Raw genomic sequence first — 72,089 nt, 5'->3', positions numbered from 1 at the left:
TTCTCAGCTCTACAGAATTGTAACATACTCGTTTAACAAAACTTGTTTATCAAAAATTTGTAAGTGTAAAGGTTTATAAATGCTCGATTTTGTTTCCGTTATCAGCAAATAATAAGACAAATTACTAGCAAGCAACAAATATTAAAACTAATTTTTAGCAGCTTGGATCAAATAAAAAACTAGATGCTAATTGTCAAATTTGTTAGCAAACAAAACAGCGCGTAAAATTTAATCTATTTCAAGTCACGTTAAAAAAAACTACAAGCCGTGATTAAAAGGATTATCAGAAACAATGAGTTATTACTGAACCTACATGATAAAAAGAATAGCTGGCTTGATAGCGTTTGGAGAAGTAATTGCGCAGTCAGCAGGGTTGGGATCAAGTTAACTGGGACCAAAATAGGGAAGTTATGGAGGATCAAGTAATCGTCTATTATCCATGCTAAGCCGATGTCTCTACAAACTCACTCAATGATGTTTGAAAATCTTCAGAAAATAAACTCAACTCAGGGGCAACAAACAGACAGTTTGGCGGTTGCTATTCCAACTAAACAAAAGATATCGTACTGTGAGACAAAGATACTGACAAGTGTCGCTATAGTTAGCGCTGGAATAATATTCATTTTAGCCGTGCTTTTTGAACCTAGTCTGCAAATCTCAAACTACCTACTGCAAATCCATTGCCGATGCCAAAGGGAGAGTAGATGAATACGCTTAAATAATTTATCTGTATGCATAATTGTAGTCTCCTGAGATACCGCCAAAAACACGCGCCTCGGTTCGCTGTTAATAGCAATGAGTTCTCAGCTCGACAGATTTGTAACATACTGACAATCAGACGGCTGATAATATCCAATTAAACGGCTGATAACATACTCCAAAGAAATTTGCAATGTCCTTATTCATTTAAAAAATCTACGTATCAACGCAAGCGAACAATTCTCATAGCATGTCAAATAAATGTGTTAGAATTAAAATGCGGAACAAAAAATCGAAAAGAGCTCGATTGGGTGGATAGCAGACAGTTTCTCTGGCAATATAATTGAAATTAAAACTAGCTGCAGCATCGTTTTAGTAAGATAGCAAATATATCCAAAACTCCAAGCCTGCAGAAAAATTAAAGGCCAATTTCAAAATGTTAAGAACATCGGAGATTCACAAAAAAGTGCTCAAAAATTAAATGAGATGTCACACCTGATGTTCTAGGTGTAAACTTGCAAACAACAATATTCATTTGAGTGAACAACAGTTGAAAAACTTATTAAGTTGACAATTGAAGAGAGTGCTGAAGGAGATAAGTAAAATTTGCAACCAGTTTGCAAACAAATATTTACAAAACATATTTACCACATTCTATTAAATGTTTAATATTAAAAACCAGATGCCTAATGCAAGCATTGTTTTTAACGCCAACCAATTATGAAAGGCTGTCTTAATAATGTTGTTTTGAATATTTAATAAGTCAACGCTTTATGAATAAATAAGTATTGTAGACATAAATGAATGAATCTAGGTCGAATGAATCTAGGTTCAATATATGATTGAAATCTAGGTGGAAAAATGTATGAATCACATCTGAATGATTTAGTTGCAGATAAATTACCATTAGAAGAACTTGATTTGTAAAAGAAAAGCACTAGAAAAGTTTGAAGAGTAGAACTAGAAGGAATAAAGATGAGATTTGATATTTAGCTTTTTTTTGTTTTGGAACACTCCTAGAACAATATCCAAAGATATGAAATATAAATCTAAAGCTCTGTTTTTTTTATCATGAATTAAAAACTCGATATGTGAACGATCAGAACAATTCAAATAAAATTGAAAATTTTCTGACGTTTATTTGAACTTTCCTGGACCTGAACAAAACAGTTCTTTTCATCAGTGATTTTTTTTTCTGTTATCGGTAAGAACATCGAGTGGTTAGCAAAATCTATTTTGTTTTGCCTGTACATAGGATAGTGAGAAAATGTTTTTCTAGTTTGCCCCTATGTGCTGCTTTGGCATAGTAGCATAGAAACAACCCAAAGATTGTTTTCTTGTGGCACAAAGAACTTTGCAGGAACCTAAATCTCAAGCATAATTTAGTGGAATACACTGAGTTGTTGTGTTTGGACAAGCATTTTAGAGCATCAAGTTATTGTGATTACCAGAAAAGGGGGAGTAGAACTCTTCTATCAACAAAACTTTGCAAGCAGAAGACAAACTAGCAAGTAAAAAAATTTTACAACTAATTCATTAACAACTTAGAGCAAAAATGTAATTGAATGCAACTTGTCAAATTTGTTAGCAAACAAAACAGCGCTCAAAATATAATTCAATTCCAGGCACGTTGAGAAACAACTACAAGCGGTGATCAATAGGATTATCGAAAACATTGAGTTATAACTGAACCTACAGGAAGAAAAGAAGAGCTGGCTTTAAAGCATTTGGAGCAGTAATTGCCCTATCAGTAGAGGCGGGCATCTCAGCATCTCATGTTCATTAGGATCAATATAGTGAAGTTAAAGAACATTATGTGACCGTCAATTATCCAAGCTAAACCAATTTCTCTACTAACACAATTAATGCTATTCAAGTTCTTCAAAAACTAACTTGAATACAAGTGCAACAAACAGACACATTGGCGCTTAGTATTCCAACTAATCAAAATATCACGTACTATGACACAAAGATAATGACAGGTGTAGCTATAGTTAATCCTGGAATGACATTCACTTCAGCCGTGCTTTTGCATTAGGTCCGATATTGCTTCTTTTTCATAATGCAACTCCAGTGCATATTCAAAGGGAAGAGGAGAATAATACGCTCAATTAACTTATATGTATACACAATTGAATTTTCCTGAGAAATTGACAAAACACAAGCCGGGGTTCAATTTTAATGTTTAACCAGTTCTCAGCTCTACACAATTGTAAAATTTTGATGGTCAAGCTTCCAACAAAATGCTTGCGATTTTTAAGTGATTTCGAAATAACGTACCATCGAAAGCGAGCAATGCTCCCTTGATGTCAATTCAGTGTGTTAGAACTAAATTGAGGCACAAAGAAGAAAACTTTCTTTGATTTGAGACTAGACTTGCAAACTTGCAAACTTGATTGAGTTGAGAGCAGACATTTTTTTTCACAATTAAAATGATGTTAAAATGACATTTGTCATAAATTTCCCAATTTGAGAATAATAGGCACTGACATCTAAAACTTTTAATAATAGTAATTATTATTATTAGATGTCAGTGCTTGATATTCTTAAAATGGAAAACATAAGACAAAGCAATCAAAATAAATTTCAATCAGCTGGAGCTTAAAAAATGTCATTAAATGCTAAAATTGTTTTTGTTTGTTTTTCTTAACTCTTGCATTTTATAATCACATTAGTCATACAATGTAATTGACCGTAATATGGTCTTGAATGTTTCCGCAACAAAATATCAGTATCTAATATTGCACCCTAGGTGTAAACTTGCAAATAACAGTTTTTTTTTGAGTGATCAACAACTTAGGAAGAACTTTAAACTGGCAAATGAAGAGATTGCGGCAATAGTTCTGGAAAACTAGCAACTGAGTTGCAAACAAATTGCGCAAAAACTAATCACCGTCTTGTAATAAATATAAATATTTAAATTTAAGAAACAATTGCTACTATAGTTATTATTGACCCCAACCAAACATCATAAGCTGTCTTAATAATGTGGTTTCGAATATTGAATGAGTGAATGCTCTATGAATTTATAAGTAATGTAGACGTTGAAAATATAGAAACGCAGAGTCATGTGTAGACTTTCATTTGATTTAAAATCAGGTCACTTCAATTTCGAATGAATGAAATGTAGGTGGAAAAATATATGAAACATTACTGAACGGTTTAATTGTAGATAAGTTACCATTAGAAGTATTTGATTTGTAAAAAAAAGTGCTATTAAAGTTTGAATCACTGAAAAGTAGAACTAAACAGAATAAAGTTCAGAATTGATATACGGTTATTATGTTTTGGAGAAATCCTAGACCAACATCCGAAGACCTAAAATATAGTTAAAACGCTTTGTTTGTTATGAAGCATGAAAAACAACAAACATATGTGAACCATCAGTCCAATTCAAACAAAATTGCAAATTTTTTGGCGTCAATTTGAAATCACTGAATGTGATCAAAAGGGTTCTTTTCCTCATTGAATTATTCTATTATTCCTAGAAACATCACGTGGTTTGCAAAATCGATTTTGTTTTGGCCCAACATTTTTGTGGGCAAATAGCTTGTTTGTATGCCCCTAAGCGCTACCTGTATCACAGTAGCATAGTAAAAACGTAAGAAATGTTTTCTGTGGGCACAAAAAACTCTGGTTGGACCAGAATAAATTTCATGTATGTTGTGGTGCAATTCACTTGTTTGTCATGTTTGGACGTTCAATTTAGAACATCAAAAGACTGACTCTTTTGTAGGAGTACAGATTATCAAAAATGTTACTAGTATCTTGAAATTCATCCGTCGACTTAAAACGAGGTTAGACTTGGTATACAGGGCTTACCTTGTTAATAATCCTGTTATTACTTATAGTATCCTAATATTGCTTTTGACATATTTGCGAAGTTCTCAACGATGCTTTCAGCAATTATCTTACTCAATAGCACGGTTTTGGAATGCGGGATTTTACGTTGGTCAATTAATTTTGTTAAACATTGTACCACTTCCAATTTTCCTATAGTTAAATAATTTTCTTACGTTATAAATCAAAAAAACCTAAAAGAATAGCTCTTATCCGAACATTCATCGAGGGACGGTCGAGTGACATCTGCATAGTTTCGAAAAGATTAACCGAAAAAGCGCGAATGGAGTTTTACTACCAAACGACACGATTAGTAATTCGAATATCGAAATGCGTCAGCATAAAAAATTGGGGATTCTAAAAAACCAATACATAACTTTAATGTGGAAATGTTTCAATGAACATTTGATGAACAAAATCTCTGCAAGTGGCAATTGTTCTGCTACTAGACTGTCATTTTATGTATGTGGTGGTGAGTTTTTCTTAATTGTCATGTTTGGACAGTCATATTAGAGCATCAAAAGGCTGACTCTATTGTAGGAGTACTCCTGTGCAGAATACCAAAAAAATACTCATATCTTGAAACTCATCCGTCGACTTCGAACGCGGACAGACTTGTTATATAGGGCTTACCTTGTTAATAATCCTTTCCTATTATTAATTATAATATCCTATTATTTCTTGTGACGTAATTGCCCTATCAGTAGGGACGGGCATCTCATTAGGTTCATTAGGATCAATACAGGGAACTTAATGAAGATTAAGTGACCATCATTTATTCAAGCTAAACCATTGTCTCTACTAACGCAATAAAAGCTATTCAAATTCTTCAAAAACTAACCTGAAAACAAGTGCACCAAACAGACACATTGGCGCTTAGTTTTTCAACTAATCAGATCATCACGTACAATGAGACAAAGATAATGACAGGTGTAGCTATAGTTAATCCTGGAATGACATTACCTTTAGCCGTGCTTTTGCATTAGGTTCGACATTTCGTCATTTTCATGTTGCAACTCCAGTGCATATACAAAGGGAAGAGCAGAATAATACGCTCAATTATCTTATATGTATACACAATTGAATTTTCCTGAGAAAATGCCAAAACACAAGCCGTTCTCAGCTCTACACAATTGTAACATTTTGATGATCAAACTTCCAACAAAATCTTTGCAATTTTTAAGTGATTTCAAAATAAAGTACCATCGAAAGCGAGCAATGCTCCCTAGATGTCAAATCAATGTGTTAGAACTAAAATGAGGCACAAAAAAGGAAGCAAACTTTCTTTGAGTTAAGAGCAGACTTGCAAACTTGCAAATTTGATTGAGTTGAAATCAGACATTTTTTCTCGCAATTAAAATGATGTTAAATGACATTTGTCATAATTTTCCCAATTTGAGAATAATAGGCACTGACATCTAAAACTTTTAATAATAGTAATTATTATTATTAGATGTCAATGCTTGATATTCTTAAAATGGAAAACATATGACAAAGCAATCAAAATAAATTTCAAGCAGCTGGAGCTTAAAAAATGTCATTAAATGCTAAAATTGTTTTTGTTTGTTTTTCTTAACTCTTGCATTTTATAATCACATTATTCATACAATGTAATTGACCATAATATGGTCTTGAATGTTTCCGCAACAAAATATCAGTATCTAATATTGCACCCTAGGTGTAAACTTGCAAATCACAATTTTTTTTGAGTGATCAACAACTTAGGAAGAACTTTAAACTGGCAAATGAAGATAGTGGGGCATTAGTTATGGAAAACTGGCAACTGGTTTGCTAACAAATTGCGCAAAACCTAATCACCGCCTTCTAATAAATATTTAATTTTAAGAAACAATTGCCTAATATATGTATTATTGACGCGAACCAAACATCATAAGCTGTCTTAATAAGTTGGCTTCGAATATTAAATAAGTCAATGCTTTATGAGTTAAAACGTATTGTAGTCGTGAAAAATAGAGAAACGCAGAGTCATGTGTAAATTTTCATTTGAATTAAAATCAGGTCATTTCTGTTTCAAATGAATAAAATGTAGGTGCAAAAATATATGAATCATTACTGAATGGTTTAATTGTAGATAGGTTACCATTAGAAGTATTTGAGTTGTAAAATAAAGTGCTATTAAATTTTGAATCATTGAAATGTAGAACTAAACGGAATAAAGTTGAGAATTGATTAACGGTTATAATGCTTTGGATAACTCCTAGACCAACATCCGAAGACCTAAAATATAGTTGAAACGCTTTGTTGTCTATCAAGCATGAAAAATAACAAGACTATGTGAATCATCGAACCAATTCAAACAAAACTGTAAATCTTTTGGAATCAATTTGAAGTTCGCTGGACGTGAACAAAAGGGTTCTTTTCCTCATTGAATTATTCTATTATTCCTAGAAACATCACGTGGTTTGCAAAATCGATTTTGTTTTGGCCCAACATTTTTGTGGGCAAATAGCTTGTTTGTATGCCCCTAAGCGCTACCTGTATCACAGTAGCATAGTAAAAACGTAAGAAATGTTTTCTGTGGGCACAAAAAACTCTGGTTGGACCAGAATAAATTTCATGTATGTTGTGGTGCAGTTCACTTGTTTGTCCTGTTTGGACATTCAATTTAGAACATTAAAATACTGACAATTTTTTTTGGAGTACAGAGTGCCAAAAATGTTACTAGTATCTTGATATTCATCCGTCGACTTCAAATGAGGACAGACTTGGTACATAAGGCTTACCTTGTTAATAATCTTGTTTTTACTTATAGTAACCTAATATTACTTAGGACATAATTGCGAAGTTCTCAACGAATCTTTCAGCGATTAGCTTACTCAATAGCACGGTTTTGGAATGCGGGATTTTACGTTCTTCAATTAATTTTGTTAAAATTTACCACTTTCAATTTTCCTACAGCTAAATATTTTTCTTACGTTATAAATGAAAAGAACCTAAAAGAAGAGCTCTTATCCGAACATACACTCGAGGGACGGTCGAACGACATCTGCAAAGTTTCAAAAAGATAAACTGGAAAAGCGCGAATGAAATTTTACTACCGAACCACACGATTAGTGGCATTTTTTCTGCTACTGGACTGTCATTTGTACAGAAACAAGAGCATAGCTTTTTAAATAAAGGCGACGGGGACTTATTTATCCCTAACAACAACAACTTGTAAAAATATTGTTAGAATGTTGTTATCTAAAAATGTCAACCAGTAACCAATTTTGTGATACACGTAATTTGTTTGGCAGTGGCAGCAACAACAATCAAAACTGATATTCCTAGGTTCCTTACGAATCCTCAAGCGTCTTCAATGGGATAAAATAAGATAAGATAAGATAAAATTGTGAATTAAACGTCATTGTATTAAAATCTGACAAATGTAATGGTATACATTCATTTAATATAACTAAAACGTCATTGCATCAAAATCGGCAAATTTTTCTGAATCCCAACATTAATCGTGTTCGTATAGTCTGATAAAACATGTAATTGGATGTTCCGCATAGTCAAACCACCTGCAGTGTAAAATGTGTTCGTTTGACGATATACGTTCTTGGCAGAGGGCGCAACGGCATAACTCGGTTGACTTCAGTGCCTAACACCGATCAGTTTCGCAGATCATGTAATGAAAACCAATACTATAAAAAATGTAGTGAACTTCTTTGTGCCTGGCTTCACTCTGCGTAAACCCCATTTGTCATAGCCATAGAATTTGTTCAAAAAATTGAAATTTGAGTAAATTTGGAGACGCCACACCAGTTCTTCCAAAACATATGACCACTTCCAATTTTCCTACAGCTAAATATTTTTCTTACGTTATAAATGAAAAGAACCTAAAAGAAGAGCTCATACCCAAATATACAATCGAGGGACGGTCGAACGACATCTGCAAAGTTTCAAAAAGATTAACTGGAAAAGCGCGAATGGAGATTTACTACCGAATCACACGATTAGTAATTCGAATATCGAAATGTGTCAGCATAAAAAAACTAAGGATTCTAAAAACCAAAACATAACTTTCATGTGGAAATTTATCAATAAAAATTTGATGAACAAAATCTCCGCACGTGGCAATTGTTCTGCTGCTGGACTGTCATTTGTACAGAAACAAGAGCATAGCTTTTGAAATAAAGGCGACGGGGACTTATTTATCCCTAACAACAACTTGTAAAAATATTGTTAGAATGTTGCTATCTAAAAATGTCAACCAGTAACCAATTTCCTGATGCACGTAATTTGTTTGGCAGTGGCAGCAACAACAAACAAAACTGATATTCCTAGGTTCCTTACGAATCCTCAAGCCTCTTCAATGAGATAAATTAAGATAAGATAAGATAAGATTGTGAAATAAACGCCATTGCATTAGAATCTAACAAATGTAATGGTATACATTCATTTAAAATAACTAAAACGTCATTGCATCAAAATCGGCAAATAGTCTGATCGGCGTATAGTCTGATAAAACACGTAATTGGATGTTCCGCGTAGTCAAACCACCTGCAGTGTAAAATGTGTTCGTTTGACGATATTTGTTCTTGGCAGAGGGCGCAACGGCATAACTCGGCTGACTTCAGTGCCTAACAGCGATCAGTTTCGCAGACCTTGTGATGAAAACCAATTCTATAAAAAATGTAGTGAACTTCTTTGTGCCTGGCTTCACTCTGCGTAAACCCCATTCGTCATAGCCATAGAGATTGTTCATTAAATTGAAATTTCGAGTAAATTTGGAGACGCCACACCAGTTCTTCCAAAAGGCACAGTAAATACAATCCAAATCCGAATTGTACAAGTCTACATCGATGTTGTTTGCGTATATTTCAAGGCCATAGGTCCCAGCTGGTTAAGTAATCGATTCCATTAGCCAAGTGGCTGACTCAAACTTAATTTTCTGTAGATCTAGCTTGGTGTTGATTGAGGCGATTGTGGCCAGGGCTTTCTTGTACAAGTTTTCTAGGTGTTCTTTGTCCGATAGTTGTTTGAAGAGGGCAACTACAAGGTAACAAAATTTTTTTCACTCCTTCAATTTCCTTGCCAAGTTAATGAAAATGATCATGTTTCGCAAGTCTCCACCTCTTCTAAATTTCATCATAATTGTTTTGACGATTTTGACTGTCAGCCCATTATTAGTGCAATATTCAGCTAGATCATTCAGTGCTTTTGGCAGGGTGTCTGGGCTTGTTGTTCCTATAGTCATATCGTCTGCATAGAAAGTGACGTCGCAGTCGATGTCTTGTAAAAAGTACTTCATATCAGCAACAATTAGTGAGAATAACAAAGGTGACAGTTTGTCTCATAGTGCGACCCCATTTTCTGTTCAACGCCATTAGACCAATGAGGACCGTCCAAAAGTGACTGGAGGTTGTTTGTCAAAACCGATCCTATTGCACAAAGTATTTTACCATTTAGTCCGAAACGCATCAATTTCTTTAGTAAGAGTGTACGGTCCACTTTGTCGAATGTCTTCTCAAAGACTATGAAACAGACAAAGTACAAATTTTGTTATGAATATGATTCGTTATGGTTGATTTGAAGTAGTTCACAGCTTGTATTGTCAAAAGCCCTTTCCAGAAGCCGTACTGTTATGGTGGCAAAATATGCGAACTCTCTACACAGTTCCGGATTCGACTGTAAATTTTTCCTGAGTATATTTATATACACACGAGAGAAGACTAATCCCCCTGTAACTATCAGGGTCTGCTTTACTCCCTTTGCTTTTAAATAAGGGTTTGAGATAAGAATTCGTCCATATTTGAGGTAATGTCCCGTTGTTAAAACAAAAGGTAAAAATAGCCAAAATGTATAAGAATATGATACCAAATCCTTGTTTTAGTTACTCGTAGGTGATCCTGTCCGGTCGTGCTGCTTTGCCGTTTGGTGTGCAATGAAAATCACTAACAATTTGGGGAAGTTTAATATCTTAATTCAGTTTATCCGGGCTGTTCCACTTAAAAAAAGCGTAATCATGGTTTCCCTTGTTTGAGTTTATGGGTTTTTCGATTGAATCGGTGTCCGCAGTGTTGTATAATGTATCGAAAGGATTTTCGGTTTCAGAAAATTTCAGAAAGTTTTTCTGTCAGATTCTGCTGTACAAATTATTGATTCTTTAATGCCCTTTTGGCTTGATATAAATGTTTGAACTGTTTCTTGAGTGTGATATATGTTTGTAGATCTGTGTTGCGGTTACTGTATGCCAGTTTCAGTTCCCGTTGCTTCTGATATGGTGTTTTATTGAACCAGATCGGTGATTTTCGAGCTTTTGGGGAAACTCGAGCTTCTTGGAAGGCTTCTGCAAACCGGCTATTATATCCATCTATGTCTATGTCCAGCAAACCAAAATGGAATTGCCTGAAATGCTGCTCCAAAACATTAGTGTTCACCCTACAGGCTGTATTGCAAATACACTCAGCACAAATCGAGTTCAATTCGAACTCAGCAGTAATGACGTAGTGTATTGTGATATGTGTTGGTCTCACACGAATTGTTGGTGTGGAGATAAGATTAGTTGAGTAGAAAACGAGATTGGTTGTGCTGCATCCATTATATGCTTGGTATGTAGGTTATTCAAGATCGTTGGCACATAGTAAATTGTATGATTCCAGGAATTTGTACAGATCATGACCGAGCTCCCCTGCCTTGTCCGTTCTGCAATTGAAATCTCGGCCCAATATAAATGTGTCATTGCTGTTATAGTGTTTCAAAACATCCATTAGGGTTCTAACTATGTATTCAAGCTCTCTTTTTTGGGTTGGAAATATAATGAATTTATTTTTTTAGAGATAGTCGGCAATGAGTTGCATAATATATTTTCTCCATACAAACTGTTTTACATTTTGGTTTGATAAAATTCTGATAGATCCAATAAAGTGTTGTCGAGCGTTGTTTGAGCTCCTTCTACGTTCCATAGCAGCAACCTTTGTTGTCATTCAGGGTTCTCTTTGCCAACAAACTTAAAGATTTTTTGTTGAGAATATAGTTCATACAGCATTGGTCGGTTTCTTCAGCACGTTCTTTCTTGAGTTCGGCGAGAAATTTTTTGAAGGATTCTTGTCCGGAATTTGTTCGGTCGGGACTGATTTAGAGTTTTTCAAACTTGAATACGCCTTTCAGGTTCTTTGTTTTTTTGGACCGTTTCGCGATCCGTTTTGATCTCGAGAGAAACAATAAGCAGTTCTTTACCTTCGCGATTTTTCTTGCCCAAGCTTTTCCTCGAAGTAGGTTGAACTCCGACAGCATTTATGTCCTTTAATATGTTGTTGACAGGGTTCTCATCGTGATCATCTGATTTTGTTCCTCTGATTACCACATTTAGAGCTTTCCGCTCTTGTTTCTTATCTTCGTTTTTAATTTTTCGAAGAATTTCCACATAGGAGAAGTCATTTTGCTTATGTACTGTTTGCGTTACCTTGTTCAATTTGGTTTGTAATTCTGAAATCTTCTTGTTAGCACCGAAGCCACATGTGAATAGGTCGTTGAGTAATGTTATTGTTATGCGTTTTGTAAGAAAGATCTTTGTCCAAACACCGCAGTTGCACTCCATCTCGTGGTAATATCCTTCGAGTGATTGATTTGACGAACTATTGTCAGCGTCGGTGAGTTTAGCTTTATCACTCTATGTTCGGCTCATGGCCTTTTAAAGGTTTTTCAAACCTTTAAGGTTGTCCCTTGGTTTAATATCTTTAATTTGGAAGTTGGTTCCTTAATAAAATAAGATATATTTTTCAGTACTTTTGAATTTAAGATGTCCGTGCTGAAAATCGCGGAATTCTTAATTTAAGATTTCTGTATTGAAAATCGCGGAATTCTTAACATTTCCATTTTGAAAATCGAGGAACTCTTAAAACAAGTTGTTATGAACAGATTGTTATAACCGTCAAAGCGTCAAATTAGACTGGCAATAACAACATCTACTTAATAAATTTATCACAATGTTCTTTTCATAATCGAATAAAATCATTTACAAAGTATACAAACTTACCGGGTTAGCTAAACTGTCGAGAAACGCTTCAGAAGGCAAAGGTGAACGGCGATCTTCTGCTGCTGCGGTTGAAGTTAACTTCAGAATGGAGAGATGAATAATTGCTCTCTTACGAAGTTTGATCCAATTAGAGTTGTGTGTCTTTTTATGCAAAAATTTTGCGTGGATGTTTCTATAGAATGTTTCTTCCCTCGTTTGAGTTGTTTGACTTCACATTGAAAGAAAGGGCTTAAGCTGGTAAAAGCCGAGGCCAGTGGTGATCAGCTCTCTTAGAGATTAATATTTTGTAAGTGTACAGATTAGCTAAGGGGAAAAGAAATTGTCAATTAAAAAATGAATTGATTTGGAAAACGAACGTTTTCGAGCACTGCGTTCATCATCAAGTTTACATTAAAATGATTTCATAAAAGTACTTACCAACTGTTCTAATATCTCACGGCGCTTTTGGTCCAATGAAGAAATTATTTAAAAGAGGTTTTCTCTTTGATATGAGCCGATCAAAAGGTAAATTAGATTGATACAACTGTTGTTTTGGCAGTTACAACTATTTTGAGAGGTACAACCTGGCGCATAGGATTTTTGTCTCCTTAGTAATTTAGAGAAATTTGTTTGAATGTACGCATTTGCTAGCCCACGGGACATAGTTGAAACGAAGCCGGACATTGATCAATGAGGCATAAAAAATTTTTCTTTAATTTCCACCTATCCTTATAAGCAGAATGGAGTGACGTTTTGGAACTTTTGAGGACAGATTTGAGCTTCTGAGGAAAAGTAGAGCAAAACTGCTGTTAAACCGCTGGAAAATAGTGAACAAAAAAGGCCTTCGAAACACCGAATTAATTGCAGAATCTATTTGTTTTTTTGTTGAGACGAACCAAAGATTGAGCGTATGGAAAAACAATGGGAAAACTAAATTAACAAATGTTCCTCAAAATTGGGCAATAACTGGCTGTTTCGTGGTCCTCCTGGCTTGACGTCTTCATCAGGCATTTTCAATTTTATCGTTAGAAAAAAGAAACTATGAATATATAAAAATTAAGGATGAACAGCGCTTATACTACACGCCACAAAAATATAGAATTAACCAGCCTCCATTCATTGAAAATTGCCCTATTGAAGAATCAGTAATTTCGAGCCCTCACAGCGTCCTAGAGAAGCTTATTTTAGTTTTTCTAGGTAGTTTTCAATGTCAGCATAGCTACCTGCCTTTTGTTTGGACATCTATGAATCTAGTTGTTTCAGCACTCCTAAAGCTGATGAAAAGGCGCGGCATCTGCATGCCACGATAAGTTTACAGAAGATGGCGCACTGTCTTGCTTAGTGAGTTGTTTTAAGCAGCATAATAGATTCCATTTTTTTTTATTTTCAAGTTTGAAAGCATAAGTAATACTAGAAGCTGAAATTGATCAATGGCAGTTGAAGACATCTCTCGACGTTATGTCGCCATCAAAACAGTCGCGAATGCAGGCTAGTGTAAATTATGCAGTAGTTGCATAATTTGTAGAGTTTTTTTTGAGATCATCACCACACTGTTGTTATCGCTTTCTTGATTAATCTTCTTCTCGGAGTTTGTTATTTTCTCACCGGCAATGAAAAACATGTTGTAATGATTTTGTCGTCTCGTATTGCGAATACAACAGTTGCATAACTTACGTCAAAATGGAGTTGGCTGAATTGTCTTTTTCTTCCACCCTTTATATGGCAACGGTGGCGGAAAAATGGTCCAATCCTTAAGCGGTTTTGACACATTCAGTTTTTTGTGTTGGAACTGAAGTTATCGCTAACTCTCCTTTGAAGTGCTTTTTAATACCTAATAGTTCTGAATGTCTGAAGCATCGAGCTTCTATTCATTCAAATTTTCATAAGAATTCTTTCTTGTTTGAGGTAAAGTCCCGTTGTTAAAACAAAAGGTAAAAATAGCCAAAATGTATGAGAATATGATACCAAATCCTTGTTTTAGTGACTCGTAGGTGATCCGCTCTGGTCCCGCCGCTTTGTTCTTTGGTGTGCAATGAGATTCACTAACAATTTGGGGAAGTTTAATATCTTCATTCAGTTTATCCGGGCAGTTGCAGTTGGAAAAAGCGTAATCATGGTTTCCCGCGTTTGAGTTTATGGGTTTTTCGATAAATGTGGTTTCCGAAGTGTTGTATAATGTGTCGAAATGATTTTCCCATTCTGCTAGGGTAATTTGGGACGTTGTTGGAGGAGTAGATTTCGATTTTAGAATATTCCAGAAAATCTTCCTGTCAGATTCTGCTGTACAAATTATTGATTCTTCACTTTCTCTTTTCTTTAAGGCCTTTTTGGCTTGATATAAATGTTTGAACTGTTTTCTGAGTGCGATAAATGTTTGTAGATCTGTGCTGCGGTTACTGTATGCCAGTTTGAGTTCCCGGTGCTTCTGATATGGTGTTTTATCGAACCAGATTGGTGATTTTCGAGCTTTTGGTGAAATTCGAGCTTCTTAGAAGGCTTCTGCAAACCGGCTATTCTATCCATTTATGTCTATGTCCAGCTTACCAAAATCGAATTGCACAAGTTGCTGCTCCAAAACATTAGTGTTCACCCTACAGGCTGTATTGCAAATATTCTCAGCAGAAATCGAGTTCAATTCGAACTCAGCAGTAATGGCGTAGTTTTTTGTGATATGTGTTGGTCTCACACGAATTGTTTGTGTGGAGATGAGATTAGTTGAGTAGAAAACGCGATTGGTTGTGCTGCATCCATTATATGCTTGGTATGTAGGTTATTCAAGATCGTTGGCACATTGTAAATTGAATGACCGAGCTCCCCTGCCTTGTCCGTTCTGCAATTGAAATCTCGGCCCAATATAAATGTGTCATTGCTCTTAGAGTGTCTCAAAACATCCAGTAGAGATCCAACTATGTATTCAAGGTCTCTTTTGTTTTGGAAATATTCTGAAATTATTTTCGTAGAGATAGTCGGCAATGAGATGCCTAATCTGTTTTTCTCCATACAAACTGTTTTACATTTTGATTTGATGTTCTTGTTTACTGCTATGGTAATTCCACCAGAAGGCAGCCCTTTTCCTGATTTTGTTGCAAGACTGTTATAGCAGAAGAAACCGGTTATGTTAAATTGTCTTGTTGCGAATGTTTCTGAGAGCAAAATGAAGTTAAATTCTGAGAGATCGAATAAAGTGATGTCGAGCGCTGTTTGAGCTCCTTCTACGTTCCATAGCGGCAAACCTTGTTGTCATTCGGGGTTTTCTTTGCCAACAAACTTAGGGATTTTTTTTGTCGAGAATATAGGTCTTAAAGCATTTGTTGGCGCGTTTTTTCTTGAATTCGGCAGGAACTATTTTGAAGGATTCTTTTTCGGATTTTGTTCGGTCGGGATTGATTTAAAGTTTTTCATACTTGGATATCCCTTTCAGGTTCTTTGCTTTTTTAGGACCGTTTCGCGATCCATTTTGTTCTCGAAAGAAACAATAAGCAGTTGTTTACCTTCGAGATTTTTCTTGCCCAAGCTCTTCCTCGAAGTAGGTTGAACTCAGACAGCATTTATGTCCTTTAATATGTTGTTGACAGGGTTCTCATCGTGGTCATCTGGTTTTGTTCCTCTGATTACCACATTTAGAGCTTTCCGCTATTGTTCCTTATCTTCGTTTTTAACTTTTCGAAGAATCTCCACTTAGGAGAAGTCATTTTGCTTATGTACTGTTTGCGTTACGTTGTTCAATTTGGTTTGTATTTCTGCAATCTTCTTCGTACAGAAACCAGATGTGATTAGGTTGCCGAGTAATGTTCTTGTCATGCGTTTTGGCAGAAAGATCTTTGTCCAAACACCGCAATTGCACTCCATCTCGTGGTAATATCCTTCAAGTGATTGGTTTGACGAACTATTGTTAGCGTCGGTGAATTTAATTTTATGGTTCTATGTTCGGCTCATGGCTTTTTAAAGGTTTTTCAAATCTTTAAGGTTGTCCCTTGGTTTAATATCTTTAATTTGGAAGTTGGTTCCTTTTCAAATAAGATATAATTTTCAGTACTTTTGAATTTAAGATGTCCGTGCTGAAAATCGCGGAATTCTTAATTTAAAATTTCAGTATTGAAAATCGTGGAATTCTTAAGATTTCCGTTTTGAAAATCAAGGAACTCTTAACACAAGTTGTTATGAACAGATTGCTATAACCGTCAAAACGTCAAACTAGACTCGCAATAACAACATCTACTTAATGAGTTTATCATAATATTCATTTCTTAATCGAATAAAATCATTTACAAAGTAAATAAACCTGGCGGGTTAGCTAAACTGTCGAGAAACGCTTCAATGCTCTGCTGCTGCGGTTGGAGTTAATTTCAGAACGGAGAGATGAATAATTGCTCGCGAACGGAGTTTGATCCAATTATAGTTGTGTATGTATTTTTATGCAAAATTTTTGCGTGACAGTTTGTTGTTGTTGTTGTTGTTGGGGATATTCTTTACAGAGGGGATTTCACCCGATCAAAAGAGTTATAGAAAATTAATCCATGTCTCTCTGCAGTGTTGACAGTCACAACAGATCTGCCACGTGCAGACGTTTTCTGGTTTGTACCGCATCATGATATCATTCCACATTTGTTTTAGAATTCTGTGTTTTAGGCCGTGTTGAATTCCGAAGTCAATGCTGTGATGAAGTCTGTTGGCTATCCTTTGGGTGCGAAAGAAGAATTCGCCGCGAGATTTTTCGAGTCGTTTTTTCTGTAAGTCAAAGTAATCGTCTCTTCTCATTGATCTGTTTCCAGGCAGCACCGGCTCTTTTGTATTTGTCGATTGAATTTGTTGAAGACTTGATAGTAGTGGAAGATCATTGAGCTCATAGTACCAGTATCTTGCAATTTGTTATCCAAGACACAACCTTTCGTTGAAAACGTTCCACGTTTCGCAATTCTCCTCGGTTTAAGTTACAGCACGAGGATCCGTACATTAGAACTGGCAGAATCATCGATTTGTAAAGTCCCACTTTTATGCGCATATAAACATTAATGACTACATTTCTTCTCCGGGGAATAGAGGACTCGGTTAGCTTTCTTCATTCTTTCTTCTAAGTGGATTTTATTAGTCAAATCGGAAGTCCTTTACACCAGCTGAGGTCTGGAGGAGACTTCCACACAGGTAGAAGTAGCTTTCTGGTCCTTTGAAAAAAACTTTGGCGCATTTTTCAATAGCTAGACCCATTTTGTTTCTAGAATGTTTCTTCCCTCGCTTGAGTTGTTTGACTTCTCTTTGAAAGAAAGGGTTTAAGCTGGTAAAAGCCGAGGCCAGCGGTGATCAGCTCTCTTAGAGATTTATAATTTGTAAGTGTACAGATTAGCTAAGGGGAAAAGAAATTGTCAATTAAAAAATAAATTGATTTAGAAAACGAACGTTTTCGAGCACTGCGTTCATCATCAAGTTTACTTTAATTTGATTTCATAATAGAAACAATTTACTTACAAAGTATATAAACTTGTCGGGTTACCTAAACTGTCAAGAAACGCTTCAACAGTAGAAATTTATGGCGTGAATGGCAATATTTGGCTACTGCGGTTGGCCACCGCAATCATAGGCCAGCTAAAACTGAAACCAACCCCTCACCTGTCGAGTTCGAAAGCATTTTGCCCGACGGTTGTCGCTTATGGTGCTTTGAGTAAATGTATCGCCCAACTGTTCTGAACGGAATATCTCACAGCGCTTTTGTTTGTTGAAGAAATTATTTAAAAGCGGTTTTCTTTTTGATATGAGGCAGATCATTTGAGAACTCAAATGGTAAATAAGATTTATACAACTATTGTTTTGGCAGTTACAACTATTTTGAGAGGTACGACCGGGCGCATTGGATTTTTGTCTCCTTAGAATTTAGAGAAATTCTTTCGGAATGTGAGTGTTACACGTATATAAAAAAGGCGTAGTAGAAACTTTGGGTTTCAAGCTCAAAGATTTAGTTTGAATTTTAATTTGCATAAACACGTATGCATAATCAACTACTCAAATTAATTAATGAGCGCCGAGAATATAAGAAAATGATTGAAGAGAAAGAGTCTTTGAAAGAGTTGGTCGTGTAAAAAAAATATAAAAAATAAAATTAGCAGTCTTGAGTTCAAGACCAAAAAAATGAAAATGAGTTGTCTTGAGTTCAAGATAAAAAAAAATGAAAAAGAGTTGTCGTGAGGTGAAGACCAATAAAAAAACAAAAGAAAAGTCTCGAGATCAAGATTAAAAATATTGAGAAACTTAGAAACTTTAGAAGCAAAAATGGTTTCTATTAAACATAGCAGGCAGCGAGACCCCACAAATCGGTGAATATGTGTACTATATACCGGAGTTGTGGAAAGTTATTTCGGAGATTTCCCCGGGAGTGTACCGAGTGGAATCTTGTCTGTCACGGACTCGGAAGGTGTCTACACTAGAACTTCTATCACCCGCCAATGTTCGGTCCCGAGCTCTGCAGACTGAAGTGGAACTGCAAAACCAGTGCGCGCATTTAGTGAAGTTGAAGAACACAAACTCCAAAAGGATCTTGTCCAACTTCGACAAAAACTAGACAAACATTGCGACAAAACCAAAGAGGCAACAAGAGAAACATTGTGAAAACTGGGTGCCGAGTGTGAGGCGCTAAGAGATAACCTAAAGGCGGCGGCAGCTAGAAATGCCGAACAAGAGCAGTCAATCGACTTACTTAAGCTGGAGTTGGCCGATCTAAAAATCAAAGCTGATAAAAAGAGCGAAGCCATGGAGAAAATGGAGAAAATGAACGACCAATTGAGGTCAGAGCTTTGGCTGTTGGAAAACTATAACCAGTACTTGGCGAGTGAGTGCCGAAGGAAAGACACTATAATCGATAGGAAAGACACTACAAAAAAGGATTATTTGAAAAACGAGAAAGCCAAAACGAAGGCCACATAAAAGTGTTTATTCGAGATTCGGAATAAAAATGTATTGAATCGGCCTGCGACATTGTACGAGATTTTGTTGGTAAAATGTTCTACTTCAAAAGATCAGATCAAAAAACACTACACAAAATGAGCTTGTTGACGCACCCTGATGCTGGTGGAGATGAGGAGTTTTTCAAGGCCATTAATTGAGCATACCAAATACTGATGAACGATGGGGCGCGAGAAATGTGCAACAATTTCGGCCGGGTCGAGGCAGAGAAAGTCATGAATGACGAAAACTGATACCTAAACTTTTAATAAGAAAAGTACAAACTTTTCGTATTTTAAAACGTTGATACATCAAGAGCTGTAAAATTTGTTTGATTTTTTTGTGAGTGAGTGGCACACTCTACTCTTATTGAGAGGGGGGCAGTGTGAGTTGCACACTTATATAAAAAAGGCGTACTAAAAACCTTGGGTTTCAAGGTCAAAGATTTAGTTTAAATTTTTATTTATTACCTGATTAATGACTGACACAATCTTGATAGGTGTCGACAAATTGAAATAGACAAAGCTCGGGCTTCGAGCAATATTAAGAATTGTGACATATCAGTATTCACTTTGTTAATTTACCACGGTGATAGAACCGATATTGGGTACGGACAAAACAGGATAAAACTCATTCATTGAACACTAAACCTACATTCAGAGGTAATCACTCTATTAGATCTTTATTTATTTGAAACCATTCTCTTCTGCTCTTATCTACTTATTAATTAAACTTCAATCGTTGTTTTTTGAACAAGTACCACGCTCAATTACTAAAGATAAAAAATATTTATTTCGCTCGGGCGGCTGCTAGAGTGGCGACAGAAGTTAAACGTAAATAGAAAACCACCACCCAATAATATCTAGCGTTGTACTAATTTCCAAGAGAAATCTATTTTTTGTTTGAAAACCAACTTTTAAACTCGAGTTCGACGTCTTAACATCACGACCCGGAAGAGGAATTTTGGACTGCTGTCGGGATTTGACAAGAACAACTGCCATCTTTGAACTTTCAAGTTAAAAACTCCCTAAAAATTCGAGTAGCATAAATCAGGGCGTACATGTTTTTTTGATAATTAATTAGCGTTCAGAACTATCAGTAATATAATTTGACTTAATTTGACTTAAAATATACCATTGAACCTCGAGGTCTTTTTGCATTTATTGAAAAGGGAATTAGAGTGTCAATAATATTTAAAAGCTGTTAACTAGAGTGTCGGAAAAATAGTTCGAGTTTCGAACAGAATTAGTGAAAGATTTTGAATAACAACAGCTTTTAAATTAAATAAGGATGGCGCGGCACTCCTCAAAAATTCTGAACCGCAATTGATAAACGGCCGCATTATTTTGCGTTAAGGTTACAAAATTCGGCTATTGATTTCTATCGTACTCTTTCGGAGGACACTAGAAGGAGTTATGACGAGACCGTAAAGGCTTTCAGACAACATTATAATGAGTAACCAGCAGTGTTCCGGGGGAGGCTAGCTAGGAGAGAGTCCAGCAGCCCGGTGAAAAATTAACAGATTTTCGCGGTGATTTGCAAACATTAGCTTTGAAACCGTACCCGAAGAATCCGCAGAGATAAGAGAACATATAATTTTGAGGGGATTCCTTGAAGGCATAGAAAATAGTCAGGTGCGACTCGACTTGAGAAAGAACATAGGTGACGCTGATATGACTTTAGACAGAGCTTTAGAGAGAGCTCTACATATAGAAGCAGTCACGAGAATTGAGGAGGAGGACAATGAGCCGCGGGTTTCTGCCATCCAGTCAACGGAAAATCACAGTTATTTAATTCGATTAATGACTTAGTGAGAACATTGCCAACTAATCAACTTAATAGGCAAGAGAATCAGAAGTTTTCATCGCAAGGAGCGCGGCCAAAAGAGTTTCTGCGCGGTAGTGAGCGAAGTTCAAGAGAAAACGGAGATAGAAATAGAAGTACTAATAGCTATACCAGAAGCAGCGCTGAGCATAGAAGAACAAATTACGCAAGTGGAGCGCGTTCGCCAACATCGGGAGGTGCGAACAGAAGCCGAGATCGATCGCACGAGAGTCGTGCCGAGCAGATGAAGGCAGCGGTGAGTTTCGAGAAAGAAATATGTCGCCGTTGCGGTCAGCGAAACCATGCATCTAGGGAATGCAAAAATTGTTTCGAATGTGGGAGCCCAAATCACTTCAAACGAAACTGTCCGTATTTAAACGAGAACTAGCTGGAAATGGCAGGGCTTCATTCTCAGCTGGCTGGCTACGTAAAAACCTTGCTTGGGGGAAACAGCCCAGTGGAGGCGTTGTTTATAAAAATAATGATAAAAGACAAATTGATAATGGCCTTAATTGATAGTGGAAGTAGTGTTAATATTATAAGCGACACATTCTGCAAGCAATTGGGGGAACCGAGCCAGATCAGAATGTGCAATAAAAATATAATAGCTGCCAACAACGGGAAAATGCTTGTATTGGGGGTCAGCAGATATTCAAATTCAACTTCAGAAAATTACATGTGAAATAACAATTGGATTTCTAGTGACCAGAATTGAGATAACGCCCTGTTTTTTAGGCATGGAATTCTTATACAATTTTGAATGAATTTTAAACCCCAGAAAAAACGAACTGTTCTGAGGAAAAATTGGGAATAATTTAACAGTTTTCCCCATCACAACGAAGTAACAGAAACTTGTTTTTAAATGCGGCAGAGGATCAAGATTTACCTTGTCGCTGCTAAGTTTTCATTAAATATAGTATTGTTGATCAAGAAGGTAACAAAGCACAACAAATTGAAATTATAGTCGAGCCCCTAAAGGAGTTTGAAGACAAATCACTTTTATTAATAGCGAGATCGCTAAATGATATGGTTGATGATGTAGTATGGGTTCGAGTTCTGAACTCTACAGTAGAACAAAAGAAAGTTTACAAAAATGCGCGAATTGCATTTGCGGAAAACACTGAAAAGATTTCAAGAACACAGCAACACAACCCTGACAATAAGGCAAAATCAAGAGATGAATTTGACTTCAAGAAGCATGTAAACACAAATTCAATGAATTTAACCTTTGATGAAATGGCAAAAGTTAGGTCACTTTGCACAAAATTTGAAACGATATTTTCGCGAAACTCAAACGATATGGGATTTTGCGATCGAATTCATCACAAAACATATGTACGTCTGAATGGCGGCGCCATTCAGACGTACATATGGCAGCATGAGCTTTGAGAAACGAAAAGCCATAAAAAAATTGTTGAAGACTTGGAACGAGATGACTTAGTCGAACCAACACACTCTGATTGGGCAGCACCATCATTACTGGTACCAAAAAAAGACGGAATCTACCGCTTAGTTGTAGACTACCGTGGTCTAAACAAACAAATAGAGAAAACATGCAGGCCTTTACAACGAATTAATGAGGTTAATGATTCACTGGAGGGAAACATGTACTTCTCAAACATTGATCTTCTGTCGGGATACTTTCAAATGGCGCTGGAAGAAGAGAGTCAAAATGTAACAGCTTTTATAACACCTTTGGGCCTATATAAGTGGAAAAGGCTCCCCATGGGTCTAGCTTCTGCACCAGGAGCTTTTCAATACCTAATGGAATTAGTTTTTGCTGGCCTCTCTTACAAAGTGTTTTTAGTTTATATAGACGACGTTATCGTTTTCGGGAGAAATTTCGAAGAACATCATAAACGGTTAGAGCTGGTTTTCCAACGTTTATTGAAGAATGGATTAAAGATTAAAGGATCAAAATGCAATTTCTTCCAAAAGCGCGTCAGCTTTTTAGGACATATTATATCTGAGAGTGGTGTCGAGGTCGACCCAGAGAAAGTAATAGCGGTAGAAAGAATGAACAAACCATCATACCTAAAAGACGTCAGGGCTTTTCTGGACCTAGTGGGTATTATCTAAAATTTATTCCGGTTTCCGGAAAAACAGCAGAACCTCTTTAAAGGCTACAAAATAAATCAAATAAATTTGAATGGAGTACAGAGTGCACAAGTGTGGCAGCAGAGTTGAAGAAAAAGCTTTTGGAAGCCCAGTCTTAGGATATGCAAATGATAGGGATCTATATACATTAACTACCGATGCATCGCTGACAGGCATCGGAGCAATTCTTACACAAAAACAAGGAACTGAGAATAGAGTTATTGCATATGCTAGCAAAATTTTGCGTAAAAGTCAACAAAACTGCTCAGCAACTAAGCGGGAATTATTCGCAATCGTTCATTTCACCCATTGTTTTAAAAATTATTTACTTGGTTAGCATTTTTTAATTATAACGGACCACAGGGCTCTCGTGTGGATCTATAGTTTTAAAGAACCAGACGGTATGGTTGAAAGATGGATAGAGAAACTTGGGCAATTTGTTTTGACATCAAGCATTGAGCAAGAAAGAAAATCCCACACGCTGACTGTCTTTCGGGCATAAACACAGAAGATGAGGAACGAACAGCTTTCGTTAACGCTATTGCGCTAGACGTAGAGCAAGACGATTCCTACTATAGTAGTCGTGGTTGGCAGTTACACAAACTACAGAGAGTAAAACTGCGAGATTCGCAGCAAAGTGACAATATACTCAAAGTTCGACGGAGTTATGGAAATACTGGGTTCAGTATAAAAATCTTTGTCTCATAGAAGGGATTTTGTATCGCAAAACCCCAAACAGAACCTAACTTTGAAACTGTTTACCAAATGCTGGTACCTTGAGCTGTTGAATGATTCGCCTAGCGCAGGAAACATTGGTATAGAGAAACCGTAAAAAAGGGCTTGCGAAAGGTTTTATTGGCCGTGCATGAGAAGGGACGTAAGAAATTGGATAGAAAGCTGTGACGCGTGCCTAAAAAGAAAAGGCAGTACAGAAACATCGACATTCACTCCCAAAATGGAAACCTAGTCATCCATATTGGCAAGTTTCTCTCGATATCATGGGTTCATTTCCGGAGTCCCAAGGAAAAAATACATTCCCTTTATCGGTGATCAACTCAGTAAGTGGTACGAAGCCGTAGCGTTACCCAATCAAGAGGCAAAAACTGTGGCAAAAGCGTTTGTTGAACATTGGATAGTGAGTTTGGGCTGTCCAGTCAACCTACACAGTGACCAAGGGTCAAACTTTACGTCTAAATTGTTTCGTAGTCTTTGCAGTGGACTAGGAATTCAGAGGACATCAACAACTTCCTACCACCCACAAGGGAACGTGATGATTGACTGAAAAAATCAAACAATTAAAGAATGTCTCACCAAATATATAGGACAATACCAACACGAGTGGACAAACTTTCTACTTTTAGCGATGATGGCTTATTGATCATCAATCTATTGTGTAACAAAATACAGCCCAGCGTATGTGGTATTGGTTTTTCCACTATAACTGCCTATAGACTGCTTCTATAACACACCACAAACTGCAATATATGCAAAACCAAGTGACTATGTTTACTCAACGAAACAAAAACTACAGGAAACGCATCCGCTGATGCGAGAAAGTATGGATGTCGAACAGGAACGCCAGAAGACCTGTTACAATCGCAGTTTACAGAGGACCATACACAATAGTTGAAATCTTAAACAATTTAAATTTCAGGGTGAAAGATAAAAAGACGAAGAAAGCTATTAAGGTCCATTATGACCGACTAAAAAAACATAAAACGCGAGAATAACCATTTACGCTTGAGCCTCAGTCAAAACAAAAAACAACAGTTAAGGAGGAGAAAAACATCTCTTTGGACAGCTCAGAGGACGATGATATAATTGAAATAGAATCATCAACAGACAGTGAAAGTAATCTGAACACAGAAAATCAATCTGAAGCTGAGAATGTAAACAATTCACTAAACCTTACAAATGACACGGTTGAAAATGAAACTATAGAGTCAGAGCAAGAAACCCTTAAAGGGCAAGAGAAGGCGAACAAAGTTGCCGAAGGAAGAAGTGAATCTTCCGCAGAACCTAAAGAGAAAGCTGGAAGGAAATCAGCACAAAGAAAAATTCCAAAAGCGGAAAAAAAGCCACCGGAAGGTAGTAGTAAAACAAAATGTACTGAGGAAAAGGTTAATAGTGAACCAAATGTACCAAAAATGGCTACAAGATTCAGCAGCGGATTAAAATGGGTACCTAAGAAACTGAAGAATAATTTTACTGAGCAAGATGATGAGTACTTTAGCAGTGAGGAAGCTGATGATGTTTTTGTTTCAGAAAAAAATAATGAAATATAAACGAAATGCAAGTTCATCCGGAGCATCGTGTGATGGAGTATCACTATGTTTGTATCTGGCAATGATAGCCATTTTGGCTTCTCCTTCACTTTGTATTAAATTATACGGCTATTATTTTGACAGTATCGTATCAACAAAGATATTTTCTCTGGATCACAGTACAAACTGTGATAACAAAATTCGAGTATTGAAAACAATAGAAGAAGGTAGTTTGATATATGCTGAGGTTCAGCCCAAGATAAAATTAAGATTTTGCATGTATGAAGCGGCATATACTGTGTCTGCACTTAAAAAGAGCAATATATATGACGATGTTGTCTTTATTACCAAACTCAAGACTCCTAAAATCCATATATCCATTAAACGAGGGAACCTGTAGAAGCATTTGGCTAAACAAAAACTTTGCTTTACCAGGTTTTGGAGATAAAACCTTTGAAGTCAACAAATCAGTATCGGAAAAGATTTTACAACGAGCAAGTGAAACTACTTATGTTGAGGAGCATAGCCAGAGCTTCATGAAAAAAATAATCGTGAAGGTGCTATGTGTGCTGTGCCTGTAGATTGGGTTTCACCTACAGGAGTCAAACTTATTGGAAATATGATGATCAATGCAAAACTTTACGTCGGAATAATTTGGGGAAAGCTGCTACAAAGAAACCTCTTAAGCTTTAAGGATCCCCTAGGTTTTCCAAAAAGTGTTTTCTTCAAAACCACACATTTTGAAGATGACTTAGTAAATTATTTTTTCGAAAATCAAGGTAAGCAAACTTTTCAAACTATTAAACACCTTAACAAGGAGGACCTGCAAAAATTTCAAAAATTTTTTGGTAACAACAATGCCACATTTATCAGCGGAAAATTTTTACACAAAAACAAATATGAAGATTTTACATTGGAAATTTTAGAAGAAAAAGCAATTTTGTGTGGACAACAAGTAAAAGTAACCGGAGTCTCAGGTGTTTTTTACTCCGAGAAAAGTTCAGAACTGACAACTGTTAATCTAAAAATGACCATGGAAATGTTTTTGTCAAGCATTATCGACAACTTTAACTTCGAAATATTCGAAGAGAGGGATTTTTTTCATGAAAACAAGAATGCTGCAATGTGAAATTCAACGACTGAGAATTCAAACTATGATCGAAATATCAAAAAATGTTGTGAGCCCTTCAGTAACACTCTTCAAGCCAAGAACTCACGTTGAAAGAGCAGGATCTGTTTTGTATGTCCATAAAACTACAAAGATAGTAACAACAACAACTAAGCTTATTTTTTGTACAGAGAAAGTTCCGGTGTTATTACAAGGTCAAAATTTTTCTTCTATTAGGCATTTGGAACCCCTCACAAAAACTTTGTATCATAATTATACAATCGCTACATGTAACCCGCTGTACCCCAATGTCGTCAAATTAGAAGACGGCAGTTTTCAACAATAGGGGAGAAACACTGAAGAAATTCGATCATGAAATATATCAATGGCCGATGAATAATGACTTGAATTCTAGTGATCAAAATCTACATCGTAGCTTTTTTCCACATCAGATTTAAAAAAGAGTCAAATCACTCGAACAATTCGCCACAATAGTGAAGGAATTATCAGTCGAGAAGCGTTCCGAGACTCGGATGGAAAATACAATCATGACAATTTTGTACATTGGAACAAACAGATTCAACATGAAATTTTTTTAGCGAAGGAAATAACGATTTTTCGTAACTTAAAAACTGAAAATTTATACGTTTGGTTAAAAGCTAAGGACATTGCTGTGTCAGTCTTAACAGTCTACCTCATATTCCAATTTGTGAAAAATTTTCTTAAATTGTTTATCTATTTAGGATTAGTCATTAATGGAGCATATTGCAGAACCTCGACCCTGTAACGGGAACACGTATGCATAATCAACTAGTCAAATTAATTAATGAGCGCCGAGAATATAAGAAAATGATTGAAGAGAAAGAGTCTTTGAAAGAGCCGGTTGTGTAAAAAAAATATAAAAAATAAAATTAGCAGTCTTGAGTTCAAGACCAAAAAAATGAAAATGAGTTGTCTTGAGTTCAAGATAAAAAAAAATGAAAAAGAGTTGTCTTGAGGTGAAGACCAATAAAAAAACAAAAGAAAAGTCTCGAGATCAAGACTAAAAATATTGAGAAACTTTAGAAGCAAAAATGGTTTCTATTAAACATAGCAGGCAGCGAGACCCCACAAATCGGTGAATATGTGTACTATATGCCGGAGTTGTGGAAAGTTATTTCGGAGATTTCCCCGGGAGTGTACCGAGTGGAATCTTGTCTGTCACGGACTCGGAAGGTGTCTACACTAGAACTTCTATCACCCGCCAATGTTCGGTCCCGAGCTCTGCAGACTGAAGTGGAACTGCAAAACCAGTGCGCGCATTTAGTGAAGTTGAAGAACACAAACTCCAAAAGGATCTTGTCCAACTTCGACAAAAACTAGACAAACATTGCGACAAAACCAAAGAGGCAACAAGAGAAGCATCGTGAAAATTGGGTGCCGAGTGTGAGGCGCTAAGAGATAACCTAAAGGCGGCGGCAGCTAGAAATGCCGAACAAGAGCAGTCAATCGACTTACTTAAGCTGGAGTTGGCCGATCTAAAAATCAAAGCTGATAAAAAGAGCGAAGCCATGGAGAAAATGGAGAAAATGAACGACCAATTGAGGTCAGAGCTTTGGCTGTTGGAAAACTATAACCAGTCCTTGGCGAGTGAGTGCCGAAGGAAAGACACTATAATCGATAGGAAAGACACTACAAAAAAGGATTATTTGAAAAACGAGAAAGCCAAAACGAAGGCCACATAAAAGTGTTTATTCGAGATTCGGAATAAAAATGTATTGAATCGGCCTGCGACATTGTACGAGATTTTGTTGGTAAAATGTTCTACTTCAAAAGATCAGATCAAAAAACACTACACAAAATGAGCTTGTTGACGCACCCTGATGCTGGTGGAGATGAGGAGTTTTTCAAGGCCATTAATCGAGCATACCAAATACTGATGAACGATGGGGCGCGAGAAATGTACAACAATTTCGGCCGGGTCGAGGCAGAGAAAGTCATGAATGACGAAAACTGATACCTAAACTTTTAATATGAAAAGTACAAACTTTTCGTATTTTAAAACGTTCATACATCAAGAGCTGTAAAATTTGTTTGATTTTTTTGTGAGTGAGTGGCACACTCTACTCTTATTGAGAGGGGGCAGTGTGAGTTGCACACTTATATAAAAAAAGGCGTACAAAAAACCTTGGGTTTCAAGGTCAAAGATTTAGTTTAAATTTTTATTTATTACCTGATTAATGACTGACACAATCTTGATAGGTGTCGACAAATTGAAATAGACAAAGCTCGGGCTTCGAGCAATATTAAGAATTGTGACATATCAGTATTTACTTGGTTAATTTACCACGGTGATAGAACCGATATTGGGTACGGACAAAACAGGATAAAACTCATTCATTGAACAATAAACCTACATTCAGAGGTAATCACTCTATTAGATCTTTATTTATTTGAAACCATTCTCTTCTGCTTTTATCTACTTATTAATTAAACTTCAATCCTTTTATTTTGAACAAGTACCACGCTCAATTACTACAGATAATAAATATTGCGCACGGGCGGCTGCTATAGAAAGTACGCATTTGCTAGCCTACGGGACATAGTTGAAACGAAGCCGGACATTGACCAATGAGGCATGAAAAATTTTTTTTTAATTGCCACCTATCCTTATAAGCAGAATGGAGTGACGTTTTGGAACTTCTGAGGAAAGGTTTGATCTTCTGAGGAAAAGTAGAGCAAAACTGCTGTTAAACCGCTTGAAAATAGTGAACAAAAAAGGCCTTCGAAACACCGAATTAATCGCAGAATCTATTTGTTTTTTAGTTGAGACGAACCAAAGATTGAGCGTATGGAAAAACAATGGGAAAACTAAATTAACAAATGTTCCTCAAAATTAGGCAATAATTGGCTGTTTTGTGGTCCTCCTAGCTCGACGTCTTCATGAGGCATTTTTAATTTTATCTTTAGAAAAAAGAAACTATGAATATATAAAAGTTAAGGATGAACAGCGCATATACTACACGCCACAAAAATATAGAATTAACCAGCCTCCATTCTTTGACAATTGCCCTATTGAAGTATCAGTAATTTCGCGCCCTCATAGCGTTCTAGAGAAGCTTATTTTAGTTTTTCTAGGTAGTTTTTAATGTCAACATAGCTACCTGTTTTTTGTTTGGACATCTATGAATCTAGTTGTTTCAGCACTCGTGAAGCTGATGAACCAGCGCGGCCCCCGCGTGCCACGACAAATTGAAAGAGCAGGATCTGTTTTGTATGTCCATAAAAATGCAAAGATAGTAACAACAACAACTAAGCTTATTTTTTGTACAGAGAAAGTTCCGGTGTTATTACAAGGTCAAAATTTTTCTTCTATTAGGCATTTGGAACCCCTAACAAAAACTTTGTATCATAATTATACAATCGCTACATGTAACCCGCTGTACCCCAATGTCGTCAAATTAGAAGACGGCAGTTTTCAACAATAGGGGAGAAACACTGAAGAAATTCGATCATGAAATATATCAATGGCCGATGAATAATGACTTGAATTCTAGTGATCAAAATCTACATCGTAGATTTTTTTCCACATCAGATTTAAAAAAGAGTCAAATCACTCGAACAATTCGCCACAATAGTGAGGGAATTATCAGTCGAGAAGCGTTCCGAGACTCGGATGGAAAATACAATCATGACAATTTTGTACATTGGAACAAACAGATTCAACAAGAAATTTTTTTAGCGAAGGAAATAACGATTTTTCGTAACTTAAAAACTGAAAACTTATACGTTTGGTTAAAAGCTAAGGACATTGCTGTGTCAGTCTTAACAGTCTACCTCATATTCCAATTTGTGAAAAATTTTCTTAAATTGTTTATCTATTTAGGATTAGTCATTAATGGAGCATATTGCAGAACCTCGACCCTGTAACGGGAACACGTATGCATAATCAACTACTCAAATTAATTAATGAGCGCCGAGAATATAAGAAAATGATTGAAGGGAAAGAGTCTTTGAAAGAGTCGGTTGTGTAAAAAAAATATAAAAAATAAAATTAGCAGTCTTGAGTTCAAGACCAAAAAAATGAAAATGAGTTGTCTTGAGTTCAAGATAGAAAAAAATGAAAAAGAGTTGTCTTGAGGTGAAGACCAATAAAAAAACAAAAGAAAAGTCTCGAGATCAAGACTGAAAATATTGAGAAACTTTAGAAGCAAAAATGGTTTCTATTAAACATAGCAGGCAGCGAGACCCCACAAATCGGTGAATATGTGTACTATATGCCGGAGTTGTGGAAAGTTATTTCGGAGATTTCCCCGGGAGTGTACCGAGTGGAATCTTGTCTGTCACGGACTCGGAAGGTGTCTACACTAGAACTTCTATCACCCGCCAATGTTCGGTCCCGAGCTCTGCAGACTGAAGTGGAACTGCAAAACCAGTGCGCGCATTTAGTGAAGTTGAAGAACACAAACTCCAAAAGGATCTTGTCCAACTTAGACAAAAACTAGACAAACATTGCGACAAAACCAAAGAGGCAACAAGAGAAGCATTGTGAAAACTGGGTGCCAAGTGTGAGGCGCTAAGAGATAACCTAAAGGCGGCGGCAGCTAGAAATGCCGAACAAGAGCAGTCAATCGACTTACTTAAGCTGGAGTTGGCCGATCTAAAAATCAAAGCTGATAAAAAGAGCGAAGCCATGGAGAAAATGGAGAAAATGAATGACCAATTGAGGTCAGAGCTTTGGCAGTTGGAAAACTATAACCAGTACTTGGCGAGTGAGTGCCGAAGGAAAGACACTATAATCGATAGGAAAGACACTACAAAAAAGCATTATTTGAAAAACGAGAAAGCCAAAACGAAGGCCACAGAAAAGTGTTTATTCGAGATTCGGAATAAAAATGTATTGAATCGGCCTGCGACATTGTACGAGATTTTGTTGGTAAAATGTTCTACTTCAAAAGATCAGATCAAAAAACACTACACAAAATGAGCTTGTTGACGCACCCTGATGCTGGTGGAGATGAGGAGTTTTTCAAGGCCATTAATCGAGCATACCAAATACTGATGAACGATGGGGCGCGAGAAATGTACAACAATTTCGGCCGGGTCGAGGCAGAGAAAGTCATGAATGACGAAAACTGATACCTAAACTTTTAATATGAAAAGTACAAACTTTTCGTATTTTAAAACGTTCATACATCAAGAGCTGTAAAATTTGTTTGATTTTTTTGTGAGTGAGTGGCACACTCTACTCTTATTGAGAGGGGGGCAGTGTGAGTTGCATACTTATATAAAAAAAGGCGTACTAAAAACCTTGGGTTTCAAGGTCAAAGATTTAGTTTAAATTTTTATTTATTACCTGATTAATGACTGACACAATCTTGATAGGTGTCGACAAATTGAAATAGACAAAGCTCGGGCTTCGAGCAATATTAAGAATTGTGACATATCAGTATTTACTTGGTTAATTTACCACGGTGATAGAACCGATATTGGGTACGGACAAAACAGGATAAAACTCATTCATTGAACACTAAACCTAGATTCAGAGGTAATCACTCTATTAGATCTTTATTTATTTGAAACCATTCTCTTCTGCTTTTATCTACTTATTAATTAAACTTCAATCCTTTTATTTTGAACAAGTACCACGCTCAATTACTACAGATAATAAATATTGCGCACGGGCGGCTGCTATAGAAAGTACGCATTTGCTAGCCTACGGGACATAGTTGAAACGAAGCCGGACATTGATCAATGAGGCATGAAAAATTTTTCTTTAATTGCCACCTATCCTTATAAGCAGAATGGAGTGACGTTTTGGAACTTCTGAGGAAAGATTTGATCTTCTGAGGAAAAGTAGAGCAAAACTGCTGTTAAACCGCTTGAAAATAGTGAACAAAAAAGGCCTTCGAAACACCGAATTAATCGCAGAATCTATTTGTTTTTTAGTTGAGACGAACCAAAGATTGAGCGTATGGAAAAACAATGGGAAAACTAAATTAACAAATGTTCCTCAAAATTAGGCAATAATTGGCTGTTTTGTGGTCCTCCTAGCTCGACGTCTTCATGAGGCATTTTCAATTTTATCTTTAGAAAAAAGAAACTATGAATATATAAAAGTTAAGGATGAACAGCGCATATACTACACGCCACAAAAATATAGAATTAACCAGCCTCCATTCTTTGACAATTGCCCTATTGAAGTATCAGTAATTTCGCGCCCTCATAGCGTTCTAGAGAAGCTTATTTTAGTTTTTCTAGGTAGTTTTTAATGTCAACATAGCTACCTGTTTTTTGTTTGGACATCTATGAATCTAGTTGTTTCAGCACTCGTGAAGCCGATGAACCAGCGCGGCCCCCGCGTGCCACGACAAATTTACAGAAGGTGGCGTTCTGGGCATCAAAAGAAGGCGCTCTGTCTTGCTTGGTGAGCTGTTTTCAGCAGCCTAATAGATTCCAATTTTTTGTGATTTTCAAGTTTGAAAGCATAAGTAATACTAGAAGCTAAAATTGATCAATGTAAGTTGAAGGCATCTCTCGACGTTATTTCTCTCCAGAATCGAAAACAATCTACCAGAATTGAAGTATACCATCCAGCTGGCCTCGGAGAAAGGAGCATCTAGCTGGCTTAACGCGCTTCCGTTATCAAAACATGGTTTTGACCTCACGAAGACTGAGTTCCGTGATGGAATAGCACTTCGCTACACCTGGGAAGTGAAGAACACGCCAGCTATATGCCCATGTGGGAAAGAATTTTGCCTCACCCATGCCCTACATTGCGCCAGAGGCGGGTATACGCACCTACGACACAACGAAATTAGAGATGTGTTTGCAAACCTGATGGATGACGTTTGCCACGATGTCCAGATAGAGCCAAAACTCAAGGCAAACGGTCATCAAGGCAAACGGCCTGTGGTGCTCCCGCTTTAATCGCACTTTCTTCTATGTGAAGATTTTCAACCCTCACGCGAAGAGCTGCCCTAAGACCATAAGATGCATACAAATATCACGAGAGCATCAAGCGAAATAAGTACGAAGAGCGAAACCGAACACAGCAGTTTCAACGCACTGGTTTTTGCCTGCTCGGGCGGTGCTGGGCCATCAGCATGCGCGTCATGAAACAACTCGCAACCAAGATCAGCGAAAAACGCGGAGAGCCGTACGCCGACACTATAAGCTACATCCGAACGAAAATCAGCTTCGCACTTCTGAAGAGCTGTGTTCGCTGCTTGAGGGGATGTCGCGCCCTCAAGCCTCGTGTTCTCAGTGAGACTTCGATTAGTGCCGTCGTGGAGGAGGGAAGGCTGCACTGAGTGTTTGGCTGCTTAACTTTATTCCTTTGCTTATTCCTTGATATCCTATTTTTTCGTTTTAATCCTTCCTTACCTTACCAGTTCCCTATGTGTGCTATTTATATATATAGGTGCTTTCCTCTCCACTTGTTAGTCATCTTTGTGACTGGGCCGTTATTTTTGTGACTGGGCCGTCCAGTTCCCTATGTGTGCTAATTATATATATATATATATATAGGTGCTTTCCTCTCCACTTGTTAGTTATTTTTGTGACTGGGCCGCCGAAAGGACCGTGTACACATCGTTGCCAGATGGCGTACACGGTCCTTTCTATTTACTTTTTTTAAGAAAAATTGAAGAAAGTCGACGTTATGTCAACATCAAAACAGTCGAGAATGCAGGCTAGTGTAAATTATGCAATAGTTGCATAATTTGTAGAGTTTTTTTAGATCATCACCACACTGTTGTTATCGCCTTCTTGATTAATCTTCTTCTCGGAGTTTGTTATTTTCTCACCGGCGATGACAACCATGTTGTAATTATTTAGTCATCTCGTATTGCGAATACAACAGTTGCATAACTTACGCCACAATGGAGTTGGCTGAATTATCTTTTTCTACCACCCTTTATATGGCAACGGTGGCGGAAAAAATGGTTCAATCCCTAAGCGGTTTTGACACATTCAGTTTTTTTGTGTTGGAACTGAAGTTATCGCTAACATAGTATATTAATAGTCAGGTGCTGTGACTTTACCTCAACATGGTTGTCTCTCTTGAAATGTTTTTCAATACCTAATAATGTTCTGAATGTCTGAAGCATCGATTTTCAATTCAGCTGCTTAATTGAAATCGGTAGAAACAATGTTTGAACTTTTGTCATTCGTTGATTTTGGTCAATTGATTTTTATTTACCTGTCATTAGAACGGAATTATACTTAGTTCAAAGCGACCACTAAATCAACAGTCATTGTAATCACTCTAGTTGCAAAGTGGCCATAAACTACTGCAAAATAAGAGAGATTCGTTTGACCGCATTCTGTTTACGCCTGTTTCGATCACAAATTTAAAACCGGATAAAGTGAATGATATCTTTTATTTTTAGATTTTAGTTAGATGGTACTAATATAGGCAGGTTGCATGCCAATATGCACGAGAGACAACTGACTGGTTTGTGATCTACTATTTGATAAGCTGTAGGTCCAAAAAGACCCCCGGAGTCAAAGTAATTTGGAAACAGGGTCATGGTCTCCTTTCGTCTAAATTTGGCCGACTTCTGTTGGTTTTACAAATGCATGTTTAATCGCAGCGAGACAACGTAATACCAATTACAGCTCATTGAGTAACAATCGAAGATTATAACGCGCGAGATAGTTTTTATTACTACCAATTTTTACTACGTTTATTTATTACAACACCATCACTAATTTCTACTAACTTACTCTGATTGTGAAAATTTTAAAATGGTTATAATTGATCAGCAGTTCATACAGTATCTAAAAACTCGACCTTCACAAAGGCGCGATTTGGAGCTTCGTTACATTTCGTACTATCTGCAAACGTTAAGTCCGATCTGTAACGTAAGTGACGCCTGTTTGACTGCTCTGAGCCGAACCGTGTATTATGATTGCCGGGAACGCGGATCAAATGTTTACAACGCAAAAGATGTGGCAACATGCTGGTTTGTTCTGCTAAGTGGAACTGTGTGTGTTCAAACCCCGGAAGGATTTCAATCGTTTCGGCCAAATGACAGTTTCGGCTTCTATGCCACCGACGACGGTCGTCGCGGTTATGCATGCTACGCCCTGGAGTTTTCCGAATTTATAGTCATTGATTATCCCAACAGAAATATTTGCTCAATTCCGAATGCTGAGGTCATTGCATCTCAAATTCGGGCAAAAGGGTACAGTTCTACGAATAATGCAGCAATGGTACCACAACCATCTGCGGGAGTTTCTATCTCACAAAGTCATCAGTTTTTATTACAGCAACCGCAAATTTATTCCTCCAGTGCAGGTAGTGTAAGCTCGCAATCAATCGCTTTCCAGCTTTCTCAGCAGCAAAATCTATCCCAACAGAGGTTGAATAATCTGCAACAAGGTCTCATAAGTCCTCAACAATTGGGTATTTACGAACAAGCTAACAGTTCATCAAATCCTGGCGCTTACTTAAATTTAGAGCTTGTTGCTCCTGTGGTCAGTAATAAACCGCCACTTCCCCCACCTTACAGAGCCCGACCCAACTCATGTAACCGCCTTTCGATGTCATCAAATGGCAGCGGTTCGTTTCTCACCTCGGACGGCGAATCTTTTGGATCTAACACGAGATTAGATGAATTTCACGTTTACAGTCACATAATAAAACCGGATCCCCGCGAACAAGTTTATTACTGCTCCCCGCCCGAAGAAGAAATTTATGCCGAAGTTCAGTATGATTCCTGTTTTGACGAATTAAGAATCCTTAAAAAGTCCCCAGTCGATCGGAGTTTTGACGACGTGAAACTGCTGGCAGATTTCCTGCAACATTTCAGCGCTTTTTCAAGCATGAGCGCAGAAATGCGGCTCGATTTCTCATACGTCATGAAATACGCGCATGTGCCTGATAAAGACCATGAAATTTTACGAAATGGGGAACAACTTGATTCGTGGTGTGTTGTTATCAATGGACAGTGTGTGAATATTAAGCTAGATGGGTCCAAACGTCTGTACGAAATGGGTCAGTATTTTGGCCTGGATCGTAAGAAACCGGTGCCCCAGTATCACCAAGGCACAATGATTACTTTGGAAAGAGACTGCCAGTTTGTAGCCATTCCTGAGAAGGACTACTTCGAAGTTATCCAAAAGCACAGCCAGTATGAACGAATTGTTTGCGACGGCAGCAATCGCCCGGTTTTAGTTACCGAAGCCAGAGATCTAACTAATGATAAAATCGACGACGAAAGCTTGGTTGTGAAAATGGGTGAGCCGACACGTTTAGTTTCGCACTTGGTTGAAGACCATTCGGCGTCTGAAACTTCTTATATTGAGGATTTCCTGCTGACTTACAGGTCCTTCATTAAAGATCCTACTTTTGTGTCTGAAAAACTTGATAAATGGTTTTATGATCAATCACCAACTTGTATGCGCGACCGAATAATTCGAGTTGTCTTTTCGTGGGTTGCAAACCATTACATTGACTTTGAAGCGAATTCAAGTTTGAGTTTCTTTCTCGAAAACTTTTACGACAAACTTCAAAACGAAGGCAAACCGAAGGAAAGCTCTAATTTGGTAAAGATTTGCGGCAAAAAGGGAAAATTGCGGAAAGTGGAGCTAGATTCGGTCATAAGACGGGATGAGCTACCATTTAATTTAATGACCCCATTTGGAGGCAAAGGGTCGTATATCAAAACGTTCAAGCAAAAAGTCGAAGGTTTGAAAGTTGGCGACCATTTAATTGCAGTAAACAACAAAAACGTGGAAGCGCTGTCTTACAAAGAAACGATCAGTATAATTGCGTCACAGGAATATTGCTGGCTGACAGTTAAGCATCACGTTTTAGGAATGAAACGAGTGATTACTAAACAGAATTCTGTACCAAGTGAAGCAACCAATGGCCGCAATTCAACAACGTCATTTATTTCAAACTATAATTTACCGAGAAAAGATGAATCAACGCGCGTACCTGTTTTTGATAAAAGCAATGATTTACCTAATGGGCAGTTACCGACTTCGTCAAAACGTATTGAAAAATCGCGACTGAAGAAACGCTTTCCATTTTTACCCCCAAACCCTCTCTCCAAAATGTTGAATAACTCGACAAGCAACCCGGATGTTTCAAACATCGCGGGAAATAATAAACTCGACGATGCTTCAGATTTTGCTTTGAAAATTTACACAATAGATCAAAATTACAAGTACTTAAGTTTCTCAGAGTTGACTTCGATACGACACATTGTTAGCAAAGCTGTTGACGCCTTTGAGTTTCAAAATTCTTTAGAATACGTTTTGTATCACGTCGAGGTCTCCGCGTCAGGGATGGTGAAGCAAACTCGCCTAGCAGAACAACACAATGATATTATTGACAGAATTAAACCTGCTTGCAGGTTTTATATTAAACCTGTTAATAAACCTGACCGGTTACTTCCTCAAGAATCGATAGCAGAACTGCGCAAAGATGCGAACGTGCAATTTTTGGATCTGAAACCTTTGGAACTTGCAATACAGTTGACGTTGCGTGACCTTTCTGTTGTTCAGAAGATTTTACCTCATCAATATGTTGAAATGCTTTGGAAGCTACCGCAGAAAGACGTCAAGTATCAATCTTACACAACTGTTGATGATTTTACAGATCTTTCAAATAAAGAAATGTTTTGGGTCATACAAACTATTTGCAGCGAGAAAAGCTTAAGCAAGCGTGCCAAAACTATCAAACAATTTATCAAAATAGCCAAATTTTGTCGAGAATTGCGCAATTTCAATTCAATGTTTGCAATTTTGAGCGGTTTGGGTCATAACTGTGTTACGCGACTCGATTTCACATTTGAAAAAGTTCCATCGCGTGAAACTAAATTGAAGTCAGTTTTAGATGAAGTTTTAGATCCCTCGAGAAATATGGCAAAGTATCGAAATTTACTCAGTGCTTATAAAGGATCGACACCCGTAATTCCAATTTATCCTATTTTCATCAAAGATTTAACAGTTTTTCATTTGGGCAACGAGTCAAAAATTGACGACCTGATTAATTTCGAAAAACTGCGATTGATCAGTAAAGAGATTAAATGTTTCTATACGTCAATATCCTCAAAGCCGGATCGAGATTTTTTGAAGTCACTTGTAACTAAACCAAACAAAGTTATCAATAACAACCAGAGTAATATGTCGATCAGTCACGAACGGGAGAATTCGAGATCAGTTACAGACATAAGCCTAGAAACTCCAGTTGTACAACGAAACGGGTTAGTACATAAACCGAGAAAGTCTATTTTGCTGGGCAGCAATAATCCCAAACGAATTTACGAAGAAATATTAATGTGCAAGAGAGTTGAGCAGTATATTAAAAACTTATGTGTAATTTCGGACGAAGAGGTTCTGAGAAAGATGTCACTAGATTGTGAACCGGATGATTACGAGACAGATTTGGAGTCTATTTTGCCACCGCCGCCACTTTTGAATTCGAAATCGATCGATAATCAAACTAGCGAAGAAACGCCTTCGACGATTTCGGACAATATATCGATCAGAAGCCAAGACGCACCGTCTGTGAAGAATCATTACGACTCAGTTCCTATTGAGAAGGACAATTTAACTACTAATACATCCCCACTGCAAGTCAATGATGTAAATTGTGAAAGCGGTAAAAAAGTTGCAAGCAATGCGGATTTGGTTCTCAACGTTGAAACTGAAGATACATCTCCAAGGATATCGTTTTTAAGTCCGTACAGTAGGCAAACTTTTCAATCGCCATTGCAATGTGCAGTTCCGACCCCGAACAATGAGGTGCAACTCGAAAGGCTTTCACTGGCACCAGGGTCAAGTCCTGGCTCCAAAATTGCCACAGTACAACAATTGACCTCTAATTCTAGAGATTCTCTGAGCTCAACGTCCTCGTCTAGCTCAAGGTTAGTACAAAAAATTCTCATGTTTTACAAACTTAGACGTGGAAAACCTTGAGTGTGCATAAAGGTTTTCTCAAAAAAGTCCCCAAAAAAGTTTTGCACTTTTCAAATCCACAATTGAAAAAATTTGAGAAAAAATAGACCACATAAAGCTCAAGTTAACTGACTTATAGCGGCTATTATAGTGCTCCAGGAGGGCTATTATAGTGCTCCTGTTTTTTACAATTCAAAGAATTGTATGGGGCGCTGTCTTTTTTACGACTCGAAGAGGAGTATTGGAGAACTCCTTTTTTTAATCTATTTAGTTGGAGTGAATTTTGAAGCAGGAAATGAAACGCGTGAAAAATTTGAGTGGTTTTGGCCCTGAGCAAAATTGAAGATTGGAGCGAAAAGAGTGGTTTTTTGTTCATTCCGCTGTTTTCGAAAGAGCGAGAAACTGAGGTGTGAAAAGATCTGTAACCGAACGAAATTTTGTGTTCACATGCGGCTTTTTGAAACCGTTTTTTAGTTATTTTTTGTTTAGTAGTTTGATTATGGTATTGTATTATTTTTAGGGTTGTTTTGATAATGGTTTGTAGGTTTCTGGCAATTAATATGATTTTTATACCCTTTTGCAGGTTTTTCAGCGATTTTGCTGAATTTAGGCGAATTTTGGCAATTTTTTTCATTTTGTTTCTTTATACGGCTTTGTATGAGCTTTCAATAGACGGTTATTAGTTATGGAGTCCTTAGATACCACGTGATTACAGTTTCATTGGTATTAAACGTTTTTTTTTGTTAGGAAAAATGACAATAAACTGAGAAATTTTTATTTAATAGCCGCACAGCGATGGCTGGGGCTATTATTGGCCTTCTCTTGGTTTTTTGTTTCGTCGTCAAGATTTTTGTTACGACCACGTGACGTCAAAACTTTTTCAAATCTGCTTTTTGTTCATTCGTTCATACAATTTCAACTGAAGTGCGCGCGTGACGTCATTTTTCGCTCTTAGTAGAGCGAGTTTGTTTGTTCATTCGAGTGATTAAATTTTCGGTCATACTGGACTTAACTTACTCTCAAAAATGACTTTCTGACTTTTGAATTGACTTTTATTTACTCTGATTCAAAGAGATAAGGTCAAATGGGTGTGTGTCACTCTAAATGAAGGTTATTCGAGAGCAGCTAATAGAGGCAGCAAAAACTTATACAGATTTTAATCAAAAATAACATCAGCCTTCAATGAAAAGACATTTTTTTTGGTCTGTCTTTTTTGATGTTTTTTTGAGACTGTAGATATACGAAGCTGTTGCAGCTATTTTCTGGCAATCTGCCAGCTATGTTTATTTTTCTTAATTTTTTGCTGTTTTTCGTTTTTTTTTCTGATCTTAGAAAAGTTTTTTAGCCTATTTTGCTTGCCTATGGTTTTGGAAGTTTTTCAATACTCCATTTGCTCCAATGAACGTTTTTTGGCTCTATGTTCTCTAGTGAAATAAAAAAATTCATAATTTATTTGCGTAATAAAAACGCATAATTTTGTTGTTTTTAAACGCGCTTTGTGTTCAAGTTTTTGTAGCATTTCCGGTTGTCTATTTTTCAAATTAGTTGTTTTTGATGAATGTTGATGGTTTTGCTTTCAGTTTTGGGTTATTTTGTTAAAGATAGTTGAGTAATTTTTATGAAGTTTTCTGCAAATTTTCGTTGTTTTTTTGCCTCTTTTTGCTGAAATCTTCTGATTGTGTGCTTTTTGCTACTTTTTATTGTTATAATTTTTAATAGGAACTTCTTTAGAGACGTTGTTGAAATTTATTTGGTGCGTTTTTCGACGACAGATGTTACAATTTTCTATCTTTTTTCTTTTTTCGTTCTTCGATTTTACTTTTATAAATTGACCATGTTTTGAATCAGTAGACGCTTGACCAGAAGTTTTATCAAAAGTTTTTTAAAATAATGCTTTGGTTCTAGCATAGTGGCACTTGATCCATAATTTGTGGCTTATTTTTTTGCAATTTTACAGAGAATATTTGGTTTTGTTTTCCTTTTCCTTTCTCTTACCTCCGTTTTGTCTACCTGAAATGTTGGGTTTTTCTGTCAATTTGCAGTGGTTCAACGAAATAAAACAACGTATCACATGGGTTTTCGACAAAAATTAATTTTTGAACTTGTATCGTCTTTTCTGGTCAGATACTTCTTCAATCTTTTTCATTTTCTTGTTTTAAAGTAATTTTTATTTTAGAGGGATAAGCATTATCTGAGTTATTTTGGTCACTATGAGATTTATGTTAGTTAGTAGCGTTAATTTTTTGCTTCGATCTGTTTGCGGAATTTTTCCGGCTATGTTTTTATTTTTTCAGATCTGTTCATATTTGTGTGAATCGTGAAGTTAAATTAGAGTAGTGATTTTGGTCACGCCGAAACAAGAAGTGGAGGGAAAAAAGCGAGTGGGTTTGTGGTGTGAATTTTTTCCACTCTAATTTTAAAGTAGTGAGAAAACGGTATTTGAACAAAAATTCGCTTTCTCGCTAGTGTTTTTTTTGTTCGCATGCGGCAATTTTCTATTTTCTTTTTTTTTCTAATTTTTTTGAAATGGTTGGCCCAGTTCACTCATAGCCCGTTTAAGGTCTAGTATTTTGTTTAGTCAATGAAAGTTCTTTGAATTGTACGTCAGGACCTGTCCTGCTATGTTTTTTTTAATTCAAAGAATTTGAATTGTATTGGGGCGCTGTCTTTTTTTAAGATCTGTTCGCACATTTTCATGATTTTTGAAGTCAAATTGGAGTAGTGATTTTGGTCACGCCGAAACAGGAAGTAGAGCGAAAAAGCGAGTGGTTTTGCGGCGTGAAATTTTTTCCCTCTAAATTTAAAGTGGAGTGAGAAGACGGCGTTTGAACAAAAATTCGCTTTCTCGCTAGTGGTTTTTTGTTCATGCAGCAATTTCACTTTGATCTTTACTGTTTTTTTTTCAATTTTTGGATAAGATATTTTTCTGAACGGTTTTCCCAATCCATTCATAGTCCGTTCTAGGTCTAGTTTTCTGTTGTCAATGAAAATTCTTTGAATTGTACGTCAGGACTTGTCCTGCTATGTTTTTAATTGCTCTCAAACGAAGTTTGTAGCAATTATATTAGTCCTGTCGGTCTTTTTTTTTTATGCGATTTTTCGCTTGACCAATTTTTCGTCTGACGCTTTTGACTTTTCGTCCTCAAAAACGGGATAAACAGGTAGCGCCCAGCGGGCATTAAGTGCTCTTAGAGCCTTTTAGCTCTGTTTCAGCTCAAACAGTTTTGGAGTCTTATACTTATGGTGTGAACAGCGGTTCTTAGAGGTTGAAGACCCCCCCACTGCTGACCCCCCCACTATTGCCCCCCCACCGCCCTGTTGCTCCCCCACTCCCCCCCAACCGACTGTCGCCACCCCCATCGGCACCCCCGTGCACACCCGTGGCTAGCTACTGACGAACAACCGCTAGCTAAAAAACGCAAATTTATACTAATTTTCACAATTTTTTTCAAGATTTTTGAAAATTTTTGTCAGTTTTTTAAGTTTTTTCAGCCCTTGCAGCCCTAGGTGTCAAGGAATCCACTCTAGGATTTGATAATAGGTTATTGAATAGTTTCTAGTGGTAATAGAATGGTTTCAACATTTCAACACTGCGAATTTTTTGCATTTTTTTGATAAATTTTGCAAATTTTTTCAATGTTTTTGAAAGTTTTTGTCGTTTTTTAGGTTTATCCAGCCTCAAGAGCCAAGGAACTTCCTCGAGGGTTTAATAATAGGTTACTATGTAGTTTCTGGAAGTAATGGAATCATTTTCAAGATTTAAACATCACGAACGATAGCATTTTTTTGACAAAAATTGCTATATTTTTAAATTTTTTTGACATATATTTTCATTATTCAAGATTTTCAGCCTCAGGGTTCAGACAACCTCCTGAAGGGTTTGATAATACGTTGCTGCATATCTTGTAGTGGTAATAGAATGTTTTTCAACATTTGAACATCACGATTTTTAGCAATTGTTGGATAAAACTTGAATTTTTTTTTCAAATTTTTCAAAATTTGTCATTATCTAAGTTCTTCCAGCCCCAAGAAACCTCGTATAGGCTTTGATAATAGGTTACTGAACAATTTTTATTGCGATATAATAGTTTTGAACTTTTTAATATCACAAATTTTATCGATTTTTTAATATAACTTATGATTTTTTAAATTTTTTTTTTGAACTTTTTGTCATTTTATTTGCAGTTTTTGAGTCCTTTTTTGGGTTTAACGATTAATACTGGCCAACGAAGCTTTTTAAGTCTTGCAGATGGGTTACATGACAAAAATCCAGAGGCAAAAAATGTTCTTTGAACATTTTCGTCACTGCGAAATGTGGAAAATTTTCTTCTGAATTGTGCACTTTCAGTTTTTTATATGATTTAGTTACTAACAAGGCTAGAATCTCATGGAAAAAATTTCTAGCTCTCTCTCCCTTTCTCTCTCTCTGTGTGTGTGTTGGTTGGCGTTTCTTTCCTTCTCTTTCTCGCTCACGTTTTACCTCGCACTCTCTCTCTCTCTCCTTAACTCTTTTGTTGACTTCAGCGGCTGTTATGTGGCGTGATAATATCGTCTATTACCCTAGCCTCACGGCTCTTCAATCAAGCGAAAGCTAACCTCACTAAACAGTGGCTAGGTGCTGACAACCGCCCGCCGGTCGTTTGAGAGCAATTCGCCCGACGTTAGTCGGTTATGTTTTTTACTTCGTCGAATAAAATTTTTTTTTGCTTTACCTTAGTTCTCAGCTTGTTCAACAATTCGCGTTGACTTCACTAGACAGCATTGTTTTTAGACAGCGTTTGCGAGTGTTTTTAGACAGCAATTGCTCAGCAAAGCAATTCAAAATGAACAGAGTCAGTAATCGAAAAACGAAATGAGAAACAGAAACGGGATAAACCCATAAATCCCAATTTTAGATTTCCGTTACTTGAGCTTTGTTCTTAGTTACCATCTCTAATGTTTATTGGTTCTGAAACTAGCCCTAACTCCGAAACAGGAGTATGTTCAGCTCGAAAATGACATCAAAATAGTTCGCATTTTAAAATTGTTTTTGCATAAAACTCATTTTTTTCATTAATTTTTTCTCTTCTTTCAATCCCAATCTTGGTTTTGGGAATCAACGGCGGCTTTTTTCCGGCAATCTGCCGGGTATGTTTAGTTACCAAGAAAAGGTTAAAATTTTATTCCTGCATTATATTTATGACAATTGAATTTTTATCAATGAATGACTGTTAATAGCTGCGTTAGCGATAGTTGAGCGGAGCGGAGATATTTTTTGTCATTTCCTTTTTTGTCAAGGTTTTTGGTTACGACCATATGACTTGACGTCCTTGCATACGTGACGTCATTTTCACTCTTATTAGCGAATTTTGTTCATTTCATTTTTAAGTTTTTGGTCACACTTGACCAACATCATACTCCCCACTTTCACTCCCCGAACTTTGTTCTCTTTAACTTAAGGAGATGAGTTAAGTTGCGTATGTCGCTCTAATTGAAGGTTTTTGAGGGGAGCTAAATTATTTTACAAAAAAACATTGGATAATTTAGATTTGATTAGATTAGATTTATTTATAAATTTAGTTTCAGCTATTTTGCAAGTTTTATTTTGCATTTTTTTGGCCATTGTTTTGTTATATCGTATTCATTTGGAATTGAAAGTACGCATATTGTTCAACTTCTTCATTGTTACGGTTTTTAATTGCACTAATACAAGGCTAAGAGCAAGGTCTGTTTTATCCGATTTTGCTCGTGGCCGATTTTTCTTCTCATGAATTTAACTTGTCGTCCTCAAGAATGAATAAACGGGTAAGGACTGGAGAGCATTAAGTGGTTGAGCAGCTCTCTTGGAGGCTTACGCCTTAGTCTCTAAGTATGCGATTCACCAAAACTTGAGGAGACAATCAATTCGTGAAGGGTGGTTCTTAGACCCCTTCCCTTAGCCCTCCCACTCTGAGACGCCCCTTACACCCCATCCACACTCCTCCACCTGGTGATCTGGAGTCCCTCCTCCTCCATTACTCCCAGCTCCCTCCCCTCCACCTCTCGTCCAGTCCTCTTCCATCTCATTTCATCCTTAACCTAACATGCTTGACCCCCCATGAGACCGCGTAAGCTAGCATCCCTGAGCTCCAACTGACTAACTTTGAATGCAACTGCTCGCTGGTTGTTTGAGAGAAAGTTGCCCGACGCTAGTCGGTTATGTTAAAATTTTTGGTCACACGTGATTAGAGAGCAATTTCTCCGATGCTAGTCGGTTTATGTTTGTTGTGTGTGTGCGTGTGTGTGTGTGTATGTGTGTGTGTGTGTGTGTGTGTGTGTGTGTGTGTGTGTGCTTTCGTGCGTGCGTGTGTGTATGTGCTTGTGTGGGTGTGTGTTTTAATGTAAAATTTTTGTTTGACCGTTTTTGTCTAAAATGTATTCTTTCGCTTCCTCGAGCAATTTTGCTTTTGTTAAAAGGAACTAGCGAGGGCATTAAATCTGTGTAGTTTTTCGCACAAGCTGCTGAGAAAGGAAAACTTCGTGGTTTGAAGGGATACCCCCTTAATCCGTTGTGGGTGGCGTACCTGGTCCTAAGCTAGACCCAACCAAATTCAACCCCTTGCCTGTCGTTCGAGAGTAATTCCTACGACGGTAGTCGGTTGTGATACCAAGGTAATAACGAATATCTTAACTTCTCTGTATAAAAGTGAAAAATGGTCTTGCGCAGCTAAATGTTTAATCTTTTTTCTCCAAAACATGAAAAATGTTAAAAGAAATGTCACGTTAATTTTCGAAAAGGTAGAAAATTGAAAGATCGTCCTCATTTTGGCTGTAATCAAAAGCTTTTTTTTTCGAACGAAGCCGTCTTGTGCAGATGAAAACTCGATTGCCTCTCGATTCTGGTTAGAAAGTATTAATAAAAAATTGGTCGTTTTCTGGCAAGTTGGAAACTGTGTATTGATTTTATTGTCGAGGGGGAATGAAGAGGATATAGCTCAGCGGTAGAGCGTCCGATTTGCATGCGGAAGTTCTGGGGTTCGAACCCCCATATCTCCAATGCAGGTGTTTTTTTAACTGAAAAATTGCGCCATGAACCATTTAACGAGTAAATTTTTGTTTTCCCTCGCAGTCATGTATATCAAAAAATCAGCACCGTACCCACCCTTACTCCAGCTGTGCTTCTAACGTTGAGGTCTTATTTTATAGCCCCTTCCCCAATTATGTATATTTGCAGTAAGGGCGAGAGGGCTATAAGTTAATGTCAACTAATCTGTGGGGGCTTCCTTTTTTGTTATTTAGTAGCCTATTACAATTTAACGAAAGCAAGAGTCGGCAAAAAAGTAAGTGGAGCCTTTTTTCTGAATGTTGAACAACGCCGATTTTTTTCTTAATGACTCGTTAAAAAGCTTGTTTAGTTTAGTTTTGTTTAATAGCCGCTCAGCGATAGTTGGGGCTATTATTGGCCTTCTCTTGGTTTTTTACAATTCAAAGAATTTGAATTGTATTGGGGCGCTGTCTTTTTTACGACTCGAAGAGGAGTATTGGAGAAGTCCTTTTTTTAATCACTTTAGTTGTAGTGAATTTTGAAGCAGGAAATGAAACGCGTGAAAAATTTTAGAGTGGTTTGGGTGCTGAACAAAAGTGAAGAGGCGAGCAAAAAGAGAGTGGTTTTTTGTTCATTCCGCTGTTTTCGAGAGAGCGAGAAATTGAGGTGTGAAAAAAATTTCTGTAAGCGAGCGAAATTTTGTTCACGTGCGGCTCTTTAAAACCGTTTTTTTTAAATATTTTTTTTTGGTTTAGAAGTCTTATTATCATATTGTGTGATTTTTAAGGTTGCTTTAGTAGTGGTTTGTAGGTTTTTGGTCATTAATAAGAATTTTATACCATTTTGCTGGTTTTTCAGCTATTTTGCTGAATTTTAGGCGAATTTTAGCATATTTTGCGTTTTGTCTTGTTATATTGCTTTGTATGGGCTTTGAATAGACGCATGATAGTTACTGAGTCTTAAGATACCAAGTGATTACATTTTCTTAGGTTTTAAACGATTTTTTTGTTAAGAAAAATGACAATAAACTGAAACATTTTAATTATTCTTCTTAATTTTTTGCTGTTTTTCGCTTTTTTTCTAAACCTAGAGAAGTTTCTTAGCCTATTCGGTTTTCCTATTGTTTAGGTTTTTCTGGTTTTTTTGTTCAATTTGTGTTCGAATGCCGTTTCTATTCTTCCTTATTTTTGATGGCATTTTTGGAGGTTCAGGGTTCACAATAGTTGTTCTATTTATAAAGTCATAAGTAGGGGCAATTTTTTCCTTCGAGTCGTTTCAGAATTCTTCCGGCTATGTTTTTTTTAAGATCTGTTCACACATTTTCATGATTTTTGAAGTCAAATTGGAGTAGTGATTTTGGTCAAGCCGAAACATGAAGTGGAGCGAAAATGTGAGTTGGTTTGGGGTGTGAATTTTTTCGGCTCTAATTTTAAAGTAGAGTGAGAAAACGGTGTTTGAGCAACAATTCGCTTTCTCGCTGGCAATTTTTGTTCACAAGCGGCAATTTCACTTCAATTTTTACTGTTTTTTTCTCGATTTTTGGGATCGGATTTAATGGTTTTCCCAATCCATTCATAGTTCATTCTAGTCCTAGATTTTTTGAAATTCCCTTTCTCACTAGTGGTTTTTGTTCACATGCGGCTTTTCTATTTTTTTATTTTGATCAAATCATGATTTTGAGGTCTTCGACATATTCTACAGGAACGCATTTTCTTGCGGTGGAGATCTTAACATTTTAGAGTTGGAGAAATGTTTAAAGACTAATTTTAAAGAGCGTTTTTTTAGTGTTAACTGACGGTCAGTACTTCGAATCGGAATGTTGTAAATTGAATCACAGTTTTCCATCAGAGACTTCATTCTGAAAGATCTGTTAACTGAGTTCGAGTTTTGATTCTCACTAGGCTGGACTGTTGCTATAGCTTTATTATGGGTTACCCAAGCTTCGCCTTCAGAACGGATAACGAACTGTGCATCCAAGTTAGTTTTTCGACTGTCACCTTGTACTTAGTTGCACTGTTTACTTGGACAAAATTGCACAAAATTAGTCTGTGGTTTATTGTCTGGTTCATTATCCCCAGAGTTCCAGACTACTTGAGCTCGCTAGTGTGCCGAAATAACAACTTGACACTTTTTCAATCCCTTTGCAACTTTCAAACTCCTGCTATGAATAGTGCTTTTGGTAAAAAGGTCAGTCAGTTTTGGATTCCTTACAAACGGAATAGACTACCTTTAGAAAAAAACTTGTAACAATAAAAATGCGTTCAGAAAGAAGCTTAGAACTTTTTTCTATTTTACAGTATATAAATGGTGCTCAAACCAGTAGTAATAATTACATATTTAATAACCGCTCAACTTTTATTTAGTTTTTGAGCATTGTGCCTCCAGAACTCTATGTGTGTTTGTAAAAAAATGGCTAGAATTATATAAGGTGAGAAAGACATGTGGAAAAATTTGTGATTACTACTTCAACATCCACTTTCGCCTACCCTTGACCCATTGTCCTTTTTATCAGTATTGAAATATGGGAAAATTCTTCACATTTTGATTATTTTTGTAAATCGGAAGTACTTCCCATGACCCATTGACCTACCCTTGACCCATTGTCCTTTTTATCAGTATTGAAATATGGGAAAATTCTTCACATTTTGATTATTTTTGTAAATCGGAAGTACTTCTTCTGAGTGATGACTTCAGTCATATCGACGCAAAAAAGATAGCAATAGACGTTAAATTTAATGGACTAATTTCTTTGAAAGTCGAGTGAAGTCCGGTGATATTTGACTTTTGATTTATTTCATGATCTGTTTTTTTTCATAGATGCTATTACTGTAGTGCGTGTTTTCGATAGGTTAATTGTTTGAAGCCGTTAATTGATAGCTGTTGGTTTTGAGACCATTAATTATTTTTAAATTTGTGTTTTTGAGCGATAATTTTTGGAGTTTATTTAAAACAGGGTGTGAAACTCCCAAAACAGGGTGTGAAAAAAATTTCGCTAAGCGAGGAAAATATTTTAATTACGTACGGCTTTTTCGTAGCCCTTTCTTCAGTTTTTACTTCCCTTTTTTGGAAAAATTTTTTATAAGAACCGCCGTCAGCCTCTCAACGGCTATTACTAAAGCTCTCTCCTTTTTTATTTGCTTTACCTTTTGATCGCGTTTTTTGTTTTACACAAGTTACGATTTTCACTTTTGACTTCTGACTGACCTCACTCACTATTTCAACTGAATGGATTTAAAATTATTTAACGCATTCAATTAAGCAATGTGGTAAGTACGATCAATGTCAAAAGAGCAAAATCAAAAGAGACGGGATAAACCGAGAAAGCCCTGTCATTAAGTCCTTGAGAATTAGGTTATCAAAGTTCATTAGAGTGTTTGCTAGCTGACATTGGTATGAAGCTTAATAGTTTTCAGTTTAGAAGCTGAGTTAAGTACAGTTTAAGAATTTAACTAAAACCGCACGCCAAATTAGAACACTTTTTGACGCTTAGAAAAAAAAACAGAAAAAAAGTTTGGTGAGTTTGTCGTTCCTTATTTTTCTGTTTCAATCCCGATGTGCATCGAGCGCGTCAACGACGGATATTTTCCGGCAATCTGCCGGCTAAGTTTCCAATTCATATTAACAAGTTAGTATGCGATTTGGAGCTTTTTTGACCATGTCAATCATATATGCGCGTTTTATTTGCTACTCCTCCGTTTTTAAAGTTTTTGCCATTTTCTTCCGTGTTTTCTGGCATTCAGGATATTTTTTTCTTGTTCAATTTTAAACTTAAAGTTGTTGACAGGGCTATGCTTACTAAATGGAAACCATTAAAGATTTGATAGCACAAATTAATAAGTTCTGCAGTTTTTGTAAATTTTCGCTCCTTCTCATGCTTTGTTTTACAGTGCGTTTTGGATGTTGCGTAGGTGCTCAATAAATCAGCAGGAATTGTTTCCTAGGGTGTGTTGACAAGATTCATTTGAGATCATTCATTAAAAAGATTATTAAAAATTTTATGCAGATTTTTTTGGTTCTTTTCGTTTTGCTAGATTTTTCTTTTTTTTTCGATATGTTTTTTGATAGTGAATTGTTCAACTAAATTTAATTACAGCAGACAAAAATAAATTGAATAGTATAATAAAGTTGATTGTTTTTTTTATTACTTAATTGGTTGGCTAGTTTAAATAATTACTTGGAGTCGATTCCGCAGTCTTCCGGCTATGTTTTTTTTAAATTCGCTTTACCTTTTGATCGCGTTTTGCGTTCTGCATAAGTCACGATTTTCACGTTTGACTCGTGACTAACCTCACTCACTGTTTCAACTCAACGGATTTTGAATTCTTTTACGCATTGAATTACGCAATGTAGTGAATACGGTCGAAGTCAAAAGTGTGCGACAACCCCGGTCATTAAGGTATAGTGAATTAGGCTATCAAAGTTCATTGAGGCGATTGCTAGCTGTAATTTGTATTCTGCTTAATATCCTTCAGTTTAGAAGCTGAATTAACTGTTGTTTTAGAATTTGACCGAATATACTGAATTTGCACACCAAGTTAGAAAACTTTGTTGTCAGTTTCTCTCGTATTTTTTTTGTTTCAATTCCAATATGCGTCAGGTGAGTCAACGGCGGCTATTTTCTGGCAATGTTTTCCTTGGCTTTGAGTTGCGTTAATCACAGTTCTCATATGCCTTCTAATGATGAATAGTTTATCTCTTGAAACTTTTTGTAGCCAATGGTTTTGATGAACTAAGCACTATTTGTTTTTGGAAAACTAGTGGTGACAACGGCCTCGTTCCGATCCATTAACTGGGTACGTGATTTCTGGGTCTGTTAATAAAACAATAGAGCAATAATATCCAATAATAACCTGTCCAGTAGCACAACCATCACTCTCCAATAACAGCGAAAATAAGATGGGAAACAACAATTAGTGATGTGAATTAAGTAAATGAAACTAATTCTGTTGGAGAGTCTTTTTAATCGAGTTCCCTTGGCCTCACTCCAAGCCTTAATAACTCAATGCGTCGAATGCAAGTCTAATTTACGTCTTGTTTACGGGCGTTTTTAATGTAAAACTAAACAAAATTAGGTATTAATATGATCCATTAACGGTTCATAAGTGAAATCGGACATGATCTTCGCGTACGATTGTAAATGAAGTCCTGCTCAACAATTCGTTCGACCTCGTTGCAATCCATGAGGAACTGAACACATGAAAATAATTGGTATAATATACAGTTGATTAGTATATAACAAGAGGGCTCGCCTAATACTGTGGGCAGACAGCACAAAAAGATCAAACAGTTAACTTTAAACTACCGACGCCTGTTATTGTTGTCTATCCGTAGTGGCTACATACGACAATTGGTCGATGGCTTTTTGTCTCGCTTGTTTTTGCTAAGCCGTATGCTTAATGAGCAAAAAAACACTTACAGATCAGGCACCAAAGCATGGTTGTATAGGCTGCATGTTTAAGGATCGTTAAAACATGTGAAGATAGGAGCGTTGTTAACCATTGCGTTCAAGTGCGAGGTACATTTAAAATATTAGATATAGAAGAATCAATAAGAAGGGAATTAAAGAAGGGAGCAAGAAAGAAACACAGTAGTGGATGAAAAACAAGATTCACGATTTATGACACAAAAAACAGAGGACATTTCTGGCACCGACTCAGGCTCGAACCCACACCCCTCGCTTCACAGCCACAGGTCTAATCCCTTGCGCTACCGACAACTGTTACTGCTGTCTCTTGAATCGGCTACATACGAAAATATTGGTCGATGGCTTTCAGTCTCGCTTGTTTTTTCTAAGCTGTGTGCTTAATGAGCAAAAAACATTTGCAGATCAGCCAGTTAAGCATGGTCGTGTGGGCTGCATGTTAAAGGATCGTTAAAACATGTGAAGATAGGAGCGTTGTTAACCATTGCGTTCAAGTGCGACGTACATTTAAAATATTAGATATAGAAGAATCAATAAGAAGGGAATTAAAGGAGGGAGCAAGAAGGAACCACAGTAGTGGTTGAAAAACAAGATTCACCATTTATGACACAAAAAACAGAGGACATTTCTGGCACCGACTCAGGCTCGAACCCATACCCCTCGCTTCACAGCCACAGGTCTAATCCCTTGCGCTACCGACAACTGTTACTGCTGTCTCTTGAATTGGCTACATACGAAAAATATTGGTCGATAGCTTTCAGACTCGCTTGTTTTTTCTAAGCTGTGTGCTTAATGAGCAAAAAAAACATTTGCAGATCAGTCACTTAAGCATGGCCGTGTAGGCGGCATGTTAAAGGATCGTTAAAACATGTGAAGATAGGAGCGTTGTTAACCATTGCGTTCAAGTGCGACTTACATTTAATAAATTAGATATATGTTTGAACGATCAGTCGCGAAACTAGACAGAATATTGAAATAAAACCGGATTTCGCAAAAAATTGTGCTCTGTATTTTCTAATGTAATGGAAACAAAAACCAGTATAAGAAACGGCAATTAGAATTTTTTTTAAAAAAAAACTGCCGTTTCTTTAAATTTCCAACAAAAAAGGGATCTATTGCCCCCCAGTGTTTTTATGCCCCCCCCCCACGTTACAAATTATGTTGTAATACAGCACGTTACTATGTTAAAAAATAGCACGTGCGCCTGGGGCGTAAAAACTATAAGCCCACTAAGCTGGGGTGGGGGGGTAAAACAGAATAGATCTCAAAAAATAATTAATTACAAATGCAAATAGTTGTCTTGTTTGATATTGAACAATTTGATGATCGGATCTATTCTGCTTTGCCCCCCATAGATCATAATGATCTTATGTTCCTTCAACTAAAATATCCGTGTCATTTCTGGATATTATTCGTGATATATTTTCTGATTCCATACGGAAAGTTCATCTTTTATAGCAATAGCAATAAAACAATATTTGATGCAATTGAAGAATGAATGTGTTCAACGCAGCGACATAAACATAACAACTACTGAAATAAACGCGGCATTCCTTTCTTTGTCACCAGCGAGAAATTGTAGTCTCATTTTTGTCAAAACAAGTATGAACGATTGAAAGTTGAAAAATGTTTATTATTGAAGTAGTATGGTTCAGCTCAAGTGCAAAAGAATGTGACAAGAGTGGGATTCGAACCCACGCATCCGAAGATACTAGGGCCTAAACCTAGCGCCTTAGACCGCTCGGCCATCTTGCCTTGAATTCACTAAGATTCAGCAAATTGTTGATAGCTGTGCACGACTGAATTAACCTGATTTGAATTCTGTTTCAGATCCAAATCAACGTCCAGATTGGATGACCGACTAATGCGAATTCCAGCAACGCCTGCTTTTGCAACAAACAAGCAGATTCCTGTCAAACATTCCGCAACTACTTCAAATACAACCGTACCCGGATCTCCACCTGCGGTACTCCAAAATCTATCTGGAATCTCTCCCAGAGGCACATTCAATCTGGAACAGTCACCCAAGTCCAATTTCATCTATCAATCCTATCCACAAACTAATTCTGTTTCATCTGCAACCAGCCAAGTTGCGAAAAGCCCACAAATTGGGTACGCGCGAAGCATGAATCTCTTTGGATTGCCCAATGTCAATGTGAATAGCCAGCAGACAAATTCGTTTCTAATTCAAAGTAACCCACTGTCATTGCAGAGCACCAGCTCCAGCACAGCACTGCAATCAAAGCTCAAGTTGTCATCCCAAGAAGCATTAAAAACCGCGGCAAAACCCAGAAAATCATAATATGAATTGTGCTTGAATGTTGATGGCGTAATTTTTGGATGCATCTTAATTGTTTAATGTACAACAGCGAATGATAGTCTGAAATAAGTTTATCTTTTTGAAAATATTTTCCTCTATAGCTTAGCTTACTTATTTTTCATATCATTGTCTTCAATTATCTATTGCGATTTAAGATACAGAATTTAAGTGTTTAATATCATCTTTTTCGAACCAACGCAGCCGTCTCACGATCGCTATCGTTAATATAGGAATAGTTAATAATTGCCTTTTTGTTTCAGACATTGTATATTTAATGGGGGAACTATATTATAGTTGCTTTTTTCCAGTCAAAATCTTAACTTTTCTGCACATCAAATGATATGGGATCTTTTCTGCTAGCGCCCCCCCCCCCCCCCTCACACACACACACACCAGCTCTATATAGCCGTTAATTTAGCACGCCCCCAAAATCTAAGTTTTCGGGAATTGTAAGAACGGCATTTGCATTTCATTGAAACAAGATTGTCTTGGTAGATTGACGGCATTTTTAGAATAGTTTCCATAACAATAAAAATCTAACCCTTATTGTAGCCGATAACACCAAAAATGATATAATAAAATAATTTTTATTGACGCTTACGTTATATGCAACAAATTTTGGTTGAATTACTTAATACTTACAAACTATAGATATGCTAGCTTTTAATAAATGCATATTGTTCATATGTCTTTATGTAAACTTTTTTTGCCTTTAACAGTATGTTTAAACATGTATAAATGGGGGGGGGGGGGGGGGTGCCAAACTAAGCGGAGGGGGGGGGGCGCTAGCAGAAAAGATCCAAGATATGAGTTGTACCATTAGAAAGCCCATTCAGTGTAAAATTCAAATCCAAAAAAGTATAGAACGGAAAACTTAAAAAAAAACGATGCCAAATTTGTGCGGCCTTGTTTTTATTTTCAGATTTTTCAGAAGTTGGCCACAGTCATGGCGACGTATGTATAGTTAATGGCAACTTGAAGAAAAGATTTAACTGAATTTTTCAATATTGTTGAATTTTTGTCATTTTTTGGCTTTTTATTTAGAGGGTAGAATAAAATATTCAAGTTGAGCTGATGGGTAAATCTAACTGCATAGATTAATGAAAGCTGGCATTCTTTCATAAATAAATTTCACAAGATCACAGTATTAAAGTTTGATCAAAAAGAATAATATATACAAATTGTCATTTTAAATTTTATACCAAGAATTCCGTTTATAGACGATTAAATTGAGGATATGATTTAATCAATTGCTCTCCAAGTTTTTCTATATTATAGTGCTGCGGTCTTTTAATGCATTTTTTCCTGGATTTTTTTTCGTCTTAACCATTGGAATCTTTGTCTTTTGGAGCCTTTTGGCTTTTTAGACTCTAAGTATGTGATTCGACAAACTTGTATTGGAGGGCAAACTTGTAACCGCACTTCATGGTATGAAGTGCGGTTCTTATAGTTTGACCCCCTTCACCCCACCCCAGTCGCCGTCCCCTGAAATGCGTTCCGTAACCCAGTACGCCCGACCCCCCCCCCCCCCCCCCCACCCATTCCCATGTTGTTCTTTTAGCCATCTGCAATCCGATTGGCTTTGTTTGGTGAAGATCTAAGGAGGCCTCGTCTCGTCTTGGTGTTCCGGTTGTGAATATCTGGAACACTGCTTGTAGTGATCAGCTGTGGTGCACTTTCCTTGCCGCTGGTCAATGCAAAGGAAACCCTGGTTTTCTGAGGAGGCCCAGTAACTCCTTGGTAGGTTGACGTCGCACCCCCTCTGCTATCTACCGGAGCACGAGACACCCTGGTTTGGCGTTGAGAGACCCAGTAACTCTCTTTATCCCCAAGTTTAAAAAGTTCACTGCTTCATTCGGATTGTTCCAGAGGTGTGTAATCTTCAGGCTAATTGGATTCTTTGGACATTCAAAAAGGTGTTTCACAGTGTGTTCTTCGTTGTTACAGAGGTTGCAGCTGTTCTGGATTTCTTCGTCTATTCGACTCAGATAGCTGTTCAGAATTGGGCAGTAGCCGAACCTTAGTTGGGCTAATCTGGTGCGTTCGCGCCTTGATAATTTCTCTTCAACTTGTTGATTTTTGGGGGAATCTCTTCCAGAATCTTTGATTTTACGGCTGCTGCGTTCTTCACTTCTCTGTAATGCAACACCTTTAGTCCACTTTTGTATTGTTCTGCCGTTACTATCATGGTTCCAATTGTCACTTCTTCTACTTCTTTTCCAAATTCACTATAAAGGCTGGCCCTGATGTTTCTGGCGTTAACTTCATTGGCAACAGTATGATGGTATACTCTGGCTTGTTGAAAGTTGCCCACGAGAAACTGTTTTGACAACAGTTGGTTATGCTCCTTCAATTTCGTTTCTTCGTGAAGGTGCTCCGCTGGGGTCATTCGAACGCAACCAGTTACTGTGCGCAACGCTGCATTTTGTTTTGATTGAAGAGTGTTCCAGTTGCTTTGACTCACGTCTGGTGTCCAGATTGGTGCAGCGTAGTTGATAACAGATCTTCCTATTGCTTTATAGCTGGTACTTAACGTTTCTTTGGTGCACCCCCAGCTAGTACCAGCCAGCTTCTTCAAGACATTGTTTCGATTCTGGACTTTTTCGCACGCTTGTTTCACGTGTTCGACTGAACTTGTCAAAGGCAACTCCCAGTGCTTTTGGTGTTTTGTGAATGGGATTTTCTCTTCGTTTATGTAGACCTCTGGCTTAAAACCCACTTCTTTTGACCAAGATGTGAAGATGGTGGCTGTTGACTTGTCCGCTGAGAGCACTAACATCTTGCTTTGCAGCCACTCGCTGACCATCTCCATGTATTCTGTGATCTTCACTGCCAACTTTTTGACATTTGGTCCCGAAGTGGTTATTGTTCCCCCCCTCCCATGTCGTGCTCAACCACGCCCCTCAATTAAGCTAAAGCTAGCTTCCCTAAATCATAACTAGTTACTGACAATGGGAACGGCGTGCCGGTCTTATGAGATTATGAGAGCAATACGCGGGACGTTAGTCGGTTATGTTTATTATGAGCTGTAAACTAGAATTATCTACAAAGTCCCAAAGAAAACTAAAATTTGGCAGCTGAAGCTTAAAAAATTATATTGGATAAAAGAAAAAATATCAACAAAATAGCCTTGAAAAGGAGCAGAAGCTTCAATTTGAAGAATCTTAAACCAATGAAGTACTCCAATGTGATCAAAATTATTATTTAAATCGAAGCATTTTAAGTCTGATTAATTTTTTGCTCAATTGGTCTAGTTGAATTAGAAATCAGACCGGCGTCAAGCGAAGAGAACCGCTAATGCTCAGCTTCATTAAATTGTATTGAAAAAGCTTTCTGTTGCAACTTTTTAATCAGTGCCGGAGTTCGTTTTTTCATGGACAATATGAGAACTTTATGGCGCGCACAGACTGGGGTATAACCTGTTGTAAAATGTCAAGTTAAATTGACATAACTGAATGGCTAATGTTAGATTTCAACAGGATCTGTAATTTTTTTTTAGAAGTTACTTTTGAACTGCAAAATAATAAATTTTGGTCTGACCACACTTTTAACATAAAAGAACACCAAGGCACTTAAATTTCAGGTTGTGGAAATATAAAGTTGATTTTCTATTCTTAAACCAATTTGGAAGCAAAGACAAAGTGACGCCAATTTTATGGTTACTTTAGATAAGTTACTGTTACTTTAAAGTTCTACAATGATTTGAATCGGCGATTTTGGTCCGATTAATGTTCGATATCAATCTTGTTATCCTCTTTTGCGTTTGGGTTTAATTTTTCCATTAATTATTATTCCAATTTTTGTCAATTTCAAAGTCAGAAACTAATTGCTGAAAATGATTTCGTGTTCTTGATTTTTCAGGTGGAGGAGTCAGACAGAGGACAACTTCTGTTACGTTAGCTATAGTGTATTTTAAAAGATTAGCTCTGACCGTTTGGCTGTGATTGTGGTTTGAAACGGCATTGGGAGTGATAGATCACGTTATCTGTGACTTATCGAGCGCCTTTTTCAGGCTTTATTTGTTGATTTTTGAGTAATCTTAATTACCCTATCAGAAATTTAGACAGTTTATTTCAACTGGCGGCTGTTTGCTCCTAAAATTCAAATCAAAAGTGAACCGAATTGGTTTGAATTTTGTACTTCAAATCTTAGTATGGGTCGAAGAAAAGCTCTATAAACAGCCTTTTAAGCCGCTTACTGAAGTTATCACCCCTCTACCGGCTGAAAACTCAGTTGAGAAAGGAAAAAAACCGCAAAAATTTTCAAAGCACGGCTAGAGGAAAAGGAAACAAGTCAAGTTGCTGAATTGAGGAAGAGCGGATGGGTACAGGTTGAGTTCATCGTTGTTTCAATCCTTAAGTGATAGTTAACGTTATTTGGTTCCAGTATTTATTAAGAATTCTCCAAGTACAAAAACTGATCATGGTGTGATGTTTGATCGAAAGATTTGTTTGGCTTTTTAGTTTTTTGCCCGTCAATTCCTTTCAAACCATATATTAGCAATTTTTGGGTCTGATCCTTTCCTTGTTTTCTTCTGACGGGTTTTAGAATATGCCTAGGAAAACGGGATAAATGTGTAAAGCTGAAGCGCCTCAATGTGTTGATTTTCGTCTAATCTTAATCGAACCATTCATAAATTTTGGCAGTGTTTTTATAAGTCAAATGAAAAGGGCCGAATTGGGTTCAATTTTTCAATTCAAATGAAGTTTTGGCTTAAAATATGCTCTGTAAACATCATTTGAAACCGAGGCTATCAGCTGAATAAGCTAGAGTTGCAATAATGAATCAAATTAGTGCACAAAAAATTAGGCGCAATTTGAGGAAAAGGAATGCGAAATTTTCAACTTGTTGAGGTGAAGAGTGGAGGGCCGTACAAGTTTTTTTGTTTTTTTTTTAATCTTTTAGTTACATTTTTAATTGCACTCAAATAAAGTTCGTTTCAAGTATTTGCTCCTGTGGTCTTAGGTTTTATAGTGGTATTTAATAACCTCCAATGACTGCATTTGAAGCCCCTCGAAGTGACGACGTTAGTCGATTGTTCTCGATTGAAACAGAGTTGCGCATACAAATGCAATTGTGATCATTAATTGGGGGGCATGTCACTAAAAAAGTGAGACTAAGATTGCGGTCTAATGTATATACTAAGTTTATGGTCTAAAATTTGTCGCATCTGTGATCTTCTACGCTTGCGACTTCTTGCCTGCTATTGCAGTATTGCGATTCTTTGAAATTGGGGAGTGTAATTTTTAGAGTGAATATCCCCATCCAGTTTCCTCTATAAAATATTGTCTCACTTTGATTTGTTTGAAAGAAAAAAAAATCTATTGTAAAAATAAGATTGTAAAAATAAGTCTTTATTTTTTTTTCATAAATTTGTGAAATATTTTGTAGAAGGAGCAATGTGGGATTATGGTACGAAAACGTTTCATTTTCAACTCTAGTATATTGAAGTTAATATATTTTTACGTTGAAAAGCAGTTTTCACTTCGCAAACCAGGTGATCCTGACTTTGCTCCATGCTTTGCTATGAATTACTTATGCGGTGGTTAATTAGTATCTGTTCTGTTCGGCCCCCAGCTTAGTGGGCATATATATTTTACGCTCCCGGGGGCACGTGTTAATTTTTACATAATAACGTGCTATATAACAACATATAACTTGTAATGAGGGCATAAAAAACACTGGTGGTGGGGGGGGGGGTGGGGGGGGTGGCAAAACAAAATAGACCCCCTTAATTAATCAACATTGGCACTTGAAGTTAAATTTGTTCAGTTTATGGTCTATTTATTGGACTTTTGTCTCTCTATTGGATTATTCATTAACAAATTTTTTATGCTTTAGTCTCGTTTACTTTTGCCGTTAATTCTGGGTCACAGTTACTGGATTTTTAATTGCTCTCGAACGAAGTTTGAAGCAATTATTGTAAATGTGCGTGTCCTTTTTAAATGGAAAGTTTTTGCTTGACCGTTTTTGAGCTGTTCTAGAATATTCTTTGACTTTCCAAATGACTTTTTCAAGTTTGTGTTCTCCGTTTTTCATTGATCGCAATTGCTGTTACTCCGAAGTTAAGTTTGTTGCTAATATAAAGGCGATTGTAGCGTAGGATTTTACAAGGGCCTGACAGTCAAATGGTGAATGTTTCTGTGGAGAACTCTGGAGATCGGGGGTTTGTCTTGGTTGATATTTTAGCACAAAAAATTATCTAGGCTACAACCTCTGAATCAAATTGCCCGGCGTGTTTGAGAACATTTTGTCCGACGTTAGTCGGTTTTTTTAGCTTCAGGTCATGAACTCTTTTCTGTGAAAAACCCCTTTTACTGTTTTTATGCGAAATTTTTGCCTGACCGTTTTGTTCTAGAACATTCTTTTAATTTCACTTCTCGAAGGATTTTAGCACGCTTAACTATTTGATTTTTAGAGTGACCTAAATTGCTCTGATTCAGAAGTTAAGTCTGTTGCTAACAATCGATTGTAAAATATGCTATCACAAGGGACTGATAACCGAGTGGTTACTGAATCAGTCTGGTACGGAGAAGGGCGAGGATCGAGACCCTCTTTTGAAGGAAATTTTTTTGCGCCCATTCAAATTTAATTTGGCCCGCCTGTTGTTTGAGAGATATTTGTCTGACGTTAGTCGGTTTATGTTTATCTAATTTGTTTCCAATGTTGACCCTTGTGTCCTTCAAATTTAAAAACCTATTTAGTTTTTGTCCTCGAACTGTCCTAAGCTGTTCCTTAAGCTTAAACTAGCTACGGCCGAAGCTAATTCCTCACCTGTTGTTTGAGACCAATTAGTTTGGAGTATGATTTATTTAACCTTCTAACTTTATTTATTTGTTAGGTTCAGTATTCCTTCAATTCAACGGCGAACAATGACTCCAATATGCGGTTGATAACAGGTTTTACGTTAAATATGGCCTATAAGGTAAAATTTTAAAATTTTATGGACATCCCTCTACGATGATTGTATGGCTTCTGGTTAAACCTGATAGTGTACCAAATTTTTGCTTAAATCTTTTGATCGCTTTATTGCAATTTTTTAACTGAAATATTAGTTGGTTTGATTGTGCCTTCAAATGAAAGCCAAGAAAAAGAATCCAAGAAATCAAAAGTTTGGCATTTTTCAACTGTCTCTGACAATAAATAAACAACTGTTTTCTTTGATGTACTTATGCGCTAACAAATGAAAAAAAATGCAGTCTGTGTCGAATTATTTTGATGTGTTATGGTTTTTCTAAATAATTTGGAAATTAGTGAGACATATTTTGTTTAATTTTTTAATGTTAGCAGTTAATTAGCTTGTAGCAATGTAGTAATCTGCTTACATGTAATTTTTTAAAATGAATTATAACTTGAAACAGAAGTTGTAAAAATTAAGTGCGGATTGTTTTTTTCTTCAAAAAATAGGGTCTTGAGTCTTTCTATGAATTGATCTTGTCACACTTTCGATTCAAGTTGACCGTCGAATATGTGGAAAAAATGTTTCTTGATCAGCGGGAACATGATTCGTTGGTATTTTGTTTCAACCGGAAAGTCGGCTGGCTTAAATGAAGTCAGTATTTTCATTGAGGGTGAATATTTTCAATTGATTGGAATAAAATAATTTCATCCAGTTTTGGCTCAAATTTCATTTGACCATCAATAGCAAATTGCCGTCATTTGAGTAAAGCTGCTGAAAGTTATAAACAATATTTTAAATTGTAAAATGTTAGGTGCAACGCCAAATCTGCCTATTGAAAATTTACAACTAACACACATAAGAGTACAATAATTGATTCAAAGTTGGTTCGTGAAAATTTTAAATTTTTGTTTCTCAGCAGAATTGTACCAGGAGGCGGAGATTTTTTTTCTCAACTTTGTCTTTTGTCGTGCTAGTGATTTGGAATAGTTGTTTTTGTAAGCCAAATTTATGGGAAGGTTTTACGGAAGGATATAATGTGTATATGTATGTACCCTTTCTTCTATCATTTTAAATTGATTGGCTAAGTGGTTCTAACAAAAAGACTTCATTTCGCAAAAATTTTTCGCTGCAGTCTGTTTGGGAAAAAATGTCAAGTTGTTTTCTGATTATGAAGAGCCTAGTTGGTTTCAAAAATTGAAGCAATTTTAATTCAGAAAGTTTTCTAAAGAAAACAGCAGTTATTAATTGAAACTTGCTCCTCAATTTTATACAAGAATGCAAAATTGAGGACCTTAGTTTTTTTCTTTCTTGTGTTTTACAACTGTTCATGTTCTGAGTTGTTTAGAATGAATGAAATAGTATTGTTCGTCTATCCGGAAACTTCCGAATATTGTTATGCAAAAAGTATGTCGATTATTGGTCGATTCTACGCTTACTGCAGTCAAAACTTGTTTCGAGGCAACTACTGATGTTATTGAATGAAATAGTATTGTTCGTCTATCCGGAAACTTCCGAATATTGTTATGCAAAAAGTATGTCGATTATTGGTCGATTCCACGCTTACTGCAGTCAAAACTCGTTTCGAGGCAACTACTGATTTCAGAAAGTAGACGAATTCAGAAAGTTTTCTAAAGAAAACAGCAGTTATAAATTGAAACTTGCTCCTCAATTTTATACAAGAATGCAAAATTGAGGACCTTAGTTTTTTCCTTCTTGTGTTTTACAACTGTTCATGTTCTGAGTTGTTTAGAATGAATGAAATAGTATTGTTCGTCTATCCGGAAACTTCCGAATATTGTTATGCAAAAAGTATGTCGATTATTGGTCGATTCTACGCTTACTGCAGTCAAAACTCGTTTCGAGGCAACTACTGATTTCAGAAAGTCGACGAATTCAGAAAGTTTTCTAAACAAAACAGCAGTTATTAATTGAAACTTGCTCCTCAATTTTAGACAAGAATGCAAAATTGAGGACCTTAGTTTTTTCTTTCTTGTGTTTTACAACTGTTCATGTTCTGAGTTGTTTAGAATGAATGAAATAGTATTGTTCGTCTATCCGGAAACTTCCGAATATTGTTATGCAAAAAGTATGTCGATTATTGGTCGATTCCACGCTTACTGCAGTCAAAACTCGTTTCGAGGCAACTACTGATGTTATTGAATGAAATAGTATTGTTCGTCTATCCGGAAACTGCCGAATATTGTTATGCAAAAAGTATGTCGATTATTGGTCGATTCCACGCTTACTGCAGTCAAAACTCGTTTCGAGGCAACTACTGATTTCAGAAAGTAGACGAATTCAGAAAGTTTTCTAAAGAAAACAGCAGTTATTAATTGAAACTTGCTCCTCAATTTTAGACAAGAATGCAAAATTGAGGACCTTAGTTTTTTCTTTCTTGTGTTTTACAACTGTTCATGTTCTGAGTTGTTTAGAATGAATGAAATAGTATTGTTCGTCTATCCGGAAACTTCCGAATATTGTTATGCAAAAAGTATGTCGATTATTGGTCGATTCCACTCTTACTGCAGTCAAAACTCGTTTCGAGGCAACTACTGATGTTATTGAATGAAATAGTATTGTTCGTCTATCCGGAAACTGCCGAATATTGTTATGCAAAAAGTATGTCGATTATTGGTCGATTCCACGCTTACTGCAGTCAAAACTCGTTTCGAGGCAACTACTGATTTCAGAAAGTAGACGAATTCAGAAAGTTTTCTAAAGAAAACAGCAGTTATTAATTGAAACGTGCTCCTCAATTTTATACAAGAATGCAAAATTGAGGACCTTAGTTTTTTCCTTCTTGTGTTTTACAACTGTTCATGTTCTGAGTTGTGTAGAATGAATGAAATAGTATTGTTCGTCTATCCGGAAACTTCCGAATATTGTTATGCAAAAAGTATATCGATTATTGGTCGATTCTACGCTTACTGCAGTCAAAACTCGTTTCGAGGCAACTACTGATTTCAGAAAGTCGACGAATTCAGAAAGTTTTCTAAAGAAAACAGCAGTTATTAATTGAAACTTGCTCCTCAATAAATTTTAGACAAGAATGCAAAATTGAGGACCTTAGTTTTTTCTTTCTTGTGTTTTACAACTGTTCATGTTCTGAGTTGTTTAGAATGAATGAAATAGTATTGTTCGTCTATCCGGAAACTTCCGAATATTGTTATGCAAAAAGTATGTCGATTATTGGTCGATTCTACGCTTACTGCTGTCAAAACTCGTTTCGAGGCAACTACTGATGTTAGGAAATTGCATCGACTTCTGTTATTTGAGAGTTCGTATCTTTATTAGAGGAGTATCAGGTTTGAAAGAACAGTGGAGCTTCTGCAACTATATAATCGAGGAAGATTCCTGCTGGAAAGTCGATGAGTTTCTTATCCATGTAAATTCCTGCTGTTCCGATTATCAAATCGGCTTTTTTAGTAGTATTTAAACCAGTAGGTTATTGAATGATGCCATGTGGAATGAAAGTAGACTAATCGTAAATCTAAATCTGACCGATCGACCGGTTCAGCATATAAATGCAATATATGAGTTATTTGGCTGCAACTGTAATAAGGATACGATAGTCAGAATACAGGTAGACGAAATATTTGACTGTTCAGAACAAGGTGGGATTGGATTTCCTAAAGTAATGCTTTGTATGTCAAGCTTGATTCTCGAGGTGTCTTTTGATGATAAATTTTTTGAGTTTCTCAGTCTTCGATTGAAACCGTTTTCATGCGAAAAAAAAAAATTTGGATGGTGGCATTTGCAACTATTTCCAGTGGTCTTGACAGCATTTTTTAAGTACTTTGTGAATTTGAGGTCGCTAGAAATGAGTGTTGATCTGGAAAAAACAGGGGATATGTTGTTGTCAAAATTTCTCAAAACGTCATGTAAGAATAGCAAAAGTCTTTTGCTCAATCAAATAATTGAGTCTTAATTTCTGAAGACCGTATGCACCGTTGTTTGAAAATTATTCTCTTCAGCAATTTTAGTTCTCACTAAGTGTTTTTATTGGGTTGTCTGAAATTGCAAGAGGAATACAAAGATGGAGCGACAAATGAAGCTGAAAGTTCTTGTAATCAGCTTTTATTGATTTCATTCAGCAAATTTTGACTATTCAAAAATCAGAGAATCAATCGAATCTTTCAGAACACCTCTCGTTGATATAATGAAAGCAGAAGGGTTCAAATTAGGGCTGGTTATCTATCAGCATTACTTGGTTGCTATTAGCACTAAATTGAATCATTCAATTGATCACCATCCGAATGATTGACATATTAGATTTAAAGTGCAACAACTGCAGTGTATTACCAGAACCAGACAGCAGCACTCCGTAACTAGTTCAGATTCTGAAAAAATCGACATTTATCTCAAATCTAAGCAGCTGATTAACTATTCATTTTAAGGCTATATTCATTTCGCTTAACCATATCTGTCGTGATGCATACATATGCAAGGCAGGCTAATTTCTACAGACCAAATCTAAAAATTGTTTAGGCTTCCTAGTAAAGTTTGCGTGGTACCACAAAGAAACTAAAATGCACATGTTTATAATACGATTTAACGATATATTTTAACTATACTCCAGCAGCTTGAGGTTATCAATTTTCAAAAGTTTTCTTCTTGTTTCTAATTTAAAAACAATTTCATATCCGGAAAACGGTAGCTTAGAATAACAAAAATTTGAAAATTTGAGGGATTGTTGTGATTTTTTTTTAATTCAAGGTTCTGTGTATTTTCAAAGCAGACCTTGACTTCGAAGTATCAACATTCAAAAATTTAAACATTACTTTTTACAATTTACGAATTTGAAGACTTTTATTTTTCTCTCTTTGGTTTTGAAGCGGCATGGAAGGTTTCGGTCTGTTGGCATTGCAATTTTGTAGTTATTGATAAGCATTAAAGAGATATTTACCGAAGTTTTTAGTCAAGCTCTTTTTTCAGCTATTTTCCTTTCAACAGTAATTTCTCAAAAAGAGTTTGTAGAAGCAAAAAGCAGACATGAGGTTCAGAAGCTTGTAATTGTCAAGTTTGAGGTGAAATTTTATGCCTTCCCTCTACACTTCATCATATTTTTCTCATAGTTTTTGAAATCCGTTTTCTAAAGACAGAGATACAAAAAAAGTCACGCTCCAAACTATTATAATGTCATTTTTCTGAAATGGATACATTAGAGAATATTTCTACAGGTTTGGAATCTGTTAGCGTTTGGCTAATATCTAATTATTTAGCCTTCAGTGTGGACAAAACAGCAGTTTAATTGTCGTAACCGTGCTTTAAATTCTTTAATTTATTTTAGAAAGTTGTCCAGTGCCATTCGTATGGTCTTTTAGGTATTTTATAGTTGTATTGGAACGCAAGATGTCTTTTCAAACCAATATTGCTTAAGTTATGAAACGATTGTGTACCCAATGCTGGTGAATTTCAAAACTGCGCCACTATGTACTTCGAAAAGAGCTTTGACTTTATTACAATTCTAACGCTGTCTATCATTCAGCATGGTCTGCAAGTCTATCGGTTGTTGCAGTTACCCCAGTTTGAATGGGATACTTTTTTGCAGAGGAAATTCTGAGGTTTACACTTCAGAAAAAAAGCATGATCACTGCTCAGATCTTTTTGAGAAAAATGACTCGTTACCGTTTTGGAGCTGTACACATGTGAACTGCTGAAGTTTATTTTGCCCTTTGTAAATGGTTGTCACAGTGAAGCATATCATTTTTACACAGGTCTACCATTGTTTTTAATGCTTTAGAGAGAACGGGAGTCCTGCAGTTGAATGTCCCTGATATCACACCGTGTTGTGTGAACTTTCAACTTTTGTATAATCATTTTGAAAAAACGCTCTTTGGGAATATTGGTTTCGGCAATCTGGTTTTCAAATAAATGGGTTTCATTAGGTCCTCATCTCCCTGCTGCTCAGGCAGCAGGGGACAGGCGCCACATCTTTTTGGACGTGAGATTTTCCATACCAAGAATCAGCCCCGTAGTTTTTTTTTCCCACGGTTTTTCCAGCGTATAGAAACAAAAAATTGCCTCATGTTTTCTGATATCCGAAACTAAGTTTTTGAGACAAAATAGTACATTAGAGTACAGCGTTTTTTTTTGTATCGCACTCAAGTTGGGTAGCGCTCATTGGGGTGGACCTTGTGAAGTATCTAACACAACTTCTTTAAGATTTTTTGTATTTAATGACATAAATAATTATATATATATATATATATATATGTACATATATATATATATATATATATATTTGGTTTCTGTAGAAGTTCTTTCTTTTATGGGTTTTGGCTTATCGAATGTCGAAAATGTATTGACTTGCGTCAAAGTAAATGGAAAATTGGTGAACGAAAAAAAAAACGTTTTTCAAATAGTTGACGTCTTGTATAGTCAGTAAAAGAGCGCGTAATAAAATCAACAGAATTTCACTTTTGTGCTTTGCAGAGTAAAAATGTAAAAGGAATTTGTCTGACAAACGAATGGATAAGTCCTGAATTATAACTAGACTACTAGTACTTACTACTAGACCTCGTATTGCCCTGGGGAGATTTTCAATATGTTTTCACAGAAGACCCGATGTAATTAAAACTGTAAAAACAGATGTTAAATGCTGCACCGTAACAAATACTGTTCAAAGCGGAATTTTTAACAATTCTGGAAAGTTGACAATGTCAACTATTCAAGTTAGAACCGAGCAAACTTGTTTCATTAAATGGACACTATTTTTGAAAAGCGGGATTTTAAACGGGATTTTTAAACAGAAAAGCTATCGAACTCTAGGTAAAATTTGTATTATAACAGTTTTTTCTTCTTAAATTTAGTTTAATTAATTTATCGTTAAAGATGTTTTTCATGCAAAAGTTTCGAAGAATTCCGTCTTCAGTTGTTGCAAATGACTGAGAACATTTCAACTTCTCTGTTGGAACTTCCAGCTGTGATTGTTGAAAAAATATGTCAAATGTTGATCGATTCGAATTACATGGCAGATTCGTCACCGTTCAGAGCAACTTCGGCTGTCAGAAATTTACAATTGACATGCGCGCATTTTTATGACCTTATCAAAACTCTCATCTTAAGAGTACCAATTTTGATCTCAACCGCAGAAACATTGAACACTCAAGAACAATTCTGCAGATTTGTAACGGATCAAAATTTTTTATGGAAAATTAACAAAATTTATTTTCATACAAGTTGCACATTTTCTTGCTCCTTGCTTTCTGATTCCTTGAATCGAATAAAACCTGTCGTTGACAAGGATATAAAACTACTACACGTTACTTTTTGGTATGAAAATGCAATGTATATACCACAAATCAACACAATTTATGATGCGTTTTGCAGTTATTTTAACCCGAATACACGAATCATTATAGAGCGAAGCATACCACTTGAAAATTCCGAATTAGTTCAAATTGGTTTCCCCAAAATCGATGCCCTTTGGAACGTTACACTTGATGATGATAATTTGGCATCGATTAAGCGGTTAGGTGTCAGGAAGCTGGGTTTATGCGTGGAATCGGTTTTTCCTGTACTGAATCGGTCCTATCTATTCCATCATGTGACAATGCTGGGTCTTGAATTTAATTCTACTTTATCGCTGGATAACAAATTTATTGTGAATACATTTCCTTCTCTCGAGGTTCTCGAATTGATTGTTCACGAATCGCTTGAAGTGGACGGCGGCATTTGCTTACCCGAGTCATGCGAAGCAGTTAAAGTACCGTATAGCGTCCTAAAATACCTGACCAACTGTGAGAATATCAAATATATGTCTTTATACGATCGAGAGCCCTGGGAAGGCTTCTTTGAAAGCGATTTACTGCAGTCGTTAAAATTTTCATTATATTGTCTTAAATTCGAATTCATCCGGGGAAGTTTTGTCTGTTCCGAAGCTCAATTGGGATTTCGCCGGCTTTTCGATAGGCAGTTGGAGTTAAAAATTCTTAGCATTGATTTCTATGGAGCTTATTCTAATTCTAGAGGTCGAAACGAAGAATTGAAAGAATTTGTGAAATCATATTCTAAAGATTTGGCTGATCTTGTGCGCGAGAAAAGACCAGATGTGGATTTGGTCATTTGGAGACAAGATTTGGTTGCGATTAACAGGAATTTGACCAGTCAGACAATTAAAAAATTAGACAAAATAGACATGGAATATTACTGGCAGATCAGAAGTCGCGGTGACGAGGCTGTTTGTCTTGATCCAGCGAATGCAGGACTTATTTTACCTTTTTAATTGTGTAAGATTTGTATCATAATCGAATTATAATAACAGTTTGGGAATTTTGTTTTTGCTCATCTTGAGCGACGTTTCATGTAATTCGAAATGATGAAAATGATACTCAATTTAATTGTAATTAAAATTAATTTTCTCTCGAAGCTCAAATGAAATAATGATTTCGTATATTTAAGATAATCCAGGAAGCAGCCATGTGAAATTGCCGAATGCTAATTATCATTATCATAAAGAAGATAGTAGAGCTAAAAAGAAATCCAACTTTTTATGGACTCGAATAAAAAAGTTTTTTTTCTGTGGATGAGTAATATTTAATGGACGGAAAAGAAGTAGTGTAGGAGAGCTTCTTGTTTTTTGGTTTGTGACTGCTTAAGCGGCATTTGGACTTCTACCAACTTCAATTTGAAGTCAACTTCTTAATTTTGCTGCTATGCGTAAGTGTATGCTGTGTTGCTATTTTGATTTTCGGTTATTATAGATTGCTGGTGAAAAAGTGATTGTTCAATGCTATAATTGAGTTGACTACTGTGGAATTACGCGCTGGAGTAAGCGGTAGACTTGGTATAATGATTTGGCTATTTTTTTGGGCGGTGGGGCACAAAATGGAAGGACGGTGGAGGGAGGATGAAGGCATAGTTTGACTTTAATCATTCAAACATTAAACATTTTTTATTTGCTCTCGAACGAAGTTTGAAGCAATTATTGTAAACGTGCGTCTTTTGTATGCTAAATTTGCGCTTGACCATTTTTGCGGTTTCTTCTAGAAGATTCTTTGGCTTCTCAGTGACTTTTTCACTCTTCTCTTCATTTTTGAAGTGATCTCAATTGTTCTCACTCCATCACTCCAAAGTAAAGTTGGTTGCTAATGAAAAACTGATTCAGCCGAGGAGACTACAAGGGCCTGATAGTGGTGAACGCCTCTGTCAAGGGCTCTGGAGGGCATGGGTTCAAATTCCACGCTGCTCGGATGTTTTTGCACCCATCAACAAAAATTTCTCTGGGTTGCAGCTCTTGAATTCAATTGCTCCGCCTGTCGTTTGAAAGCAATTTGTCCGACCGTAGTTGGTATATGTTTAATTATAGAAAAAGCGCTGGTGGCCAAGACTAAAGCTTGACGAATAACCTTTGTTTTCTTGTGACGAAGCAGAAAACACAAATTAATTTAGCTCAATTGCAGTATTATTTGCAGATAAGAGTTGTAATAAGAGTTTACTGTTAAATGCTCTCTCTCTAACGCAATTTAAAGTAAATATTGTAGTGGTGGGTGTTTTTCTCATGCCAAGTTTTGCCTGACCTATTTGAGTTTTTGACATTAGTTGATTATGTTTGGGGATTTCTCAGCAACTTTGTTTGATTTCGCAGTAAATTTTTTAAGGTTGTTAATATTAATCTCATCATTATTGTCACCAAATTTTTTGAAAAGAGAGAATTGTATCTGCAAAACTTTGTTTTGTTTCCAATAAATTGTATACAAAGAAATATGCCATATTAAAACTTGAGGAATAGAATTGATCTCCAAATTTAATTTTCAAGAAAAGTGACCAGCTGGACCCTCAACCTCCCAGCTCACCGGATTAATTCAGTTTTGGAAACGCTTCCTTCAGTTTTGGACACGATTTTAGGTTTGCTTGTGAATCAACATGGAATTTGTTTTTAGACGGTTAAAGCGTGGGTTTTCTTTTAGGCATTTTAAAATGGTTAGCAAATTGATTGTTCTGATCTTTTTTTAACATTTTTGTAAATGCGGCTCAGCCAACAAACGTAAGCTTTATTTTTTGCTATTTTTCGCTCATAAAATACCCTATAAAGTTTCCGTAATTCAAATTAGTTTGAGAGTTGATTTTTGTGACTATTCGAAGTCACCCATAGTTCTTTGGAATCAAGTTTTTTTTCAGTTTAATAGACGTTTTTCTCAGCCTATTTTGTTTATTTTAGGCTACATTTGTCTACATTAGCTTCAATTTTAGGCTACATTTGTCTACATTAGCTTCTGCCCATGAAAAAGTTTCTAAATTACACCCCTGAAATAAATCGCCCCGACTGTCGCTTGTTGTCCTTGGGCGTTTCATGCGAGGTTGGTCTGTTTATGTTTTCTGACTGATACCTCGATTGTTTTGTTTTTCAACCGCGAATCTATTGTTTTTATCTAATGAAGCAAAGTTCAAGGCGTTAAATTAGAGACCATTCATTTTCATTCAGTTTCATTTTCATCACTTCTTTCCTAGCCAGAAAATTGATTGGTATGCGTTTCATTCAATTGAAATAATGTCATTGAAATAGTAATTTTTTGCTAGATTAACACTAAAAAATCACGCACATTAGACCGTTTTCTATTTAAAGTTTGCTTGAACTATTGTTTTTTTGATATTAATTCATCTGGCAAATAGAAAATAGAAAATTTTTAATACAAAGGTAACACAGAAGTTATTATTATTAAGATTTTTTATTATTAAGATTTTATTATTCACTTTGGTTTAAATTTTCGTATGATCGATGCGTTTTTGCATGAGCAATAAAATGCGTTAAAGCAGTCCAATGAATTTTATTATAGCTGAAATTTACATAATTTGATTAGCATTTTTTACGCTCTAATATGA

At 36.5% G+C, this 72,089-nt stretch overlaps 2 protein-coding genes and 1 non-coding gene across 3 annotated transcripts in view; 1 reads left to right on the top strand and 2 right to left on the bottom strand.

Moving 5' to 3' along the window:
* LOC142337903 (adenylyl cyclase-associated protein 1-like) overlaps positions 1–1,463 on the bottom strand; it is a 269,041-nt gene extending 267,578 nt beyond the window's left edge. The window contains exon 1 of the mRNA XM_075387536.1: positions 1,453–1,463. The gene's annotated coding sequence lies outside the window, so the exon portion shown is untranslated. The remainder of the gene's footprint in view (positions 1–1,452) is intronic.
* A 33,556-nt stretch (positions 1,464–35,019) lies between these two features.
* On the top strand, positions 35,020–54,545 carry LOC142337898 (rap guanine nucleotide exchange factor-like). The gene is made up of 2 exons (XM_075387528.1): positions 35,020–39,588; positions 53,875–54,545. The coding sequence occupies exons 1-2, from the start codon at positions 35,456–35,458 to the stop codon at positions 54,344–54,346; spliced, it is 4,605 nt and encodes a 1,534-aa protein (XP_075243643.1). The 5' UTR covers positions 35,020–35,455; the 3' UTR covers positions 54,347–54,545.
* Trnal-uag (transfer RNA leucine (anticodon UAG)) lies at positions 53,718–53,799 on the bottom strand. The gene has a single exon. It is a non-coding gene; the product is annotated as a tRNA-Leu (tRNA).
* Positions 54,546–72,089: the final 17,544 nt, after the last annotated feature.

This window comes from Convolutriloba macropyga, chromosome 4, assembly GCF_964194025.1.
Source record: "Convolutriloba macropyga chromosome 4, txConMacr16.3, whole genome shotgun sequence".
Classification (NCBI taxonomy): domain Eukaryota; kingdom Metazoa; phylum Xenacoelomorpha; order Acoela; family Convolutidae; genus Convolutriloba; species Convolutriloba macropyga.
This window is presented reverse-complemented; position numbering and strand designations above follow the sequence as displayed.

Excerpts from the sequence above, each read along its gene's own strand:
- LOC142337898 (XM_075387528.1), top strand. The coding sequence starts at position 35,456 with ATGGTTATAATTGATCAGCAGTTCATACAGTATCTAAAAACTCGACCT. Across the intron at positions 39,589-53,874 it reads ACGTCCTCGTCTAGCTCAAG|ATCCAAATCAACGTCCAGAT; the intron begins GTTAGTACAAAA and ends ATTCTGTTTCAG.